The sequence below is a fragment of the Corylus avellana genome, chromosome ca3 (assembly GCF_901000735.1).
Source record: "Corylus avellana chromosome ca3, CavTom2PMs-1.0".
In the NCBI taxonomy this organism is placed as follows: Eukaryota; Viridiplantae; Streptophyta; class Magnoliopsida; order Fagales; family Betulaceae; genus Corylus; species Corylus avellana.
The window spans coordinates 9587020-9648573 of record NC_081543.1 but is presented as its reverse complement, the minus strand read 5'-3'; the positions used below and the strand labels follow the sequence as shown (position 1 = coordinate 9648573).

General features: G+C 34.6%; 4 protein-coding genes across 4 annotated transcripts; 1 reads left to right on the top strand and 3 right to left on the bottom strand.

The window, feature by feature from the left end:
* Positions 1–8760: 8760 nt before the first annotated feature.
* LOC132174839 (uncharacterized) lies at positions 8761–18898 on the bottom strand. Its single transcript, XM_059586535.1, has 10 exons — positions 18650–18898; positions 15426–15485; positions 15282–15321; positions 11433–11611; positions 11255–11293; positions 10980–11066; positions 10685–10745; positions 10114–10238; positions 9400–9491; positions 8761–9304 (listed from the first exon to the last, which is right to left on the bottom strand). Exons 1-10 carry the CDS (start codon positions 18695–18697, stop codon positions 9190–9192), a joined length of 846 nt encoding a protein of 281 aa, XP_059442518.1. The 5' UTR covers positions 18698–18898; the 3' UTR covers positions 8761–9189.
* A 1710-nt stretch (positions 18899–20608) lies between these two features.
* LOC132173309 (probable glycosyltransferase At5g03795) lies at positions 20609–29861 on the top strand. Its single transcript, XM_059584766.1, has 5 exons — positions 20609–20720; positions 21704–22400; positions 22494–22624; positions 27420–27768; positions 29075–29861. The coding sequence occupies exons 2-5, from the start codon at positions 21921–21923 to the stop codon at positions 29759–29761; spliced, it is 1647 nt and encodes a 548-aa protein (XP_059440749.1). The 5' UTR covers positions 20609–20720; positions 21704–21920; the 3' UTR covers positions 29762–29861.
* A 4422-nt stretch (positions 29862–34283) lies between these two features.
* On the bottom strand, positions 34284–35418 carry LOC132175768 (transcription factor MYB1-like). The gene is made up of 3 exons (XM_059587815.1): positions 35088–35418; positions 34803–34932; positions 34284–34692 (listed from the first exon to the last, which is right to left on the bottom strand). The coding sequence occupies exons 1-3, from the start codon at positions 35221–35223 to the stop codon at positions 34380–34382; spliced, it is 579 nt and encodes a 192-aa protein (XP_059443798.1). The 5' UTR covers positions 35224–35418; the 3' UTR covers positions 34284–34379.
* A 15146-nt stretch (positions 35419–50564) lies between these two features.
* Positions 50565–55787, bottom strand: LOC132175366 (uncharacterized). The gene is made up of 4 exons (XM_059587298.1): positions 54205–55787; positions 51932–52078; positions 51542–51658; positions 50565–51430 (listed from the first exon to the last, which is right to left on the bottom strand). The coding sequence occupies exons 1-4, from the start codon at positions 55708–55710 to the stop codon at positions 50819–50821; spliced, it is 2382 nt and encodes a 793-aa protein (XP_059443281.1). The 5' UTR covers positions 55711–55787; the 3' UTR covers positions 50565–50818.
* Positions 55788–61554: the final 5767 nt, after the last annotated feature.

The window sequence follows — 61554 nt, the reverse complement described above, 5'->3', positions numbered from 1 at the left end:
ATTATATTTAGAGTTCTCATTTTTATTAATCCTTACAAAAATATACATAACAATAAAAAAAATCAATATTTTCTTTTATGAATCAATCCAAGAACAGCACCAAATCTATGCTAAACACATGTTCCAAAACTGAAGCACACATAAGCAAGCTAACCAAAAAAAAACCACCAAAAACATTATCAAGAACCTATACAAGATTATCATATATATATATATATATATGGCCACTTGATTTTGATACACTTCTGTTTTAAACAAAACTCTCTTTGATATACCTATTTCAAATAAAACCCACAAAAAAAATTGTCAAAATCCATACAAAACCCACCGAGAAAAAGCACATAAATAAACAATACAAAAAAAGATATAATTTTTTTTGATAAATCCTTACCCAAACTGCCACTTCTCTTTATCTTTCTCTCACCGTATGAAATAAAAGCCATGAAAAAATCTTGAGGTTTCATTTAAGACCCATTTAATCACCTTAATATCAAATACCCAAAGCTTAAGTATAAGCAGATAGGATCTTTTAAGTATAAGGATATTTGCTTTTCTAGGTTAATTGGTCTTATTTTATTATGGGCTTATTATATTGAGGCCTTATTAAATTGATGTCTTTTTTAAATTACATACTTATCATGATTAGAGGCCTTAAGCTTTTATGAAGGAAAAAAAAATTGGGCCTTAAAAAAAAACAAAGAAAAAAAGAGGCCTTAAATTAAAAAAAATAAAAATTATTAAAAAAAAATTTTGGGCCAAAAAAATACACACACACACACACACACACACATATATATATATATATGAGAATAACTTCTATAGGGTCTTAGCACAAACTAAGGCCTTTGTGCCCTCCAACAAATTTTTCCCAGTAAAATCCCCAATTTCCTTTCCTCCAAGTCCCGATTTTTCCCAATGCAAGAGAAATACAGAGAAATTTCTAATTTGAGAAGGAGGGAGAGAGAGGGAGCACCGGCAGCAGAGAAATTTTTTTTTTCTCTATTGCCGTCGGTGAGAGAAAAGGGCATTGGAGAGAGGGAGGTAGAGCACCGTTCTTACCCGGCGTTTTCTGTACCGAACGGCATCATCTCCGGCTTTCTCTGTACCGGCCGGCGTCGTCTCCGGCGGTGTCTCCGGCAACAGGTTGGTGGCTGGGGTGGTTTTGGAGAAAAATATGAAAAGTTTATTCTAGAAGGTGTTTTGTTTTAGGTATTATAGAAAAAAGATTAGGTGGAACATCATATTTTTGTTATAGTGTTTCATGCTGATGTGTCGCCTTCTTATTATAGGGCACAAAGGCCTTGGTTTGTGCCAAGACCCTATAGAAGTTATTCTCGTATAGTTACCCATTGACGCAACAATATTAAAAAAATAATATATATATATATACACACACACACACACACACATATATATGTGTGTGTGTGTGTGTGAGTGTGTGTATGATTCAGGGATCTAAAGTCAAAAAAAAATTTATCTCCTAATAAAAAAAAAATAGAAAATAGAAATAAAAGCTCTATCGCCCACAACTATCTCATGTCTCGGCCCACGCGTGACTTCATCTGCCACTCTGAACCAACCCTAACCTTTACTCACCCTTATAACCAAACACCAATCGAACCCATGGGCCAAAACCCTACCGGTCAAACCTTCCATATAAAACCCGCCCATCGTCTCTCTTTCTTGTATCTACGTCACTCTCCATTGCTATGGTGTCCTAGATGAAATACTATTGACAAAAAGAACGGCCGATCCACCAATCTACTCTCCAATTCATACAAGGTACACATCAGATCTTCCGAGAAAAAGCCTTTTTGGGTATGTTGATGATGTTGAAGCAATCTATTTTCTTGTTGTTTTGAGATTGCCATTTTTGGTGGTTGATGTAAGCAAACAAGATGCACAAATCTGGGCTCAAAATGGCTTTTGGATGGCTAAAACAACACAGAGGAAGAATGAAGGGAATATCCGAGGCAGGCGAGGGTGTTTGCTTCGGCCAATGCGCTCTGCAGGCACTTGAACCGGCGTGGTTAACAGCGAAACAGATAGAAGCAGGACGGCGAACAAGCATGCGGAACGTGCACCGCGGCTGCGGAAAAGTATGGGCCCATACATTTGCCCACAAGATGGTTATAGGAAAACCCGGCGAGACGCGCATGGGGAGAGGGAAAGGAAGTGTCAAATATAGCATTGTTGTAGTTCAACAGGGCAAAATCCTTTATGAAATGAGCGGAGTCGCCGAAAATATTGCCAGAAAGGCCGTTTCAGTTGCGGCATCCAAGATGCCCATACAGACTCGATTCATTGTTGAATCCAATAAGTTATTCGATTTTATTTGCGTTTTTAAAAATAATTCTATTTGCAAATGTACAAATTAAATTTGTAATTTTAAAAAATTCGTATTCGAGTGTAGGGTTCTAGTAGTGTCTTTTCCAACATGTGTATAAGACAATATAAGTTAATCCTAATTTAATCTAAGTCAAATTTTTCAACATTAACCCTTTAATTTTGTATGGGTTTATGTTGTATGTCGGGTTTCAAGTCGTCTTGAATATAGTCTATATAAGTTAGGATTCGGCTACTATACGGTAGTCACAACTACCACATAATGTTGTTACCCTAAACGTACAGTTTTGACACTTATAACAAAAGTGAGTCTAAAAAAACTCTTGTTTTTAGTCGTCTCTTTTATCCTTGCTGCCCACATAGGATCCGGCTTTTGTGGGTTCAATTGGTATCAAGTGACAAATGCTTCAATGTTTTGTTGGGTATCCAGAAGTTGTTAATGTTTTGCTGGGTCCGCTCTGGATGGGATGAAAGAACAAGAACATGGTGGCAGCAAGGATAAAAGAGACGACTAAAAACGACAGAGGTTTTTTGAGACTCACTTTTGTTGTGAGTCTCAAAATTGTACCGTATAGGGTAACAACATCTAATTAAACGGGTCAGACTTATTAACCATAACTCTTTAATTTCATGTCAAGTTGACGTATCATGTCAAAAATTGTAAGCCCAATAGTTAAGAGTTTATCAAAATTGCAATTTTACTTTTAAAATAGTACATTTTTAAAATGCATCTCTTGCAATGTATAGTTGTTTTTTTTCAAAGTTTTCAAAGTGCAATCATTTAAAAATGTATTTTTATGATTTGATTCAAAATTGCACTTAAAAAAATTCAAGAATGTCAAGATCTACATTGCTATCAAGCCTAGGTTCTTCCAAATAAGACTCTAATTGATTCTTTTGTGAATTAGGATCCAACCCACCATATGTTTTAAATTCCTACATACAAAAACAAAAAACAAAGAATATAAATATAATTTACTAAGTGGTTAAGAGTATATATATTATATACTAATAATATCACATAAATCACTAAATAAACATATAATTTTACAATTCTCATTTTGTTAGGCTTGGCAAGTGCTTTGTCATCAACAGGTTTTAGAGCAGTTGTAGTGCTTGAAGGTGAAGTTGTAGGAGAACCACTATATTCCATAAAAAAGAGATAATAATTGACCACAAATATGCTTAAACTGACTAAAGCCATCCACTCCATAAATTTACGTATAGCAAAAATTTACAAAATGTGTTTTGTAACGAGGATCCAAAATAATTGCTATGGCCAGCACTAAACTGAAGTTTGACCAATATTTCTCAAATTTTGAGAGCATTTTAGTTGTCTTTAATCATTTATACTCATCTTCACTCCCATTCTCTTCCTTTAAGGACATATAAATACTCGAATCCGCAGGAAAATATAAGTTGGTTGTGGGATATTTTGTATTAGAAAATTCACATGTAGCATTGTAAAAGCTACACAAGAAACTGCTAATACTTTCCATCTTTTCCCATTCAAGTAAAGTAGGGCAATGCTTAAAGTTTGGCTCAGTCATCTCTAAATAACTAAAAGCAAGTCGATAATGAATGACACTCACAAGCATAAGATATGTGGATTTCTATCTAATTGACACGTCTTGTTTTAGCCCCATTTTACTATTTACTGACATTTGATTCACAGCCTGCATAAACTTTTGTTTCGTTAGTTGTGATCCTTTAACATACTTAACACAATCACGAATCTTTTGGAGAGCACCATCAATCTCTTTCAAACCATCTTGTATTATTAAAGTAAGAATATGTGCACAACAACGAAGGTGAAAGAACTCACCAGAAGAAACAAGGACTTTCTTAATGTTCAATTGATCTTTTAATAACCCAACAAAATTATCATTGGATAAAGCATTATCTAATGTGATAGAGAAAACCTTGGTCTCAATCCCCCACGCTTGTATCATAGTGTGCATCTTTTCACACAAAGATGCTCCATTATGAGGTGGGGCCACGAATGAAAAGTTCAACACCCTTTTTTGTAAGACCCAATATGTATTAAAATAATGTGTTGTGTATATATCCATCAATTGTCAAAGAAGTCCACAAATCAGATGTTAAAGAAATCCTCCAACGACAACAATTCAATATAGCTTTAAGCTTTTGTTTTTCACTTGCATACATCTTACCCAAGCCAGCCTTAACAATGTTTCTAGATATAAGTTGTACACCATTACTCAAGTATTGCATTGATTCTCTTACACCCTCACATTCAACATATCGAAAAAGCAAATCATGCTTAATAATCGATGCAACAACCAATTCTCTAAATCTTTTAGGATCAAACTTAGAGGAAATTACTGATATACCTCCCCGACTTTCAAATAAGAGCATCTGCCCAATATCAAGTGTGTCTTTCCTATCACAAGTTTATATGTGTCGAGTCATATTTTCAGTTCCACATTCGCCGAGAGCCTTGTATGTTTTACCATATGCCTTGCATTTTGTAAATAACATATTATCACGTTCCACATTAATGAGATCAAAAAAATTCTAAACAACTGAGGTTCTCCTATGCTTTTTGGTCACCTTCTTACTAGTGCATTGACTTCTAGAAGACTCTTATGTTGGATTTAATTCAACCATATCATCTTCAAATATGTCTTCCATAGTATCTTCCTTATGTATTTCTATTTCGTTACTCATCTACACACATCATCGTTAATAAATCAATTCCCGTTAGACATATATCTTAACTAAGAGTTTCTAGAAAAATATCCTTAAAATGCTTTAAATCTGAATCAGTAAAATGACAGAAATAGAATGACACAATGAATCTACAATCTTGTCCTCCCGTTCATTTGTTATGTTGTGCTTGTGTTCTCTCTCGGTGAGTACTGCTTTTGGGGGTTTTCACTCAAACTCTCCCCCTCCCTGTTTGTTTGTGTGTGCCGCCGATCTCCTCCGCGCTCGCTTTGCTGCTCACCGCTCGCTGTCGGGTCTTTTCACGTGCCCCTCCCGCGCCAAGCTTTTTGTGCCACCTTCCGCGGTGGTTTCCGGCTAGCTCGCGATCGGCCTCCTCCGGCTGCCGTGACCCGCTTTGAGTGTTTTTCGTATTTATTTTCCTGTTTTGTTGTTTTCTGTTTTGTATTTCCTTTGAGTTCCCTTGTATTTGGTTTTATTTGCTGTAATTTCTTTTCCTGCATTAGTTTTATTGTTCCCTTTATTTCCCTGTATGGTTTTATTTATGCTTGTAATAAGGCTTTCTCATTCTGCTTTGTTGCGCCCGGTTGCTGCCCGATATTACTGGTCCAAACCTTTGGGTTGTGGATGTGAAATTTATCCTGGTTTTCGAGTCGAGGAGGATGAGTATCGGCTTGTGGGTTTTGCTCTCAAGGCCGAGGAATAAGTATTGGCTTGAGGGTTTTGCTCTCAAGGCCGATGAATAAGTATGAGCTTGGGGGTTTTGCTCTCAAGGCCGAGGAATAAGCGCTACCTATGCATTAGATAGTGTCTGTTTGATACAGATCTGAGTTTTCAACCTGATATTTAGTCATAGGTTAGCGGATGCTGTGTTTTGGTTGATTTGGTCTGTTGTTGATGATTGTATTTTTAGCTTCGGCTATGATTTACTTCTGAGCTTTTTGCTCTGTTTGTAAGAGCTTCAGGCTTGCAACTTTTATCAATTAATGAGTATGATATGTTTCAAAATTTGACATTATTGGTTAACGATAATAAATATTTGTAGTAAAAGTAATTAATTATAGTAATTAACTTAACAACAAACACATATTAATTTGTAGACTTGAGTTTTTGTAATAAACACTGATTAATTTCAAATGAAGCGTTTGGAACAGAGTACCCAAAAATAAGAAATCAACTTGCAGTTATACACATAAGATGTAACGACACAGGGAAAAGCGCTAGCCACATCTGCGCTATTACCCCAAAAAGGACTAGTTAATTTAGAGTTTCCCTAGAATTCATTATAAAGCCCAGTTTCACCTAGTAACTAGGCAATGTGGGACTTAGCGCCCATGACTATCTTTATAAACTATCCACTCTATGTGGACTTCTTCTCATCTTCCCAATATGGGATCGGGGTGTTACAAACTCCCCCTCTTAAATTCCTGACGTCCTCGTCAGGGCTACGTCATGCAGTGCTTTAATACCACATGGCCTGGCGTTAGTAGGTGGCTCTGATACCACTTGTAACGACCCAAGAAAAAGCGCTAGCCACATCTGCGCTATTACCCCAAAAGGACTAGTCAATTTGGAGTTTTCCTATAATTCATTATAAAGCTCAGTTTCACCTAGTAACTAGGCAATGTGGGACTTAGCACCCATAACTATCTTTATAAACTATCCACTCTATGTGGGCTTCTTCTCATCTTCCCAATATGGGACCGGGGTGTTACATAAGATCAAGAAATCAACTAATCTATAAGGAATAGAGTACCCAAATCTAAAATTTCATATTAAAATTACATTATTCAATGGAAAGAAAATTCCTGGAGGCTGGAATTAGAGTAGGCCGTCGTGCCGCTGTGCCGCAAACCAAGAGAGACGAAGAGATCGAGGAAGAAGGAGAGACCGATAGAGGTAGTGGTAATGCCTCGAACCAAGAGAAAGGGAGAGACTGACGGAGAGAGTCGAGAGACCGAGAGAGAAAGACTAAGAGAGTGTGATAGATCGGAGTGAGGGGCTGAGGGCGTGACTGTGTGAGCTGTGAGAGAGTCGAGAGGTGAGGCCGTGAAACCAAAACTATTGCAAACTAGTTTGAGGTCGTGACTCGTGAGGGTGAGGCCGTGAGAGAGTCGAGAGATAGTGAGGTCAGGTGAGGGTGAGCCGGTGAGGTGAGGCGGCCATGAGAGAATGGAGAGGCTAGTGAGTAGTGAATGATGGTAAGTGACGCAAGTGCAAAGTGATGGCTAGGGTTATTGGGTTAGTCTGCTTACTTACTACTTATGTGTATTAAAAAAATAATAATAAATACGGGTCAACCCATGGACCCATGAGTTGGACACGACCCAACACGTTTATTAAATGTGTCATAAACGGGTGACCCGTTTACGACCTGAACCCGTTTAGACTCAACTCTAACATTACGTATCGGGTTTGCGGGTCACGGGTTAAATTACCAACACTAAACAAAAGTTATGAAATGGAAAGGTTGAACATCCTCATTATTTTATATTTAATATTTCCTATTTATCTAAACTTAAATTTAATGTTTGCTTTAACTTCTAATACCAAAACCAAAAGCCATTTATTTTCTAATATTATTTTGATTGTTATATATATATATATATATATATATATATATACACACATATATATATTGTGCTAATGAATGAATATTATGTGTTGAAATTTTAGAATCTTCCATAGAGTTGTTCCAGAAAAGCATAAGCTTTTATATTTTACACCAAAAGATTTTTCCAATTTAAATAAGATTTCTACGAAAATTAAATCGGAGTTTTAAGTGAATTGATGATTCTACATTTTGCATGTCCACTAGCACCTAGTCTCTTCTCCCTTTATTTTATTTATTTCTTTTCTTTCGTTTCTCTCATAAAAGCTAAAGTTTCACTCCTCTCTCAAAACTCTCTGTACCCCTTTTCCTTCTCTCTTGCAATTTGGAATTGCAAGAATGAGCTTTTTATAATTGAAGCTTGCGGTCACTCTAGCCTCTAGAGCATTCTATTACTCACCAAATTTTACTAGCTAAATTAGCTACAAATCACATTTATCTATTTTGACTATCAACTTTCTTAAAGCACTGCCTGCAACACTATCTTTTTAACTATTTACTTTTACAATTTAATTAAATATTTTTTTTTCATTATTTGTTTATTCTTTCTCTAACATTTATATTTTTAAACGTTTGTCATTTTCAACGTTGCGGAGGAAATGAACGGTTGTGTTTAGAGTGAAAAATAAATAAAAAAGTCAGAGTGAAAAGAAATTTTATTATTTTTTTGTGAGCAAATAATTCACTCACCAAACAAAAATCATCATTTTGCTAAGGCTATTGGGGAGGGTTTTTTTTTTTTTTTTTTTTTTTTTTAGGATTCTGGCTCACCAAAAAACTATTTTGCGGAGTTCGATATAAAATATGGCATGTATAAAAAAAAGTTAATGAACAAGCACCTGCGAACCATCCACAAACCTTTATTAGAATGCGAGTAGATTACCCACTGGCAACTTAATTATTCATTAACCCCTCCATAATTAGTGCAATAATTTGATAAAACCTGAAAGAAACCTATCACATATCTCTCAATTTCTGAAATCATAAGTATCATAGATTCCACCTTCAGATAATTTAAGACTTTTTGCAGAAACACTTCGTAGAAATGCGCGTCCATTGACGAATTGCTCTATAATAATAATAATAATAATAATAATAATAATAAAAACTGCATGTAAACAAGTAATAGTATTGAGTACCAAGTTAAACATATTAGACGTCTTATGTGCCAATTTGCCACATGTCAATTCTTACATAATTGATCTAAAATAAAATATTAAAAAAACCCCCCCCAAAGAGATCTATGCCGTCCAAGGGTGCATATGAACAAGTTTTCTATGAATTTCTAAAACCAGGCCACAAATATAGGACAATGTGTAATATGTTGGCTTTCCCATAAGCAGATTGAGTAAATCTAGTCCAACTCGGATATTACGCATGCTTTCAACAATTTCCCCAAGTTGCCTACTCTAGGACAACCTATCTGACCAAAATCTTTAGTCCAGAAAACCTTTTGGGCCAATAACTTCAAGAACCGAGAATATAATATGGGTTGTTTTAGAAGAAATTGGAGGGCCAAAAAAAAAAAGAAAAAGAAGTATAGTTCAAACGTCGGTCAAGATTAATGAAGATACAATCACCACATATGCCAGAAAAAAGAAAATGGCTATCTGAATGAAGAACTTCGGATTTTCCCTCATGTTGGGGGATGTAACAGCCCTGTAAACCCGAAAACAATTTGGTTCAGAACAGAATCGAAGGAAATGACTGGTAATTAACTGATGAAATTGAATCTATGCTGCAAATGATGTTACCTGGCAATGCGCTGAGAGAGTCGGTGAAAGGGTAAACTCTGGATGAAGACGATGCCTGGTCCGGTTAGAACAGCTGTTACTAGATTCTCACCCTGCAAGATGGCAAACAAGCTTGGAAATTGGAAACAATTGATGCATTATTAATAAGACAGCTATGGGTATCAGCAGAAACGTAAAGATCAGGTACACTTTGAGACACCATATTCGCTGGGACCAACGATTTTCTCCATTTCAAATGAAATTAATAGTATCTATTTCATTATTAGTAAGACATACTAACATTAACATCATATACATCGTTAGATACACTAATTTTAAATTCTGACCATGAAATTGATACTCTCCATTTCATTTGAAATTGAGAATCTTATTCCATTGGGTGGACCCAACCACTGAGATAGCAAGTTTTTTTTTTTTTTTTGGGCGGGGGGGGATAGTAAGTATTGAAGGGCTTGGTCAACCTTATCATTAAAGTCCCCCAGAGCCACCTGAATCTTCATCTTTAGATGCGGCCACATATACATAAGATGCTCATAAAAATCAGACGGCTTCAATTTAGTTTTCTCTCTCTCAACAAAGCAAAGTTGAAATATGAAGATTGATTCGTTTTTTTTTTTGGAAGAGGAAATATCAACTACATCACATAAATGGGTTTTAACGAACCAAAAAATAACAAGGAAAGAAAAAGTAACAAGATGTATAGCAGAAACTCACCCCAAAAACAGCTCTTCTCATAGGACCATTGTACTTGATTTGAACATTGACAGTGGTTGTCAGGGCAACAATGCAAGATACATCAACAGCTAATACCTCACCCACTTCAAGAATTTTCTGTACAACTAGCCAATAGAGAAATCCATGGAGAATTAGTCCAAAGGGAAAATATTGGAGCTCTAATTTTGTTATTTGAACTAATTTTGTAATTTGAATTAGTCCAGGAAGTAGAGTAATCAATCAAGAAATAATAAGGCACAAAGGGAAAAGAATAAAAAATACCGGAAAAAATAGACAAGTTCTAACTTAGCCAAACACACGAGGCACAAGGAAGTACATTTGGGTTCATATACAAATGCTAAGGACACGACTAATCTGTTGGAGGGATGAGGGTACAAGCACAGCCTGGTGCTCAATCCACCCAGACATGCCTTGAACTCAGAGCAGGATTAAAGGCCTGCATGTATCCTGTTCCAATTGCTTTCTCTGCGAACTCATGGCAGAGCCAAACTCTAGAAAGGCATTCATAGAAATTTTCTAAGTCTGTATAAATGATTCAGAAAATTCATACCAGATCCACCCGCAACTATGAATGCAAGTCCTTGGCCGGATAGCTTCTGCCTCAGAAATCCCTATAATAAACTTAACATATTATTTACCATTGAAAGAAATATTTAAACGTCTTCCAAATAGGTAAACACATCACAATTGGGAGACCAGTGAAATAATGCAAAGAGATAGGATACTCAAAATAACAAAAGACAAAAAAGAAAAGAAACAAAGAAGAAAAGAAAGGAAAAGAAACAACTCAACTGCTGGAAGGACTGCAAGAGGCCAATTAAAATAACAGAAGAAGAAGAACTCACCTCTGCACCAGTGATGATGTTACGTGCCCTCTGATCAACTGTATTACTGACCTTCACATCATTGATGGAGCAAAGGAATGCATCTGGCTGCAGATCATTTTAACTAAGTCACATAAAAGTACAGCTGACAGAAATAAAGAAAAGGAAAAGGTGATTATATCATAAGACCACCGGAGATTATGTAAAGTTGCTCACTGCCAAATGGAAAAATACCAGGAAAGGATTGCAAACTTAGCAGAGCAAAGAGGCAAGTAAAGCAAATAATTTGGCTCTACCTGACATAAAATTTCTCCACTGAACATTGCCAAATCAATCTGTAGAATAATGCCAGAAACATATGACAAGACTAGAGTTAGCCATAATCTAATAGAAAGAATGAATCTTCAGCATGCTGACTTAAAATGAGCAAGAAATTAAGTATTCACAGAAATGTGGTGTCTAAAAAGCACATACCGGGAGAATTCTCGCAAGAGAAGGTGCGGCAATTCCAACAAACCCATCACTTGGACCAGGATTACGAAAAACTATACTACTCACACTCTTCCCGAAAAGCCATTGCCACATACCTACTTCATTTTCAGGGGCATAAACATTTTCCATTTCAATGGACCCAGACATGAAGCACATGGAACCTACAAATTTTCATATATCAGTTGCTACACAATAAGCCAAGAAAAAATACATTTTATGATCTATAACTCAAATGAGAAAACAAATATAACTTCAGTCAAGAAAAGTTTTGTCAAATTTAATCCATAATCCATTCTAGAAATATAGAAGATAACTACTAGAGATGATAAAAATCCTAAAAGAGTTCCAACAAATAATTTTCAATGAGCTCTCCATGTCTTTGTCCCTATAGCAACAAGCCCCTGCTACATGGCTCCAACCCAGTTGGCTAGATTAAAGATGCAGAAGATGATCTGCTGGACTTTTTGTTCATATGGGGTGCAAATATTGCTTAAAGAAAAAACACAACAGACATCTAACACAGCATGTGGACTATTAAGAAGAGCACAAAGAAGCATTGGTAACCAGCAGCCTCTCCTGAACAAGGTTTAGCAGGGGATGGAGATGCAAGTCCAAATAGAAAAAGAATACGGAACTAAGAAAAACATGGAAACATCTCCTATATTGCCCTACAAAAGTAAGGAGCATTCGCCAATCCTAAAGAACAAACACTAAGGCAGTGCTGTGCATATGGAATATCACAAGGAAGAAATAGATGTTAGCGTATATGCATTTAAATGGGGATGGAACTTATATGGCTCGAAGCACACCCAACTAGAGAGCTAAATGACGTAATCGCAAAATCACACGGTGAAAGTAGGAAAAAGGGAGGAAAAAGAAGCTAAAAAGGGGGAGAGAGAAAGAAGTTAAGGGGAGAAAAAGAGAGAAGAAACCAAGGGGGAGAAAGAGAGAAAGGAGAATCAATTCCACATACTTTTTATTCCATCAAAGTCTGCTTCCATTGGAGTACAAAACACTATTAAATAGACTAAAGACTAAACCCTAATCTAGCGCAATGCCCATTTATTGAATTATCAAAAACATCCTTCACTCTTGAAAATTAAATACAACATAAAGCTAAATACTAATAAGACTAAATTAAGGTATAGACCGGCAACATGTGAAGTTGAGGTGGTCTTGATTTGAAACAAAGACCACCATGAGTCTGATGATGCGACAACTGTATGGGCTGATGGCAAAAATTGAAGGGGAAGGTGGTGTGGGATTTGCAAATTGAGATCCACCAACATCGCATGAAACTAGAGGCCGATACGTTCAACACAAAGCGCACAAGCAGTGGTGACTAGTGGACAGGTATGCGAGTGAGGACACCGAGACCGGTGGGGGGTGCAGCTGAAGGTTGTGACAATAGGACCATGACAGCGGCATTGACAAGATGGTTCCAACATGGGTTTGTCAAAAAGGTTGAGACTTCGAGTTGGATATGGTTTGTTGACCTTGCGAAGGGGATTTTCTAAGCTTTTTTTTTTCCTCTTTGAACTAGGTGGTGGATACCAATTGTTATCTGCCCCCATTGGAGTAACAAAATAGACTTCGAGGTGGTTTGTTGACTTTGCACAATTGTTATGGTAAACAATCGGGTTTGGCTTTGGCTCTGATACCAATTTGACGTAGAACCGCATTAATCACAAAATCACATGGTGAAAGTAGGGAAAAGAGTGGAGAAAGAAGCTAAAAAGGGACAGAAAGAAGAAGAATCAATTCCTTATATTTTTTATTCTATCAAAATCTGCCCCCATTGGAGTGCAAAACAAACTTAAATAGACTAACAACTAAATCCTAATCTAGGGCAACGCCCATTTATTGAATTACCAAAAACACCCTTGACTCTAGAAAATTAAATAAAAAATAAATCTAAATACTAATATCCCAGATTTTTTTAAACAAATAATTGATCTAAGTTAAATAAGATTAAATTAACGGAAAATTTGTGTCTTGCCTCTTGCGTCTTTAAAATGAAACTTTAGCAGGATTATTGGTGCCTCCTAAACCCATTTGAAACTCACACGACAGTAGATAAAACATGTCACATCATAAACAGCCACAGAAATATAGATGATGGGAATGAAGGAATGTTATTTGTAAAAATTTTAACACAAGATCACAGAGCAAGCAGAAAGCTGCATGGTTACAGATTGCAAGTCCAAGGAAAGGAAATCCATTTCTGGGCAAGCTGACATGAAATAGCGTAAAAACGATAAGAATCCTTAGCATATAGGATGCAGAAAGATTAACTACCAAATTGACAGATCCTATTCCTTTTTATCAATACCAAAGTATGTAATAACACAAAGTAATGTCAACCAAACAGCTCCAAATTAAAACATGGCTAGAATGTAAACATAGCCAAACAACGACTCAAGTGAAAACAACATGGTTGTTAGAACCATTCTAGTCAGTTAAATGTTCCGCGCATACCTATTTTCAAATGGACAGACAAGCCCCTAATATAGTTTTCCTCACACAGGTGTAACAAAATCGATTGTATACAACTCTATGCACAGCCAAAACCAATGATGAAAGAGCATCACTGGATAAGATTATCCATGTCATCCATCATCAAGGAAAAGAATTATGAATGACTGACAAGATTAATTAATTATGGTCTCCACTCACAACCTTTTAATACCCATAACCAATCTTTCACTATATTATGTTCTTGAAATAAAAAAACAGCACTTCAAACAACAACAAATTGGCATCAAGAACTGACCAAGTCTCCAACACCATACTAGTAAAATCACTTAGAGAACTTCTTGTGACTACTTTAGTATATGAAATTAAATGCTTAAATTTATCCTTTCCTATCATCTTAACTCTAGAACTCCAGAACTCTGGCCAATCTTCTATCAAGCTTCCTCTTGCATTTCAGAACCCGTTGGCTAAAGGTTTTGTTTTTGTGATTGCGTGGTTTAAACAAAGATCAACGAGAGGTTTAAGAATAAGGCTTATATAGACCCTGGGAAAACAAGAAGTTTGAGTGCAAGTCGGATTCTGAAAAAATAACTTTTGGAAGGCGGCATTCGGATGGATAAATGTCTCATTCGGATGCAGCTAGGGATTCACAGATTCATTGCTGACAGCATTTGAACATAGTCCAACCATACGTTCGACTGGATGATTCCACTGTTTGCGATCCTTCTCCCATTCGTACAGTGTCCGACCATGAGTTCCAATCGAGCAAAACTGTGACATCTTTGATTTTATACCATTCAACCAACCACCAACCACCAACCATTACTCCAAACAAGCTATTTTGAAATTCACAATTTTACTCACTGAAGACTGACGTTTGAACCCTGTGCGAATGCCACTCCAAACGAATGCTTTTGGATCACTTCATTATGTGTATTGACATATGCCATTCGGACACAGTGTGATCACCAGTTCAACTGGCCTCTAAAACTTGTTTCCTTTTGAAAGTGCCTTATTCGAACATCTACCAACCGAGACTTCAACCGAGCCATTATGAACCTTAATTTTGACCAAGTGTCTGAATTCCAGTTTACTTACCGACTTAACCTAACAAACATAGACTTACAACCAACTTCGTTTTGACATAGAATTTGCTAATAATCACCAATAGATAAGCATCAGAATTAAAAATTATTAGATAGATCTAAAAGAACAACACCTCCCCCCCAGGAAAGAAATTAGAAAAGAAAAGAAAAAGGAAGAATGATAAGCTAACAGGATGATGTTAGTTCTCTTTGAAATCTAACAACTACATGGAATTGACCATAAATTGAAAACCCATATTGGGCAACTTACCAGGTTTTGCAATGATCCTTTCTTGTGACTTCAACATTATCTGAAAATGTGCAAACCATAATTAAAATGTTTATGAGATAAAGATACAGAAGCAGAGGAATACGAAAAACAAATTTGCAAACTTTGGGATAATCATGCATATACCTGAACCACCTGAGCTTCACCACCCAAAATCTGAAAAGGTATCACAGCATCTTGCGGACTCTACAGTAGTACAATATCACGCATCAGATTATGCAGCATATTGAATATCAGCACACAAGACATCAAGGACCATCAATATTTGCACAATTCATATTAATATGAGAATGCCAGCTCCTTTGATCATACCAGACTTCAAAAAAAACACAAAATTAAGCTTATATCAGGAGCAACCACCAATATCACATTATACATACAACCAATTTTGTAGCAAAGCATTCAATTCATAGTATATTATAGTTTACTATTGATCAAATTCACAATCTTTTCATAAGAATTAGGGAAAATTACTGAATCACTCCTTAAATTTTGGGCCTCTATCAAATCGGTTCCTGCGTTTCTATTTTTAGGGGTAATTACCTTTTGCCCCATGAACTACAGAGCATTGACACTTTCACCCCATGAACTACTAACTATGACACCTGACCCCATCAAACTACCATCTTATGACAAAAAATCCCATTCCGTCAGTCAAATGAGTTAAAATTGACGGTCATGTGCCATTTTAAATTTTTTTTCTTCCACTTTTGCCCTCACTTCATTTTATTTACTTTTACAAATAAATAAATAAATAACAAAATAATTAAAAAATTAAAAAAATCGCAGCCCAAGGTTCGTCCTCTTCTCTTCCTCCTCAATCGCAACCCAGCAAACAAGAAATGCAAGAATCCAAGCAAACAAGGAACCCATACAGATTGGTTCCTTCAAATACATGAATGACCATTGCTTTTATCACTAATTACTAAATATATGCAAATGTTTTCATCTTGATTTGGTTCTGTTGTTTGGATTTGGATTTGGGCGGTTGAGTTTTGGAGATGGACATGGAGATTTGGAAGGGGGTTGTGAAATGGGTTTGTCGGCTTTGGGTGGTTGAGTTTTGGAGTGTGATTGCTTGGGAGATTGAGGACTAGTTGTCTCCATAACTCATATGGATTGGTGTTTGGGTTGAAGTGCAGCGAAAGAGAAGCGCAAAGTGGAAGAAAGCTTTGGTGGAGGAAAGGGGGTCTCTGGTTCTTGGGCAGGGGAAGCCATTGATGGTGTTTTGGAGCTTTGATAGAATTTTTTTCTTTTCTTTTTGGCCCTTGGGGGTGGCCTCGAGGGCCAAACGGTGGCCCTTAGGGGGTGGTCCGGCCACCAATAAAGCCATATCAAAAAAAAAATAATAATAATATTATATTATTTTAGTTTTTATTTATTTTAAAAATGTTAAATAATATTTTATTAATTTTTTAGAAGTGGGACACGTGGCATCTTGATGGCCCTAGGATGGACGTTATAAGCGTCATTTTACACATAAAGATATTTTCATGTGTTGGATTACTAGAATGGAGGGTATAAGCGTCATTTTCACAGTCTAAGGTGAGGGCAAAAGTGGAAGAAAAAAATTTAAAAATGACATATGATTTGCACATGACAGTTGACTGTCAATTTTAACCCGTTTGACTGACAGAATGGGGATTTTTGTTATAAGATGATAGTTTGATGGAGTCAGGTGTCATAATTAGTAGTTCATTGGAAGAAAGTGTCAAGGCGCTGTAGTTCATGGGGGCAAAAGGTAATTACCCCCTTTTTTTATCTTTTAGCTCCTTGAGTTTGTCTCCATTATCAAATCAATCCTTCAGCTCAATTCCACATAGTTTTCGTCAATTTTTCTCATGGAACCTGAATAAAATTAAAAATTATAACAAGTTGAAGAAACATCAAAGTAGGAGCTGTTAAGGGGTGGCTAGCCATGAGCCACCCCCAACCCTTGATAGAGGAGGTGGCTCATGACCACCCCGTAACCCCTCAGAAGCCTTCAAGCCACCCACTAATTTTTTTTTCTTTCTTTTAGAAAATTGTATAATTGCAATTTTATACGGTTCCATAAAAAAAAAAAAAAAGTTAATGGAATCTATACGGAATTGGATGAAAGGATCGATTTGATAATGGGAACAACTTCAATGCGGCAATTTGATAAAAACCCAAAACTCAGGAAGAATAATTATATTGGCAAATTGGAAAGTGTGCTTTTAATAAGGATAACCCTACCATCCTTAGATAAAAACATTCTTTTCCATTCTTTTCCAACTAGCCAGCTGACGCTCATCTTTTCAATAACACTGTCCCAAATATACTTGGCCTTATAGGAGGCCCCTAATGGAAGACCAAGATACTTCAAATGCATAGAAAAAAACCCTGCAGCCCGTAATGCCCACCAACCCATCCACATTATCCACATTACCCACAAAAATTTAACAATAGCAGAAACCACAAACTATGATCCATCAAGCATAGATGTCTACGCTGATTGAGTGACTGCCAGAGCATGCATATTATCCTAATGAAATGGACAAAATTGACACATTTTGGACAGGGCGTTTAAGGAAAAGATAAGAAGAAAGGTTGTGTGCAACTAGAGTGTTAAATAGATCTTGATGCGGTATTACTTGAGTGATTTCACCAAACATATATCAATTTAATACAAACTATAAGAAAGTTTAAGTCAGGGAGGTAAATAGTAATTTACCCAAAAAAAATATACGCCAATTGATCCAACTTTTCCTTTAAAAAAAACTGACCGGTGATTCACCTTTATCATTCAGGAAATTTCAATTCCCATCATTGAGATCAGCATGTGCCGACTACACATTGACCATTAGACTGAAGCTTTCACAGCATATGCATAGCAAACACCAATTGCTTGGCCTAATTTCTCCTTGTTTGTTAGCATTGATCTCAAAGTACCAAGACTTATCGAGGCATGCAGACAGCTATAAAATAATATTTTGCACAGTCCACACTCAACTCCAAAACCCCCATGATCTAAACACACGCACACACACAAAAGACACAGACCAAACTTAGCTAATGGTCTTACAAACTTACCTCCACCAAATTAAAACCTAACTAGCAAACTGATTGACAAATCTTCAATAATGCACATAAAGCAAATCGGATCAAACGCCAAAGCCAAAGCAAACCCCTAAATTCACATACAAATTTATAGAACTAGCTCCATTCAGCTACTGCGAGAAAGATTCAAAATAAAAGACATGAAATTCAGAATTTCTTTTCGTTTCCCTAAGTTTTCTCGGCAATCAAACACAGAACACACCAAAAACAAACAAACAAACAAACCACGGATCGAATCGTGAAGAAACGGAGTGTGAAGAAGTGAATACCTGGTAGACGTAAGGTTGGAAAGGCGTTGAGAAAAACGGTGCAGCCATGGCGAAAAAACAAAGTACAGCTTTGAATTCCGAGAGATCGAACAGAATGAAATCGTTCAATTTCTTTCTCAGATTTCAATATGCTTCCATTTGTGAAATTGAAATCGTTCAATTTCTTGGTTTCTAGTGCAGGGTTTTGGTTGCCTTCGGAAACCAAATGGAGACCAAATTACCAAAATAACCTTGACTGTTAAATGGCTTTGGAATTGGAGTTTCCCGGCATTTTACAGATGTTCAGTGGCGTTTTTGTCAAATTGAGTTCATTTTCAGGTTCAGGTTTTGTCTTTTACTATCTTTTTTTTTTTCCTGTGCTGTCTTTTACTTATTTGATTTAATTTGCAATTTGTTGGACGTAGTACACGTGGCAGTGTTTATGACGTGGCGCATCTCTGTTGATTGTCGCTCAACTATCGACGTGCTTAAATAAACTACTTTTTTTTCTTGTTTCTTTTTTCTCTAACCAAACTATATATATATATATTTTAAGAAAAACAAAAAGATTATGCTACACGTCCTAAAAATTTTCTCCAATTATTCTTTTCCCTCACAATCCTATGTAATATATTATTTTAAAAAATTTGTTATCATTTCGTAGGATCGTGACACATCATTTTTTAGAGTAAATTTTAAAAAAAATTTGCGAAATGTAGCATTCTTCAAACAAAAAGTATAAGTGAAACGACTCAATAAAAACCCTAATACAATTTAAAATTGGCCAAAAGGATGGCCTGAGTCGGTGATTCTTGGCATTCTTACCTCACCAGCCAATAATAATAAGCTAACTTGGAAACCACAACAAGGGAGAGAGCATTTTGTGGTGTCCTAATCGGAGCTATTAGAGCGGACGGCATAGGGTATATCGTGCGCATCTAGATATGCAACTAGATATGAAGATCTCCATAAATGAAAGAGGAATACCAACTATGAAGATCTAGGCATGAGAGAGCATTGGAGCCAAAATTATCGCATGGGACTCAAAATAGAGGGGCGGCGCGTGCAGGCAACGCGGGCCGTGGTAACATGTGGGGTGCATGCACAATGAAAGAATTCGGCAAGTAGATCCATGGTTGATGAAGGAGAGGAAGTGGTGCATTAGGGTTGAGGGAGTGGATGCACAATAAATCTAGCTTTTAAATTGCTAAATTATTAAAAAAAAAAAAAAAACAAAACAAAACAAAATTGAAATGAAAGAAAGAGGAAGGAGGAGATTGAGTTCTTCCCTCTCTCCATCGACACTAATAGAAGAAATCATAGGCTCATGGAAGAAAGTTTACTAGAGAGGGAAGTGGAGTGAGGGCATTCAAATAAATTACTTGCATCATGTTCTTAGTCATTTTTAAATTTACAATCCACTTATTTTTTTTTTTTTAAAAAAAAGAAAAAAGTTTTAGTTTTATTTATTATTTTTTTTTTTTAAAAAAAATTTATTAAGAATATTTTCATCATTATGCGGACATTATCGTAATTGAAAGTTTACGAATGACATAGTCAATTGAGTTGTAGTTTAATATGTAAAATTGTAATGACAAACGTACTCTTAGGCTCCGTTTGCTTCGACGTAAAACGTTTTTCATATTTTTCGGTATTTGGTATGACCGAAAAATCGTGGTCAAATCGAAAACATTTTAAATTGGGTAGGAAAATGATTTTATTTTTCACTAAACAATAATTTAACTAAAATTATTTTCCACGCAAATTAATACTTTTCCAGGTTTAGTTATACCAACTACCAAAAAACTAAAAAATAAAACATAAAAGAGCATACAAAGTCAACGACTCTTGCAGACTTAAAAGAAAAAAAAGTACAAAAATCAGTTTTTCGTTAATTTTAGTAATCGCATACATGAAATGTCATAGAGCTATATATAGGATTACCGTGTCATCCTTCCCATCCTCTCTGTTTCCCTCCATTCAACCTTGCCACCCTCTCTCTGTCTCTCTATCTCTGTCTCTGTCTCTACCTTTTCCTACAATTCCTACAGTTATAAACTCCGTTGTATCTCTTCGTGTTCGTTGGATGAAGGTATGGTTACTACTATATTATGTTTCATATTTGATTCTGTCATTTATCTTCCTTCGTATTGACTCTTTCTTTGTCTCTTTGCTTTACCTTTTTCCCGTCACAATTTCAGCTTCTACAATACATTCTTTATTTTATTTTTTGGAACTGTGATAGAAACAAGAGGAAGAAAACAAAAAAAAAGAGAGAAAATTTTAGATGGGGGCCTTTTCTTTTTTGGTTAGAGAATAATAAAAACAATTCCATTTATGTGGTAATCAAAAATTTGTAGCCTAGTTTTTCATTGCCTGGATGGGCCAAATTGCTTGATTTGTGGTGAATTGTTGAAAATTTGGATTGAATATCCATTAAAGATATGGTTTTTGAGTATGCTAACAAATTAATTGATGAATAGCTAGCTCTGGAAATGATTACGGGTAATATTGTTCGAAATTCAATGGAAAATGAGGATCATATTTCTTGCAATGGCACCCTCACCCCATTAAGCCCTGGAAACTTGATTTTAGTTTGCTGGGTTTGCTAGGGTTATTTCATATGCAATTTGATAGTATTTTGGTTAAAATGTAATAGCTATTGAGTGCTGAAATTAAATATCATATTTGTATGGAAAATGTATAGGTTAAAATACTATTTGATTTTATTGAATGGCTTTCTTTGAATCTCTTTAATGCTTCCACTCAATCTGACAAAGAAATCAAGTAGTTCATAAGCATGGACACAAAATTGGTTATCTTTCTTTCAATTTTTTTCCTTCATATTTCATGAACTTGTACTTTAATACTCTACCTCTCTCTGTTTCCAGTTTTCAGTTTTTTCTTTCATTTATGTCTGTCAGGTATTCCTTTTATGTGCTACCAATCAGATTTTTTCCCTTTGATCATGACAGAAACTTGATGAGGAACTATTGAATTACTGTTGTAATTTTTCTTCTAACATTTTTTTGAAAAGATCTTCAATTTATTTATTTTTTTTGTTTTATGTCTCAGTCTCTTATTGAGAAGCTGGAATTATTAGATTGTGGATTTGACAACTATTGGTGAGATGGAATCGAGTTTAACCTTGTCAAGAACAAAAAGGCATGCCAATTTGATGCAGTCCTTAGAGGCAAATAATGTTTAGAATGATATGCTCATGTTATGATCACTGGGCTCCTTCTTTTTGCTTTTTTATTGATAATGGGCAAGGTTTATCTAGTACAATGAGATGAAAAGATCATTGTGGTGCATTGCCATTATCCTGATGAAGGAACTTATCCGCCGTTGTGTGGGGTACAAAGTTGATTGGAGAACACTGTTTTTGGTTGGGGCCATTTTGACAATAGCTGGTGTTGTGTTTCAGATGTTTAGCCTTCCTTATTCCCTGGAGATATGGTTTCTGTCACCACATGTTACAGTTTCATCATATGAATCTTTGAATAGTACTATTCCATTGAGTGAGACCCTCACTAAGGCAAGGGTCGAAGAGTTTCAGTTTGTTCTAGCTGCCCCTGTTGTTTCAGTGAATTCTTCTATTAAGTTGATCCAATCAATGCCAGTTGAGCCGAAGAGAGTGACTGCTCCCATGAGGAAAAATTCTAAATCTAAATCTATATCTAGAAGAAGGAAAAAGAATATCAAACTAGATGACAAGCCAAAGCTGCTACCTCCTCTCCCTCCTCGTAAAATAGTGCCTTCTCGCTTCCAGGTAGAAGTATTGAGAGTTCTAATTTTGTTTTCCTTTGTAGCATAACAAAGGAAGCTATTAACAATAAATTTACCTCTGTGGCTATATTTTCAGAGATACATTTGGTCCTTGTCACCAAATGAGGCGCTGATGTATGCTAAAAAAGAGATTGAGCATGCTCCAGTAGTTATTGATGATCCTGAGCTATTTTCCCCTTTGTTTCGGAACATTTCTGTTTTCAAAAGGTATATTTCATAGAACCTTTTCCATGGTTACCCCATCATGCTTCCTGGTGCCTATATGACTTTTATATTGTTTTTTACCACGCTATGCCTTGTGATTGGTCTAATTGTCATTGGGTTGATTGGATTAAATTTATTTTGTCACATATTATGTCACAACCCAAGATCCAAACTGATCCAAATTTCTATGTGTGATGCTTCACTATTTAAAATTTGATTATGTGAGCCGATTTTTGCATAAATTAAGTCTTAAAGAAAGTATAACACATGATCATACATAGTGGTGGCGGACCTTTGGGGCTTGGGCTCGTCTTGTTAGGGGCCCACTAATTTAAGGCCTGCCAACCCAAGGAAGAACCTGAGAGCACCTTGCTCCTACCACACTCACTCCCTTGCCCCTTGCAACCTCAACATCAATCCCCTTTATTCCTGGCATGAGGTTGGGGACCATGAGGCAGGTGAGGGGAGGTGTGGGTTGTTCGGTTATAGGGGATTCGCCAATAGGGAAAGGGCACGTGGTAGACGGTTATGAGACAAACTATTATAAAAAGATGGTTGCATGCGTTAGGTAGGATCATCTTCATCTTTTGCCTTTCTGATCTTTTTAGCCTTATTCCTTTCTCTAAAATCCCCGGCTGGCTTAAGCATGATGCCAAGATAGAAGGTATTCACTAAAAGAATTTCTTCAGGGTGGAAATCGAAGTTAACATCAACAACCCTCTCTCACCGGGTTTCATGCATAGTTGACAGGATAAACCACTAGTTTGAATTCAGATGAACTATGAGCGGCTTTTGGAATTTTGCTTCCAATGTGGAAGACTCGGTCACACTAGTAGTATCTGTCCATTCCTAGCTAAAAGGTATCTCCCGCCACCATGCCCGGCAAGCTCCTTTTGCTAATTTTTCCTCTCCCTCACAGGGACACACAATCAATACTCTGTCACGTGGTTAAATGTATCAACATATATCATAACTAAATTAATTTTGAATGATATTCACATTAGAAATTAAGCTTAATCAAAATGTTTACAGACCTTAAGGTTTCATAATTACGATATGATGCGTTACAAATCGTAATTTAGCTCCATATGTTAATTGCTTAGCCTTTAACATTTATCTCACTTTCTAGCTTCAATTATTAAGTATTGAAATTGTCTTAGCGAAAATGAATCCCTAGGTTTTCAATATTTTCAATTAGGCATCACCGAGTCATAAATTTTCTTCCATTACATAATTCATTGTGAAATTGCGAGAGAATAATGGAGCTTCATTCTTAATATGTTTGATGTGGAGTGGATTATGCCTAGTCGGGTGATTGATTTGTTGGATTGTTAGGGAGGACAGGTTGGGCGAGGTACAATTACGGAAGTATGGAGGTTTGCTCCATTGTGCGTAATGTTGTGTCTTTGGCGAGAGAGAAATGCCCCGAACTTTAAAGATGTAGAGATTTCAGTGACAGAGTTGCGGGAGTTTGTGATCAACACTTTATATATATACCTGGATATCTGCTCATTATAGTCTGCTTGTTTCTAGTTTTGCAGATTTTTGTAGTTTTTGTTCTTTTTTGTCAGATTAGGGGTTCTTTGTATAATTCATGTGTGGTAGGGTTGCACGCCCCTTTGCGCTTTATCAAATAATGAAATTTCTTATTAAAAAAAAAAGTAATGAGAATTAGTTTATCTACCTTAAGATATGATAGTTTGCAGTGAGTTTTGTCATTCTTCTCTTGTTAAATAAATTGTGTCCTTGAAAATTCATTTCCCTCCCTCAATTTTTTTCTTTGGTTTATCTTTCGGATTGTTCAATCTTTGGCCAATTAATGAATCCTGACCAGAGAACCTGAAATCCTAAGGAATAGTGTGTCAAATGCATATTTCAGAATGATATGGAAGAAGAGATTAGTGATGGGAAAATTTGGGCTCATAATGACTTTTACATTGAAAATTTTGAGATAAGAAATTCTCGTTCGAACGAAAATGGGTTCGTTCAAACGAGATAATAATAGAATGTCTCGTTCAATGCTCGGTCGTAGTCCATTCAAACGAGGAAGTCACATAATGTCTTGGTTGATAAGGGTTTTCTAGAGAAAGGAGGGTGTTTAAAGTCTAGGTGAAGTGTTAGGTTTTTCAAAGAAAAAGAATCCTAATTAATGAGCATGATGTGTTGCAAACGAGCATGTGATACAGTACAAACCTTAGCAAATGTTTGACCAAAACTTGTAAGTATATCCTCTGACCAACTGAAGTATTAAATGTATTCTTACATGCATAATAAGTAAATATTCTGACCATCTAGATTATTTTTATATGCATTTGTAAGTAAATATGTTCGTCTGCTAGAGAATTTAAATGTGTTTTTACATGCATCTGTAAGTAAATCTCTTTACTAGTAGTGATACTATTTGCATGCATTTACTTGTGTGCCATGATACTAATATTTTGTGGATATGAGCCTGCTCTTGATCATTTACAATTGAGAAAACGGTTTACAAAAGAAATTTATGAAAAGTATACACAATACAAGTATATTTTTAAAGGTTATTTTCAAGAAAAGTTTTATGAATATAGAAAAGTATAAATTTTACTGTACAAAAGTTTACCCAAGGCAAGCCCAGTTTGTTCAGGGATTATACGTTTGAAACCCGGTGTTGAGCGGGGGTAGTACACTCAACATGCCTTAATTGAATGGGGTTAATTTGTTTCCCAAGTCGAGTAGGGTGGTGAACTTGACAAACCTAATGTGTATGTGGTTAATTTATTTTGGTTGAATGGAGGAGGACATTCAACAATCCTATCTGTTTGGGGTCAATCATTCAGAGCCTTAGTTGAGCGGGGTGGTTTTCTTGACCCTATTGGTTGAATGGGGGAGAACATTCAACACTCCCAAGTCGAACATGGTAGTGAGTTCGACACAGGCTAAGGGAAGACTAAGTCACTAACAATATTTATGTTTCATGTTCAGGAAATGTTGAAATCGAAAGTCTCTCCCATTTTTAGACACTCAATAAATAAGGATTTTCTTGCATTAACAAAAAGAGAGAAAATTTTAAAGGGCTCACATACACATAGCATAATTATTTGCATTTACTTACTGAACATGGACTCACAAGTTCCACCTGTAAATTGTTAAAATTTACAGCTGTAGAGGACATAAGCCCAGGAGAGCCCCACTGTTTGGACTACTTTCCTTAGAAGTTGAAGAAGACATAGTATTTTGAAACCCAGACAAAGCTTGACAGAGGTTTGATCAGGTTTGGGTTATAATAGTATCTTTTTTATATGTTTAGGTTTAGGAAGTATGAAACATTTTATTAGTAGAATGCAAGTATAAACAGAGTTGTGTGGTTATGTGTAAATGTTAATGAGGTTTTCAGTTAGTGCTTTGGTATTGTTCTTACAGTTATTATAATTATATTGTTATTCTTAAAGTTAAGTCACAGTAGCAACGCCTCATGGAAAGAAAAAAAAAAGGTGAAAAGTTGGGGTGGTAAACTAATGGAGTCATAGTTGGTCGGAATACTCAGTGATGGGTGGAGAGTGGAGGCTAAGAGATCTTTGTCTTCGTCCTACAAAGTTGAATATCTAGATTCTTCTGAAAAAAGTGGATCTTAGACGAAGACGAGGTGACTGGTATGCTTCCTCGCTTGACAAAGCATTCCCTCCACACGGATCGGGTAATACTCCAGCTTTGCTGGCTAGCTGGCCCCAAAGAATTGTTTGCATTCAAGGGAATTCGAACCTTAGACTTGATAAGAATGCCACCAAGACCAAAGCCCTTACCATTTACCACTTGAGCCAACTCCTTGGGGTTAAATTTAAGAGGTTAATTGTTGAAATTGATAATGCAGGGACCAAATTGATACCCGCCTTAAAGTTCAAGGTTGATATTTGTAAGAACCCCGTGACTTGTTGATCATGAAAGGAAATGAGAGAAATTGGTACTTTTAATCAAAGTGTTGGAACTCTGTAGGTGCATCCTTTCCCTCCCCACTTCAAAAGAAAAACAGCAAAGATTGAGAAAAGTCTCAATGATTTAACTAGGCTTGGTAAAATAAGTAATTCTAAAACAGCAAAAGTTCCATGTCTATGTTTCCTTCTTTCTTTTATACAAATTCAGTCCCATGCAATTATCCTGTGTGAGGAGCTCTCACCAATATAAATCATTCTCATATAAGGAGGTGAACGCTCTTGCCCAAATAAAATCATTCTCATATAAGAAGGTGAAGGCAGTAGAGGGGATTGCTTGAAAGATTGATCTATATTGATGCTATGTTAGGTAGGCACTTCAATTCATCAACATGACTTCAATAAAAAAAATATATTAAAAAAAAAAAAAAGAAAAAAAAAAAGAAAAGAAAAGAAAAAAGCCATGCGTCTTGAAAGATGCAAAAGTGTTTGGTGGGTGTGTACCAATTTCAGCATAATGGTTGACAGTTTGTCATGGGATAACAAGGTAGTTGTTGGTAGGTAACAGTGAATAGATGAATAGTCAGAAGAAATAGTTGTTTGTACTTTGAAATCGGATAGTTTTAAGAGTACAATGCAGTGTTTCTTGAGAAATCAAAATCATTTGCATGTCATACATATGAGTAATAAGGTTGATTTTTGCAGCTATGATTAGTATTAGCCAGTAAGTTGTCATTAGTTGTTCCCATATCTGAGACAAGCTGATATAAACATTAGAAACTACATTAATGGCAGAGTTGTTTTGGGATTGTTGACCTTTATGCCATTTCCTTCACTTTTATTCTTTAGTTGATAGGAGTAGTATAAAAGCCGTTGATTTTCCTCATTTGCAGGAGCTACAAATTGATGGAAATGACACTTAAAGTGTTCATTTACCCTGATGGAGCGAGGCCTATATTTCACGAACCTCATCTCAGTGGAATTTATGCTTCTGAAGGATGGTTCATGAAGTTGATAGAGGCAAACAGGCAATTTGTGACGAGAGACCCTGAAAAGGCTCACTTATTTTATTTGCCTTATAGTGCACGCCAGCTGCAAATGACACTCTATGTGCCTGAGTCACATAATATGAGACCGCTGTCAATCTTCCTGAGGGACTATGTGAACATGATTGCTGCCAAGTATCCCTTCTGGAACCGCACACATGGATCAGATCATTTCCTCGCCGCTTGCCACGACTGGGTACAGTAGCCTCTTTTGTTTTGGTCATAGAAATGTTATATGTGTGTGTGTCTAATTTTGCTTACTTTGACAATTCCTCAAACATAAGCAATTTTGTTTTCATTTATATCTATATTAGAGATGTTAAGCCTTCATGAACAAAAATCAAAATGTTGCTCTCAGTGCAATTATAGTTTAGAAGTTTCTTTGGGATAAACAGGTGCAACTTATATGTTTGAAGAGTAATTTTAAAAGTCATTCTTATGTCACCTCAAGAATGAGGTGACTTTTAAAATCACCGGTTGATCAAAATTCAATAATAATCAATCACAAGTCCAATGATGATTTTAAAAGTCACAAAATTCTTGGAGTGACATAAGAGAGACTTCTAGCATTACTCATATTTGTAAGGGGAGAAAAAATGATGGGATGGATCTAACTCTACACCACATGCACAACCAACAGAGTTAGGTCCCAGCCATTAAAGTTCAATACAGAATGATGGGACCTTTATAGATATACATAGATAAGGTCCTGTAATTAATGAAGAGGATGTATAATGGTGCATATCATCTTTGACATCGAATTATGCATTACCTATTATGCCATTGGACTATTTTCTGTAAGGAGTGCTTCAACACTTAAGGGCTTCTCTACTTCTCTTTGTATTTTTTGCTATAAAAATTTGTGTTAGCAGCTGTCGTCTTAAAAGTTCCTCTCTCTCTCTCCCTCTCACACACACACACATTATTTAGTATGTGTTCTTAAAGCCTATTTGGGATTACGTTATAAAATAGAGTTTTTGTCTATAGAAAAAGTCTGAAATAGCTTTTTAGAAAAAGCCTAATTTCTAAGCTTTCCCAAAAGCACAGTTTTAGGCTTTTTTTTTATCGCAAAAAAGTCGAAAAATGCTTTTTAAGTTTTTTTTTTTTTTTTTAGTATTATCAAACATACCTATTTTTGCTTAGCACAGCTTTTCATATACTAAAAGCACTTTTTAAGCTTATTAATACAATCCCAAATAGGCTCTTAGAACACCATTTGCGCCTCGCATAAAATGAAACCCTTTGCAAAATCATTTCATACCAATTTCTAGTTCTGGTTGGAGATGCAGCTATCTCACTTAAAAAGTTAGCAATGGCTGGGACTCCAAAATTTCAAGTTACCTAACATTGAGATAGAGAAAGAGATCCTCCAAAATTTCCTAACTTTTATTCTGTTTACTTCTGGAATTTGAGCATCAGTGTATTATCAATATTAATGTGTCAAGTCTCTGTCGCCATATTTACTCACCTAACTTTTCATATGTTCTATTTCAACCTTGTAGGGCCCTTACACAGTGACTGAACATGAGGAGCTAAGCAGAAACACCATAAAAGCTCTATGCAATGCAGACCAATCAGAAGGAGTTTTTGTGGCTGGAAAGGATGTTTCCCTCCCAGAAACTACCATAAGGACCCCTAGAAGACCTCTTAGAAATGTTGGCGGGAATAGAGTCTCACAGCGCCCTATTCTTGCCTTCTTTGCAGGAAACATGCATGGGAGAGTCCGTCCCACACTGCTCAAGTATTGGAGAGATAAGGATGAAGACATGAGAATCTATGGGCCTCTGCCAGATAGAGTCTCCAGAAAGATGTCTTATGTTCAACACATGAAAAGTAGTAAATACTGTTTGTGCCCAATGGGGTATGAAGTGAACAGCCCTAGGATTGTTGAGGCTATATATTATGAGTGTGTTCCTGTAATTATTGCAGATAATTTTGTGCTTCCTTTCAGTGAAGTGCTGGACTGGAGTGCTTTCTCTGTTGTTGTGGCTGAGCAGGATATTCCCAAGCTGAAGGAGATTTTGTTGGCTATTCCTCTCAGAAGATATCTCAACATGCAAACTAATGTCAAGATGGTGCAGAAGCATTTTCTTTGGAACCCTAGACCAATTAGATATGATTTGTTTCATATGATTCTTCATTCAATATGGTTTAACAGGCTGAACCAGATTCAAATCACAAATTCCTAGCCATTTTAATAAGTTCTCCCACAAATGCATTGAATTTGTAAAGGCTGGTTTGAATGTACAGTAATACAAGTGTTTTTTTTTTTATTCTTGAAGTGACCTGATAAGGATCTTATTCCTAGCAATTTCCTGTTTGAATTACTAGTAATTTGGACAAGTAATATGAGAGGTTTTATATGAGACTTATTTATCCAAATAAATGTTGGGTTGTCTAGCCATTTATCTAGGCATGACAGGTAATTGATGTGGTGTGAAACCTACGTGTCCAAATTGGACTACCTCGACTACCTATTTGACCAGGTGGGTGTCATAAATTTTCGGGATAGATGCAAAATTAGCCCCTATAGTTTGCCTAAATTACAAATCATTCCATGTCGTATAAAAAATAATTTATATGTCCATGTAGTTGGCATAAATTACAAATCACTCCTTGTAGTATAAAAAATAATTTATATGTTTTCAGGATAGGTCAAAATAACAGTTTACTCCATAAAATCAATTTCCGTTAAATAACTTAACAGAATCTGTTACTTTGTTACAACATACCCTATAAAAACACGAGACATATTATTAATTTCTTACTTTAAAAAATGACAACTAGGGTTTTTCATATCATTTTAAAACACCAGCTAAGATTATACATCAGCTCTCACTCCAAGTCATACAGTAAATTAACGTAATCTTCTCTTCTATCCCCAAAATTTTACTCCATGCGTAATCCTCTCTCATTTTCATCTTCCTCGCCACGATTTGGGAACATTTTGTGAGAATTTGACAGTCACATCTTCTAACCAATGAAAACAACATTCAAGTTAATAAATTGTGACAAAGTTTTTCCTTCAAATTAAGTTGGAGAAAATTATATTACTCTTTTTTATTAAATTGACATTTGTTTTTAGAGGAAAAAAAAAAAAATTGATTTCAAGAACTAAAACATTATCGGTTTAAATTATTAAAGATTTCAACGGAAAATAATTATTGTGTGTCCGAATCCATGGAAGGAACATTTGAAAGATGTCCTGTCTCCTGTGGAAGGACTGATTGTTAGCTCCAGTCCCACTTGCCACAAATAATGTACTATAAAATGTGCACCACATTATTGTGTGAATTGAAAATTAGTTCAAAAAGTCGTCTTGTGCTGGTTTAATTAGGATGCCGCCATCAGTCTACCTACATTCAAACCTCAATTATTGCAATTTCCTGTCCTGAAATGAAAATGTACCCTCCGTACGTTTGTTTATTATAAAGTAACCATCAATGTCATTCCCCGATTATTACAACTATCAACTGATATTCAACCCAATCTAAGTTCCGTAACTATTTCAAAATATTCATATATCCGCGTGAGTCATCAGTACTCACGTTACTCACGTTACTCACGTTACGTGAACAGTATATATGAATATTAAAAAAAAAACAATTGAAACATTAAATTTGTACATACTATTCGTCCGGCATGAGTAAACAGTATACTTAAATATCATTACATTCTTATTTAAAACAAATATTTTGTTTTTTAATTAGCTACTTTTAGACAAGCACTATAGCTTACGTATTCTTTTTTAAATAATTTATCTCTCTTCTCTCTCAGTGGTTTAAGAAAACAATATATATTAGAATTTATATTGAAAAAGTAGTAGGGAAAGCAAAAAGTTATACTGTTTAATTATTTAAAATGCATAACATTACTTAGGGGATTGCGTTTAAAAAATAGATATTTTTTAAGTTAAAAAACTTTTTTTGGCCAAAAATGTATTTTGGTTATTTTTATATTTTTTGGATTTTTAAAAGTGCTTTTAACCTTTTTTACTAAACGGGTATTTTTTTTTTTCAAACGAATTTTTTTGAGTGTAACGCATTTTTAAATTTTTTAAACGCACATTTAAACAGACCTTAAGTGACATTCAATATAAAGAGGTTGCTTTCTGCTTAAAAAAAGTTTTAATGTGGTATAAAGGTAAACGTAGTTAAATGTCTTACGTTTGTTATTCATTTGTTAATATATATTGGTTAAAAAGCAAAAATCAAATAGTAAAATGCAATTATTGAATTTACAATTATCTCTTATCACTTTTGATGTGGCCATCTGTCTACAGATGGGGATTGATTGTACTACGTACGAACTTTTAATTTATTGCCTGTCCTTTCAATTTACTGGTCCTAGTTCGAGTGTAGCCCAACATGTCTTGTAATAATATGCTCCATATATATTATATTTATATTAGATTTATGGCATGTTTAAAAGGTTTAAAAGTATTTTTTAAGGTTTAAAAAGTTTAAAAATAGTTAAAACGTATTTTTGGTAAAAACTTAAAAACTAAGCTTTTGACAAAAAATATTTTTTGATTTAAAAGTTCTATTTCTCAAACGCAATCTCAAATAAGTTTTTAGTAGCAGAGACTTTTGTTTCGATTAAGGTTAAAGTGTTGGTGCCTTCCTCTCTTTGTGTTTTTGTTTCCGATTACGATAGTCTAAAATGCAGTTTCCTAGCTAGGGTTTAAATAGGTTCGTCTATATTTGTTTCTCTTTTGCTTTTGAAATTGCTTTATGTAGTCCCATCGAAGAACTGAGACACTTATTTTGTACAGTGTTTTTCGTTGTGAGGGCGGATGTTAGGGAGCCTACCTATTATTCGGTGTTTTAGTCCATTCTACCACTTCCTTATTCAATTAGAAAAATATTTATATAAACGTGCTCCATAAATTTAAGTTGAAAAATATGGATTTGTTCTAAAAGGTACAAATATTTAATTATGAGAAGTAAAAATTTCAAAATAAATTCTTAAAATTTGAAAAAAATTCACTCATTATATTTGTAATTACTTCTCTAAATTTAAAAAACTCTTAATTTAATGTATTCAAGTTTAAAAAGTTCGTAACGTCATCTCTATCATTAGAGTTTAAATTTAAATTAGACTGTAATGGATAAAATGACCTTTATACCCCTAAAAATTTAAAATATTAACTCAATTTAAAAAATAAAAAATAAAAAATAAAAAAACGCATTGTGACCCACTGTGAAGATAAATCACTTATAATACGCTACATTAAAATCGGCGTTAAGGTGACATATTTTTTTTATTCACGTTAAGTTTAACTTATAAGTGATTTCATGATCCTTATTTACTTAGAAGATAAATCACTTATAATACGCCACGTTAAAATTGGCAGGATATATATATATATATATATATATATTGTTTTTTCGTGTACAAAATATAATCATTGAGGGACACTGGTAGACTTTAGTCTCAAGTCTTCTTTCCTGAATATCACACCCTCCATGGGATTAGATTATTGAGCCCACAGAGATATTGTCTGCCTTATTAATGGAGAATCTCCCCATGAATTGCCTGAAGAGCTAGTTAGATCACAGACTCACAGACTCCACTGTTTTCTGCACGATTAATTTCTTCTCATTATATATAGTGATCTCCCCATGTTGCTCTTTTTAAAAAAATAAATAAAATTAAAAAAAAAAACTAAATTTTTTTCTAAGAGCATTTTCAACAATGATATGCATTTTTGCTAATTAAAAATCATAGTTTTCTACTTTACATACTACTTTTTCGAATATAAACTATAGCAGATTTTTTATTACGTTCTTTATTTAAAAAAAAAAAATTATCAGTATTTTTTTTTGGGAAAATTCACAAGGTCCCTTAAACTTTCACGGGTTTTGAAAAGACCATTCAAAATTTAAAAATCCTCAATTTCACCCTTCGAATTTTTAATTTGATGCAATTTACCCATCTCCGTTAGGATTCGGCGTTAAACCGACGTTAAAATGGATAAAATAACTTTTATACCCCTGAAACTTTTAGTACCCTTGTGAAGTTACTTTTTTATTTTTTTAAATCACCAAGATAGTAAGAAAATGACTATTCACTATAGCAAAGAAAGAGAGACAAATGATTGAAAAAAAAGAAAAGAAAAGAAAGTACTGCTTGTATAAAAGAAGTTAATCAAAAAGCAAAATATGTGTTTTGATAATTAACGTCAAGACAAACTGCTTGACCTAATCATTTCAGGTCCCTTTTAACTAAATATACACAATATATATAGAGGTTTTATATAAGCTGCTGAGATGCTCCAATGGAGAAACAAACAGTCCCTTAGAGAAAAAGAAGAAACAAAGTCTTAAAGGTAAGAGGATTAGGTTTAATCCAACGTACAGCTGTTAATTTATGTTTTTTTTTTATGCAAAGACGGAAGACTTTTTCATTGACTAAATAAATCCCCCACCTGCTCAGCTGGTTTACAAAAAGCTCATCTTTTACGTTGACTCCATTATCACCTTGAAAACCAAGCTCTCTTGAAATACGTAAAGGAACAACGCCATCTTTTGGTAAATATTTCGCCCCAAACCCAGGAAACTTCCAAGAGATTTTTGCATAAATTAATATAATATCCTTGTCTTTCTTAATTGTTTTCTGCATATTATTACTATAATATTGTTGTCTTTCTTCATTGTTTTCTGCATATAATTACTATATTCATGGCCGTTAACTCGCGCGTACCAGAAATACAACAATGAGCAGAAAAATTTATTCATCGTTTACTGAAGAATCACGCTCTTGTTATTGTAGTCGGTTTTCAAAAGGAGAAAACAAATGTTATTTTTATATTACACAATGCTCACCTTTTTTAGTGAGCCAAGAATCCTCGTCAAGTTCAAGAAATTTGTTCACCCAATCTAGACCGTATGATCCTTCAACGGTGAAGTCAAAGAACTCATTTACATCAAAATTTCCCTCAGAAGTCCCACTTACTTTAGCACCCTCCATATCCGTCTTCTGAGGCGTAATCTCGTGTGCAGACGAAGGTTCTCGTGTTTTCTCATTTTGATTTATTTTCTTGCTCAAATGAGAATTCCAATAATTCTTTATCTCGTTGTCGGTTCGTCCTGGAAGTCTCCCAGCAATTAAAGACCACCTACACAGACATGTCCTCAACCATAAGACATTAATTCCTTGATTTGGTAGTCATGAATAACAGAATTGCAATAATTAAACACTGTAGAATTGAGATGACGTGGCAGTTACCTGTTCCCCAATAGCTTATGAAGCCTAAGTATCAAGTCCTCTTCTGCATCTGATATGTTGCCTCTTTTGATATTGGGTCTCAGATAATTCAACCATCTCAATCTGCAACTCTTCCCACATCGATTTAAACCTGCCAAAAAAAAAAAAAAAAAAAAAACACAGCACATCAAAATTAAAGCAAGAAAAAAAAATATAGCAGCTTTTCTCTTCTTTCTTTCTCTAGATTACTTCTTTTTCTTTTCTTTTTTGTTTAATATGAAGCTAGAGATATGTGGTAATATTAACCTGCTTTGAGTGCAATTGTCTTCCACCTCTTTGCACCATGGATTTCAATGTACTGAGACAATTTTTGATCTTCCTCTGCTGTCCATGCTCCTTTGTTCATTACTTTCTTTGCCGGTCCATCGTTTTTTGGAGCCATTTAAATGAGAGAGAGAGAGAGAGAGAGAGAGAGAGATGGAGAATGGTTGCTTGCTTGCTTGCTTGGTGATGAAGAGAGCCAAGAGAGGGAGAGAGAAGTGAAGGATTTAAAAACATGGAGGTTTGGGAACTGTTGAAGAAGGAATTGAAGGCTCAGTAAGTCCATCCAGCTACCCTTCCCAGGGAGGGGAAAGAAAACTAGAGGACCTCAACTACCGGTTATAGATTCCTCAGAATGGGAAGTGGAATATGTACCCATTAAAATAGTTACTATAATGATCAATCTGCAAATAAAATAAAGAGTAAAGGTTACCCAAACTTTCCCTTTCCAACCTCCCATTTTAAAAATCTTTTCATTAATTAAGCTGCCATTACCAATGGGGACAAAGATCCACATCAGTTAAATTTCCGAATTCCCTCTTTACAAATAAAATTTGGATAGTCTCGCCACGGATTGAGATCCTTAATTTTTTTAAAAAAAAATTTAAAATTCTTAAATTCATAAATCTTAACCGTTCATTTCATCTAAAAGTCTAAAATAAGCTATATATAGAAACATGACTTATTAAATTCCTTGAGGATAGCTTTCTCATTATATGCTAAAACAAGACTTATTTTAGACGGTTAAATGAGATGAATGACTAAAATTTATGAATTTGAGAATCTCAAATTTAAAAAAAATTATAGGAGATCTCAATCCGTCTTTGAGTATATAGCCTAAATTGATACAGAAGTTTGCAGTAAATTTTTGTATGGTCTCATATGGCCTAAATTGCTAGCAGTTTGGACCAACAGAGTTCATATATGTCTAAATAAATTTTGAACTGTCCGACCACCTATCTGAGCATAAATGTCTCATATGGCCTAAATTGCTAGCAGTTTGGACCGAGAGGGTCTATATATGTCTAAATAAATTTTGAACTGTTAGTCTACTTACCAAAATATGTAGGTTTCATATAAGCTCTTTTATATAAACAGCTAGAATTGCCAACAATTTAGGCAGAAAATTATTGTGTATCCCAATAATATTATGAAAGGATTTCATACTATCTTTTCACGCGCGTGGATGTGGAAGGTCAATTTCCCATCATAAACCTTTACCTCACCTTATGAAAAGAACCCTAAAAATTCAATTGTATCAATATGGATCCTATGACTTTAAAGTGGCTGCAATCCAATAGACAAATATAATTAATATAATAATTGGTAAGTGTCAAAGTGCAGCTCACTTGAACTTCTTATGAATATGCATGAGGGGATATTAGTGTAATTAAAATTTCAAGATCTAATTAATCTTAAACTTAATAATTTACACAAGTCTAATATATATCTATATATTTGATCCAGCAGGCAGCAGACAAAAGAGCAGGAACAACATCCCAACAAATCATGCAAGTTAAATTGTAATCTAGTGCAGAAAGAAGCACGCACTAACCCATATCTCTACAAACAAAGCATCATTAAAAGCTTTTTCCATATAAAATATAAAGCTATATGGGCCATCTTCGATTGAAAAGTTTAAATTAAAGATTTATTTGATATCATTTTTGTGGGAAAAAAAAAAAAGAGAGAGAGAGAGAGAAAACTTACCAATGGACCGAAAGGAGAGTGGTTTAATGGTTTCATTAAAAAAGAAAACCTAATTGAAGGTTTGAGAGCTTGTTTGGAATTATGTTCGAGAAATATAGTTTTTAAGTCAAAAAAACATTTTTTGAAAAAAGTTTCATTTTTAAGCTATTGTCAAAAGTGCGTTTTGACTATTTTTAGAGTAAAAAAAAAAAAAAAAACTTTCGAAATTTTTTATCAACAAACCAGCTTTTATTTGACACGATTTTTTAAATACTAAAAGTACGTAATCTCAAACAGGCTCTTTGATCATGTGAGCAAAAATTCATGTAAGTAGGCCACGAAAAAAACCCAACAGCATGTCTCAAAATTAAAATTAAATAAAATTGATGTCGATTCTTGTAATTAGTAGTTTTAAGAACATTTTTAAATACTATATATATATATATATATAGTATATAAAGTAGTCCCTATTAAATTGATCCTAATCATTTCAATTTTATTTAATTAATCATACATAAATAATTTCGTTCACATTTCGTCAACTTAAGTTACTTAGCATATGACCAAAACTAAATTAATAAACAGGAAAAAAACAAGAGGGGTTGGATTTGCTTTTGGCTTTTCTATTAAAAAACTACTAGATTTATGAACTATACAATGAAAATAGTTTTCTTTCATCTTTAATAACTAATCACATGTTACCTGATACAGGCTTTGACAAGTGACAACGTGATGCCTTATTACTTAAATTAATTCATTTAATAGTTATAAATCATATATATATAAAAGATATATATAAAGATACCCTAAAAATTCTAGAATATTTTGATCCCATATTAATTATCACATGCATGGTAACACATGACTTAGAAAAATGAATCAGAATCTTCAACAGATTTTATGATTACTTTGGCAACCATTGTTTACATATCAAATAGTCGGTCGACGGACAAGTTCATATGAAAAACGGTCCTCTTTGTATTCTTGACCATGTAGCCAATCAATAAATGCGCTCTTTCTCACTAATGAATAGATTACTAGACCGACTTAAAAAGAAAAATCACATCTTATTTTAAAAACTTCTAAAAAATTTACTCCAAGAAATGAAAGTAAATTAAAAACTCTCGGTCAATTTCATGAATTTATTTATTTATTTATTTTTTTCTTCTGGGCATAACTATTACATACAAATAATAACTTTTGAATATGAGGTCAAGAAGTTTCTAGAACCAACGTTGGACTCTTCATTCTTTCCCCTCTAGGGGTTTTGAAAGGTTGGTGGAGGATGCCATTATTTACATATTCTCTTCTTTTTCATATACATGTATGATTGGTATCCCCAAAATTTTAAATTTGTAATTGAAACCACATGTAACATGCATACATGATATGCATGTACATATACATATACATATATGATTTATTTGCACAATTGTTATATGCATTTCTTGTGTGTGCCTTTAATACCTTAGAAATCCATGAAGTGATAATCTTTGAGAAATTCTCAGCCATTGTTTTTTTGTATTGCTTCATAGAGATTAGAAAATAACTCTTAAAACGCACCCCTCGAAAAAAATAGAATATGTTTTTTGGGATGTTGACGGGTTGTCCGATAAATTAATTCTACCAACAAAAACAAAAAGATATTGAGAGCTGTTGCTATACGGTTGGGGCAGAAAACATGGGTTTTCTGCCCACCATTCACCACATGACACATCAGCATTTTAAGAAAAATGCAAAAACTTAAAATGGGAACAAAACACCAAAACAAAGAACAAAGGAGGACCATCAGCCCCATCCGGCCACCCCTAGGCCATCTGGGATGGCCGGCGAGCCACTCCCATGGCTTGGGGGTGGCCGTCGCGCCACCCCTAGGCCAAGGGGTGGCTCGCGAGCCACCCTGGTGGTGACTGGGGTGGCCGCGTGCCACCCCATGGGCCGGGGGTGGCTCGCCGGTCACCCCCAGAATGTTCTGGGGTGGCCCGCGCCACCCCACGTGGCCGATGAAGAGATAGAGGGAGAGAGGCGGCGGCGGCTCTGGCGGAGGCAGGGTTGGTTGGGGCTATGAGGGGATAAAAATCAAGTGCATGTGTTTTCATTTTATTTTCTTGCTCCTAGCTGATTTGGCATTCAGTTATTGGAGGACAAAAAACCCTCCTTGTTTACCACGACTGAAGTGAAGTTATTCCTAAAGATATTTCCACCGCAATCCAAAAAACGTGGAACATCAAATCAAAGGGGTATTTCTACTTCGGGTTGTGAGAGTATGCCAATGCCACTTTGTATTTTTGTTGTTCGTTAAATTAAAAAATGTTTTGCAAAATACTAACTAATTAATTAATTTATTTTTTTTGGTGTTGTTGTGCAAAATACTAATTTAATCGTGGCCTGCAAATAATATTAAAGTCATAATATTTAAAGACTATTTCTCAATCTCGAGAAATATTTATATTTAATTATTTATTTATGACTAACCATGCAAATGTGAGTCACATGTAGCCTATCCTATTTTATTTGCTGTCGCAAAGGGTAGAGTGGTTGCATCAAATCTCACGTGGACCCCCGACAATATAAAATAAATAATTTCACTGCACGTGGAAACAAGCTAACAGCTCCCCCCCACACCCCACTTCGCTCTGGGAAATGCTTTTTTGCATTCTCCCCACCATCTCCCCACTATCTCTTCTCTCTTTACTTTTTTGTTTTATTTTATTCTATTTTTGAAAAAATCAAAATCCAAGTGAAGAGGTGAAGAGGTGGTGAGTAGATGGTGGAGAGAATGCATTGTAGCATTCCTCCTTCGCTTTTGCCTTTTGGCCGCAAAGCTCTCTCCCTTATCGAATGGGATTTCCGATTTCAATATTTGGAGAGAGCTATTGATTGGTCGGTAGAATAAAGAACCAAGAGAAATGATAGGTTTTTCTAAGATTTTTATTTTTATTTTTTCTTAAAAAATATATATATATGGTTTTAAATTGATGTGTGACAATTTTATATGTGATTTATTTTTGTAGTAAATAAAGGCATAGAGCATGTTTGAGACTGCGTATCAAAATAGAGCTTTTAATTTTTTTTTAAAAAAAAAGTTTTGTTTTTTTTAAAAAACTTTATTTTTAAGTTTTTTTTTTAAAAAAAAAATGTGCGTTTTGACAATTTTTAAAGTAAAAAAAAAATAAAAAAATTAAAGAAATACTTTTAAAGTTTTTTTTTTTTTTTTAACCAAACAAATCAACTTTTTATTTGGCATAACTTTTTCGTACTAAAAGTACTTTTTAAGTTTCCTAACACAATTTCAAACATGTTCATAATGCAATGGTAACACGTTAATTTGGAACCAATTTTTAGGAAGGTCTTGAAAAACCTCTAACGTTCCTTGAGAATTAAATGCTTTTCATTGATGATCCATCCACCTATTATAGGGTGATTGTTAGAGTCTTAAGGTGCTTATGATTAGAGCACTAGAAGTAGATTCTCCACCTATTATAGGGTGATTGTTAGAGTCTTAAGGTGCTTATGATTAGAGCACTAGAGGTAGACTCTCTTAGATTTTTCTTGAATACTTGGAATCAAACTACTTTTTATTTTTATTTTTTATTTTTTTTATTTTTTATACCATTAAATATTGTTCGAAAAAATGATAAAGGAAAGATAAAGTATTTTTATATTAAAATAATGTTAAGGGAAGCACTTTCGCTTCCCTTGGTGCTCCCTAAACCTAGGCAACACCGAGAGAGTCTTTTTAGATGATTTTTTAGGAATTTTTCCTGCATTTAATGAATATGATTAAATTTAGAGAAGCTGATGGTGGTGCAAAGAAGTTCATCTTTATGTCTATCTTTCAAGTAGATTTGAGTAGCATTTTAGTTGGGTTTGTTGACTGTAGCAAGAGTCTTTTTTAGTTTTAATTATGGTTAAAAGCTTTAAATTTGTTTTACATTAGGATTAATATGGTTGTAAGTCTATTTAAAGATTGTTTGAGTGCCAATAAAAATATAGAAGAAGTTTATTCTTGAACATATGTTTGAAGGAGGTTCGGATTCCTTTTAAAAACCTACCCAAACTATCATATTTCGAACTCAGTTTTTAGGTTCGCAACTATGATATTTTCATTAGTAATAATATGTATTTGGGGAAACTTCAGTTTAACCCCCTGAACTTTCAGTCGATTTTACAAATCCCTAAAGACATATTATTACTAATGAAAATATCATTGTTGCGAAAAAAATATATATATATTTATAATCTTCTTTATGAATTTTAGATTGTAATTTATTTAAGATATGTTTTCGAAGTATTAATTGTAACTATATAATTATTTTTCGCATGCATTCTGCTATTTTATTCACTCTAATATGTATTATATGGTAGTTTGCTTAGTTAATTATAAATTAAATAATTTGAAAAGTTTGTCAATAAATCTCAAGGTTAATTATTCTTATTAATTAAATTTCAACCTATAGGGTTAAGTTTTGTTAACATATTTCTAGAGTTGTTGGTTTAGGTATGGAGAAGACAAAATAAGTGTTGAAACAGGAAATCAACCAGAACATGTGAGATCATCTCCGAAATCCCAAGTGTTTTAAGGATCGATCCTAGGTTATTATTTAGCAGATTACTTATGTTGTTGCTATTAGGTTATTATTAGGGTCTTTCATTCTCTGTGTTAGGTGGATTTGTGCATCTATGCTTTTCCATTTTCTTGGTGGGACATGAATTTGGACAAATTGGTCGACAAATTGGTCGACAAATCAACAGATATGACATTTGTTGATTGGGTGGTTTTGCCAGGGTCGTTGAACAACAAAGAATTTTTTTTGGGAAAACCCATTTCATTTATCAAGAATTAATAACTATTCTCCTAGGAATAGCCTATTCGATTATAGGGTTCTATTAATTCCACGTACCAAACGTTCCCTAAAATATTAGGGCACTAGCTATATTTTCAAATCACGGGATTTGAAAAGCCTCACAAATTTCAAAACCTCTCAATTTGGACTCTTAAACTTTCAATTACAGTCAATTTAAACCCCTCCGTCAGATTTATCCGTTAACTTCCTTGATTTACCCCTAAAAAGACCAAAATATCCATAATTTTTTTTTACATTATTTTTTATTTTATTTTTTAATTTGGAATTAATGGTAAATTTAGAATTTATAAAAAAAATCAGGAGTATAAAATGTCATTGTCTCGCTTTTAAGGGAAAATTACAGTTTATCCCCCCAAAGTTAACAGCGTTTTTTAATTCGAACACCAAAGTTTCAATTTTTGCAATCCACCCCCCAAAAGTTCAAAATTTTTGCAATTTGACCAATTGTATCCAAAACTTCCCATATTGCCCCTAATTTTATTTTATTTTTTTAATAAAAAATTTTAAAAAAAATTCGGGGTGGCTCTTTGGCCATCTGGCCATTTTTGTAGCCCCAAATTTATTTATTTTTTTTATAAAAAAATAAAAATTATGGGCAATATGAAAATTTTGGGATAATATTTGTCGAATTGAAAAAAAAAATTGAAACTTTGTGGGGGTAGATTGCAAAAATTGAAACTTTGGTGTTCGAATTGAAAAACGCTGTCAACTTTGGAGGGGTAAACTATAATTTTCCTCGCTTTTAACGTTTAAAATCTGACGAAGAAGTTCAAATTGATTGCAATTGAAAGTTTAGGAAACCAAACTGAGAGGTTTTGAAGTTTGAGAGGCTTCTCAAATCGTTTAATAATTTATGGGTCTAAAACTAAGTTACCTCTATTTTTAACAGTCATTTATTGACATTCTATTAACCTAGGAACTCAAATATTGATTTTTTATAAAAACAAATATGTTAAATAACACTTATCATTTAAGAAAATTTCTTTCAAATCGATTTGGAGGAAATTTGTATCATATTTTATGAATGACCAACTACCCTAACAGAATGTTAGGGGTGGTGCGGCCACCCCTAATAGCACTTAAGGTGGTTGCGGCCATCACCCATGCTCATATTAAAAATTTATTTATTTATTTATATATAAATCTTAAATATTTTAAGAATTTTGATTCAATTCATGTAATCACCAATCAAACGAATATGAATGATATTTCTTTTTCAACTTTTTATATTTCCAATATACCAATTCCTATTCATAAAGAACAAATCATTTCGTGTACTAAATGCCCCTTTACTTCATTTTTTTTTTTTAAAAAAAAAATTATAAATACAATTAATTATAATATAATATCATTCAAGTCAATAGGATTAATACGTAGTTTTTCATGGACATTATAAAGATGGAATCACTTAAATCTCTTGTATTTATTTATTTATTTCTCTTTGTTTTCTTCAAATTTAAACTGTCCGCTCTAAAGAAGATGAAAACGTGAAAGTTAAGTAGGTGGACTTGTTAAAAAGAAAAGGGAGGTTGGGGGGTGGGGGGGTGTGAAGTTCGTTGAGTTTGGATTGGCGGGAACAATCCGCCGTTATTTTGACAAGAAACTAGAAAGCTGTGGTGTTGTGTTCTCGGGGCATTTTCGGTAATATGTGGATGCTTTGACTAAAACTAGGAAGCCACAAAAAGGGTAAGAAAAAAAATGTTATGGGTATTATATTTAATTTATTTATTTATTAAGAGACGTGTATTAAAAAATGATGTAAAACTTATTTATTAGTACTTGTAATATTTGTTTTGATTAACTGTTTTGGTCATCTTGAATGAATAAGCTTTACGTCATTTTGGTATACATTTCTTAATAAAAGATTTATAAAAAAAGTTGATATATTTTCTTCAAATTACCATTCAATTTACGATGTTTTTTCGAACTTTCAATAGAGACAATGTCTCCTTCCAACTACTAAAATATTGTCATTATTTCCTCCCAAAAGTTGCAAAATGACAAAAATGACACTAAATTTTTATCGAAAAGATAAAAATACCCTTATAAATTCGAAAACAAAAAAAACAAAAAAAAGTAATTTTTTCTTATTATTTTATAAATTTCCACTCCATTTCAAATTTTTAGTTTTAGGTTTTTTTTTTTTTTTTTAGAATTTTATTAAGGGTATTTTCATTATTAAGAGGGACATTGAAAATTTTTAGTAATTTAGAATGATATTGTTGTAATTGAAAATTCGTAAAAAATATTATCAATTAAATAATAATTTGAAAAAAAGGGTATTTTTATAAATTTTCCAAAATTTCTACTCCTAGCAGTTTAGATTTTTAAGGTAGTTGAGTATTTATTATTAAGAAAAAGAAAAAGAAAAAGAAAAAGAAAAAAAAAAAAAAGATAAGCGCTTAGTGGGGGCAACCCAGTCAATTACTGATCTGCCATTAACTTAAGCTTATGTTTCCCAAACTCCCTGTATTCAGAATGGTCGTACACTGTAAATAATGGCAGGAAAAAGTAGTGGCCACCATTGGACGTAATCGAAGGATGCCAACGTTGGTGGTGAATGTTGGTTGGAGATTTTTTCTGTTCTTTTTTTGAAGCACAGATATAGCAATAGAGCTTTTTGCAAAAATATCATTAACTACAAAATTAATGTACCCCAAATGACCAAAATTCCTTTAATAAAAAATGTTTAAAATATTTACTCTGTTTTTTTTTTGGAATTTATAGAATTATTTTTATCTTTTTGCAAAACAAAACAATTTTTAGTATTTGGAAGAAGAGATTGCTTCAATCGATAGTTTGGGAAGAACGTTATAAATCTGGTATTTTTTTTTTTTTTGAGGGAAATGATAAACAATTCATTCAAGAATATAGAAAAATTCGGGCCTGAGCCATACAAAGATAGAGCCATCTGCTCTAAAATTACAATCTCTAAAATGTAACTAGGAGACTCCTCCAACCATACTTGGGTATGTAAATTCCTAATTGCAAATTTAGCTAGATCATGAGTTGCTAAATTGGCCTCTCTTTTGACATGTCTAATAGTCCATCTGCGTAGAGATCCCAAAACCCATTTAATGTTATCAATTATCTGTCCATATCTTAGTCAGCCTGGTCGAGGATCACTTATCGCCTTCATCACAAGCAGCGAGTCCCCTTAAAAAAGGATATGGTTTACTCCCACCTCCCTACAGAAGTCCACGGCCTTAGAGTAGCCATTGCTTTGGCTGATATTGGTTCATGAAGTGCCATAACAGGTTGGCTTATCGCTGCAATAGCGTGCCCCATCGCATCTCGTATAATAACCCCCACTCTCATTCGCTTCTCCCCTTGGGCAATAACAACATCCCAATTTACCTTAAATCGAGTATTAGTTTAGGGGTACATGTATTTTTTTTTTTTAATAAAAAAAATATATCATTATTTTAATAAAATAGAAAAATAATTTAGATAAGCGGGTGTATGGTGTTTTTTGCAAAGTAATTAGCTAAAATAATAATAAAAAGCCTGAAATAACTATTTTAAATAGAAATTTAAAGAAGTGAATACAAAATGGCTAATTAAGAGGTCTTCAATTAAAACGTGGGATATTAATAATAATTCTTTTCAATCAAAGCGTGGGTTATCAATAATTCTGTGATGTAATCATCTCTCTCCCTTATTATTCAAAGCTACTGTAAAGTACTGCATGATTAAAATGGATTCTCAATAATCCTGTGATGTAATCATATCTCTCCCTTATTATTCAAAGCTACTGTAAAGTACTGCATGATTAAAATGGATTATCAATAATCCTGTGATGTAATCATATCTCTCCCTTATTATTCAAAGCTACTGTAAAGTGCATGATTAAAATATGCATTCTTCTACACACACACACAAAAAAGGTATTGTTGTATCGTTGCAAATATGTATTCTTCAATTTCTTCTACATTAATTAATAGAATTTAATTAATATACAGTTAGACACTGAGGTTTTATTCTGAAAGTAAAATGTTAAGAATATTTGTTATTTGGAACTTACTATGAAAAATCTATCTCATAGTTAACATGTTTTTACACTGATAAAACATGTTTTACATAAGGTTTATAAAAACTCTACATCAACTTTAAATTTTGAAAAAGATATATAAAAGAGAGAAATTTTGGAAATCTCAACCTTTGGATTTGGTTGCCCAGCCCTCAATGTTAAGATATATGTAACATGAAGTTGTCGAGTTGATTCTTAAATGACATGTCATCGTCTCATGAGTTTGTAACATATTTTTTAAAATAATAAATCACATGCAATAATGATACATCATTTGAAAACTAATTTTAAACAGAAAAATTACGAAGCGTAGCGGTTCTCAACTCTCTGGCCATCAGTTTTGGATTGGTGGGTAGAATTGGGTGTTCATGGATGCTAAATCTATTCCTCTTAATCCGCCGCAAATTTGACAAGAGAAAGCTGAGGTGTTGCCAAACCTATGAACCAATAAAAAGGGTTAACAAAAAACATAGGTGTGGAAACATTTTTGAGGTTGTTGAATGTTGAGTACTTATTATTAAGAAAAAAATAATAATAACAAAATTATTTTTTGTTGGGTCTGGGGGTATCCCATCTAGTGAGTAATTATTATTTATTGATTTGCCATTAAGCTTTATAAACAACTTTTTCCATGCATTATTATATATTATATGTTCACAGTCTTCAAAATGGCCGTACACTGAACCTAGCAGCTGCAGGTAAAAGGAGTGGTACCACACGTTAGTGAATGTTAGTTGGCCTTTCTTCCTATTTTTTTCCTTTTTATTTTTGTATTTTTGCAAAACTTTAGAATTTTTTTTTTAAATTTTTACGCATTTTGAAGTTCCTTATTTATTTAAAGTTTAAAAACTTTCAATTAAGATAATCAAATTTTTAATTTTTTCAATTGTCCATTTTCATTAAAAAAATTTTAAGAAATAAAAAAACATTTGTATTTTGGGAATTTACGAGCATTATTAATGTAGTAATTCTACAAATCTTTAATCATTTTGCTGAGCGGAATGTAAATCATTTTTTTTTTCTTGCAATGTGAATGCTCTTGTTTGGTCTAGCTTTTGAAAAAGTAGGGCAAATACATTGTCTCACGGTGTGGTATATATATATATATATAGCACATGTCAATATTAGCAAGGCTTATGATGAGTTATCACAGTTTTTCAGAGGCCGATACAAGATTAATTATATTTCGGCACATGTTTGCCGGCCGATACAAACAACACAGGGAAAACAGGCAAACCGCAAAGAGATGATCAGTCGAGAGGGTTAGAAAATGTCAAGTGCATCCGCTTCTTTCCTGTGCATTGGTTGACTTATCTACTTGATAACAAAAGGGCCACCAAAACGACGCGTGCGGCGTGCATATGCTTTTGTCGTTCAAGTTCACGTGGGTGGATACGTTGAGTACTGTATGGCTAATCGGGTTGAGATTGGTAGGGTTGTAGTGCTCGAAATTATGACAAGATTTAACGAAAGGAAATGTCTCCAAAATATTATTATAAGTTCTAAAATACCCCTATTATCGAAATAACCCTACTTGCGAGATTTTTCGTTAAATCTTGTCAAAATTTTCAAGAATAGGGATATTTTTGAAATTTTGACTATAACCCTATAATTAAAATTATGGGTATTTTGAAAATTTTGACAAGATTTAACGACAATTCCCAACGAAAATAAATAATTGAAAGAAATTGAAAATTCTCTACTCTTATTTTAAATTTTAGAAGTAGTGTCAAAATAAGTAAAAATTCAGAAGAATTTTCTAAAATTTTTCCAAAATTTTAAAAAGTGGATGGAAAAGGGCTAAAGATGTCTTTTGCTAAAACGTGGGATATCAATAGTATTATTCTGTTGACCTATTCTAATTTCTCCCTTATAATTCAAAGCTACTGTGAAGTACATGATTAGAATCGAAAGCAAAACAAGAACCTTGGACATGATAGCCAACTGGGAAGGCATTGTACTCATAGGCCCCCACTAGGGAATATACAAATTAAGCAAGAGTGTCAAAATAATACGACAAGATTAGAAAGAAGAATATTAGTGAGGCATCCGATCGAAGCTAAGACAAAAAAAATTCAAGGAAAAAGAAATTAGTCAAAAATCTTAACCGGAAAACGTAGTTTAATTAGGTTTTGATCAAATCAATCGGCCTAATGAATTGACCTTGCCACTATGATATCATTATTGTATGACTGTCATACAACTATAATAATATAATAGTAAAAATTATTTATGAATTTTTATTTTATTTTTATAAGTGCTTATTGATTTAAATGCAAATTTTTACTATTATATCAACCCAATTGTATGTAGTTATTAGCGTACGGATGACTACATCGACTTTAGGCCGTCTTCCAGAGAGGAGCTCCATCTAAAAAAAATATAGAAGAAACCCACCGATCCAAAAAATTGAAAGGATTTCGACGTCCAAGTTAGTACGTAGAGGACGACAAGGGGAAGCTCTCTCTAGTCAAAATAGTATTAGTGATGGAGTGTGTAGAATATTGAGATTGTGTACCTTACGCTCGTAATTCTTTGGCCATTTATATATTTATCTGGATCGACCTTCTAGTGTCTTTTTGAAGAGGTCATGGCAATTTGACTTTGATAGTTCCAAGCCTACTGGGTCTGGACTGCTCTGTCAGGATTCTACAACAATTTTATAATAGCCTATTATTATTATTAGGAGAAACTTCACTAAAGACCCCCAAACTTCAACTCGTTTTGAAATACCTTGTTGAACTTCAAAATCTCTCAATTTAGTCCTCTGAACTTTTAATTGCTCTCAATTCGGACCCTTCCGTTAATTTTAGTCGTTAAAAATTCAAAAAAAAGACCAAAATATCCCTGATTTTTGTTTTTTTGTTTTTAAATTAAAAAAAAAAGTTTTGGAAGTTGAAATTTTATACAAAAGTCAGGGGTATAAACGTCATGTGACGTTTAAAATCTGACGGAGAGGTCCAAATTGAAAGCAATTAAAAGTTCTGATGACTAAATTGAGAGATTTTGAAGTTTAAGGAAGGTATTTCAAAACGGGTAGAAGTTTAGGGACCCTAAGTGAAGTTTCCCTTTATTATTATTATTATTGTTATGTACTATTTCTAGGATCACACGCACCCACATCACATGGGTGGCCAGAAGAAGAAGCTTAGCTAGTGCAGACGACCATTAGCTGCAGTCTGTATGGAAGTTTGAATTGCGGTTCCGATTGCATGAAAGTTTGTAGAGTATATATATATATATATGTGCATTATGCATCTTCACGTGCAGTTCCTTTCTCATGATAGTCGCACGTACAAAGATTTGTCCCTTCAAGCAGATGGCCAGTGCCCTTGGCAGGCAGCAGTTTTGGATAGTAGTTGAAGTTTGAATTGTGGTTCCCACTACATTTATAGCCCGCTACCCTCTAGGATGATATTTCTTGGTCCCAATATTATTATATGCACCATAGAGGCTAGAGATCTCTTTCAATTCGTTTTCTCTCTTTAAATATTGCCACTTTACAAAGATTTGTGTTTTAGTAATTTAATATATGTACGTTATATTCTATTCAAGATGACTCTACGCTCCACCCAACGGCCATATAATGAGGCTAAAACCAGCTGGAGCGGCGGAGCCATAGCCCTTGGCAGCATTACCCTAGCTGCCTTACAACTAGCAATTGTGGACAGTGGTTGCTACCTGATAAGATGACAGTCAGTTCGGATCGTAACATGACATTACATGAGTAACATGACATGAGTATGGTTAATTTTAAATAAGTTAAAAGTTAAAACTTTTAATCTTAATTTATTAATTTTGTATTGAGTTTGCGGATTATATCAAAATTTACATGTATAGGTTACCGACTATGAACTGGGGTTCTTGTGTGATAATGTCATGAATGCACCTAGACCATATTCAATATAACTTGAAGACTAATTGTATATATAGAATAATATATATGCACATGTATATATATAATCATATGCCCAATGTTCTAATAAAATTTAAAAAATAAACAATTTCAGTAATAAACTGAAAAATGTCGTACAAATAAGATTAGGGTATAAACCGTAAGTACTTCTTATGTCAACCACTAAAATATATATATATATATATATATATATATATATATTTTAAAAAAAACCCATTTAAATTATGTTACTTCAACTGGCATGAATTAGTATAATAAATGAGTGTAAAAAGTAGCATTACTCTAAACAGGGGCGAAACTATATGGGGGCTTGGGGGGCTGATTGTATATATATATCTTTCCCAAAATTTTTAAAAAATTCCCTTAGAATTTTTTTTTTAAAAAAAAATTAGAATATGCCCTCCATCCTCCCCTCCCCCAATTTTTATTTTTTTTAAAAAAAATCTTGTACTTTTGTCCCCTAATATTTAAGTGGACTTTACCCTAATATTTAAATAATAGAGAGAAATGATAAGAAAAGTTATTGTGAAATTTATTTGAGTAGAAAAGTAAAAAATAGTTTAGTTCCTTTTTTTAAAAAAAAAAAAATTTTAAAAATTTAAAAAAGCTGCTGCTAGAAATTCATTTGGCCTTTTTTCTTGAATTTATAAAGATGTTTTTATCTTATTAAAAGAAATTTAGGTTTTTTTTTTGGTGGCCTTGGATAATATTGAGCAATTGTGTAATCTTATTTCAGTGTTTGTTTCTACTACAGAAAGCTCACCAGAAGCCCAAAAGCGATTTTGTCCTCCCAAAATGCCCCAGTGGGTGTTTGTTTGGTAGCTGAGAAGAAGAAAATAAAAATGATTTCAGTAAAATTTTGTAAATTTCTCCAGCCTGGTGTTCTCTCTTTCTAGGTATATCTAGAAGAAATAATTAGAAGCTTCACAAATATTTGACTACAAGAAGAATTTCTGAAATAGAACAAAATTTGATAGCGTATAGACATTAATAATCAATGATGGCTCTCAACAAAGAGTACATTAACAGCAGCACCAGCAGCAAGAAAGGAGAAGTTGCAAAAACAAAAGCAAAGCATTTATCTTTTCATGGCAAACACGGCCCTGCAGATTTTTTCATGCTGCACATCTCGTACTTACAAGGGGAAAGAAAAGTCAAAGCAGCAAACCTTTTGAGAAAAAGCTTTACAATTTTTTTTTTCTTCTTTTCTCGTCTATACCCTATGAAACAATCCAAGAGCTTTCTTCAGTAAACTAAATACAGCAGACAAAAGCAAAACCATCACAATCTTTTTTGAGGCTAACATCCTAAGGTTCACTCTCAGGCCATGTTTTCTCATTAGCCTCACCACCGCCACACCCAAAATGAGAAGCCAAGAACCAATAGCGCATAACACCACCTTCACTGTCTCTGCCGGCCCGCACACGTTTCCCACATCACCCGACACCTCCACATAAGACCATGCACGCTTGTCTTGGCTGCACTCTGCTTGGTTCAGTCCAAGACTCTCATTCAGCCAAGCAGAAAACTTGACCAGCAGTTTTGCAAGCCATGCAACCTCATCATCAGAGATTGGGCGCTTCATCCAGTCACCCTTGTATTTGATTTCTGAAATTGTGTGGTTCCCAACTCTTCTAGGCTTGAATATATCATAACAGGATTGGGAGCGCTGTTGCGCTTCTGGGGAAAATGACAGCTTCCTTACTGTATCGCCACCAAACAAGCAGCTCACCTGTGTTTTTAATGAATCCATACACTTAAGGTTGTCTGCAAGGTTATCACCAGAAATTGCTTGTAACTCAGCTTCTGCTCGCAATATAAACAACTGCAAACAAAATCATCAAACATTGGATGAGATCCTCTAATGTAGATAGTTATATAATTTTTGTAATAATTAAAAGCATAAGCACATATTGCAATAATAAATAGTAAAAACCTGAAGTAGTTGCCTTCCACCATCTTCCCCGTCACTAAAGAGTCGTAAATCTTTATTCCAGTTCTCATGCAAGAAAGATCCATCAGCATCACTCTCACATAGGCCATCCTCCCAATCCTAGTCTCACGATTAGACAACACAAAAATAATCAATATGATAAGATCTAATGGTACACAAAAAGAACTCTTGCAATACATGAGGGATAGACTCATAGCCTGCCCCCCTCAGCAGACCCATCATAGAAAGACATCAAACATCCAAAAAGATCCAAATAATCAGCTTAAGTTAGAAGAATCAAGGCAATAAAATGGTTTGAGTGCTCATCTGCTTACTCAAAAAGTGAATCAAAATGGCATAACACAGGCATACAGGAGTAAGAGGTGAATCTACCTGCAACTGGTCACGAATTGCAGGAACAAATCTGTATAAGCTATTAAGCATTGATTTGCCTGATCCAGCTTGTTTGGAATGAAAAACAGTATCCACATTCTTTATAAGGTCAGTCAGCTCTTTAGATGACGTCAATATGCTCATAACCTGTAAAAAGAGGCAGATACAAAACAAGATTTATAAGGAAAACATCATCAACAGATATAACTAAGAAGTGTCCACCTTTATTGCAAAAAGGAATATACATTGAAGTCAGTCAGTGCACAAATGCTCTATTCTAATATAAAAATCGTACCATGACTTACAAAATACTGGAATGAAAAGATTTAATATTGATTCTTAGAAACAACAGCACATGGAAACTGGATTGTCGTAACATGGAGTTCAATACTTGAATGAAAAGATTTAATATCGATTCTTCAAAACAAAAGTACATGGTCACTGGGATTGTCTTAACATGGAGTTTGGAGCTTGGACATTATCTTCTGGCATTAATTTCATGAACAACATTCTCTGATAAAACAATAACAGATCTTATAGTGATAACCAAACTAAACCTTATCCAAACTATTTGTGGCTATAAACACCCTTCTCTTCCAGCCAAATAACATGTACTTGTTTCTTTAAATATTTCACTCAGAAGCTGTTCGCTTCAATCTGAACTCCAAAGCAATAATCTGAGAACGCAATATTGCATCTCTCCTAGACAGGGAACAGATCCTGGCAGACAGCCAAGACTTCAGGACCATAAGCAGCACACTCTTTTTAAGTAAGCTGGTGTGTAAGACCCAACATGTCTTACAAGTACCACTCAGGATTAAAATATTGGCACACTGTAGGAATCAGTACACATTGATTCTCTCTTTTCCAAATGAGTAACAGGGGATACACAGGGAATTAACACTCCCTTTTGCGAAAGAATTTTCTGCTGTAATAATATAGTACTACTTTCTCTTCAAAACGCCAATACTACCCAAAAAAAATTCCTCAAGCACGACTTTTTACAAACTTGGATTTATACAAATTCGTATGAATTCCGTTTATTCTGAAACACCAAGATTCAAGACTATTCAAATTCAAGTATCAAATTATTTTTTCTACGGACTTTCAGGAGTTGGCAGATAGGTGAAATCCCTGATGCCCAGCACATAACAAATCTTGGTTTCAAGATGAAACTTCAAATGGCCATAACTGTTTATCCAGATCATTTGTCCTTGACAGAAGAACCCTTTCAGACCCCCTTTTGGCCTCAAAACCCCCTTACATCACATATTTCTAGAGCATTTTCCAGCCCCACATTTTTAGGTCTTTCATTTTCAGTTCAGCCCTTTTCTGTTGTCTTTACTAGACTATTTCTGTTAGTTGGAGGGTCCTATGTAATCTTTTTCAATATTTCTAGTCACTAAAAACCTGCTTTCTGTTTGGCATCGCATTTCTAGCCCTTATAAACATGTAATGTTCATAGTTATTCAACAATAAATTATCAATAAAATTTAGCTGTACCAAATTTTCTCTTTTAGCGTTCAAAATAGCAAACATTTGGATTCAATATTTAGTTAGGTAAATAGTCTACTATCCCATCTCCAATCATATTTGTCTGACTCTGGGTGCAGTTGTCAACTTTAGGCCATGCCAAGCCACAAGCTGAGCTCTGGTAACCACCAACACAAGCTGAACCTTGAGTTTGAAATTTAAGCCGAAACTTAACCTTGCCCGAAGACAGGGCTCAAGCCACTCAAAGTATGGCTCACATGGTCCTAGCTTAGACAACCCGCTTCCAGATTTCCCAATAACAGAATACTTAAGCGATGTTCATAGCCTAGTCAACTCCGCAGCAGTCTAATTAGTATTCCTTTGAAACAATTCTTTATCTCACTAGCATGTAGCCTGATGCCAAATACAGTCCTATCTCAAGCATCACATAAGAACTTCTTGTCAAGGTGTTCACCAAGTCATAAATTTAATGCAAACTGATCCTCAAACATGGAATATAAAATATTAGCTAGGAAAATTTAATTCACATATCTCTTTTTCAAGACTTTGTCCCAATTATCAGAATATCTTACTTAGAAACAAGTTGTTATTGTGTCAAACAAGTTGTTATCTTATTCATTGTCTTGGTTCACCCAACAAAATGCAGATTAAGCACTCCAATAGTTAATATCAAATCTTCGTGACCATAATAGGCAAAATAAAAAATAAAAAATCCAATGCAAGTAAAACTCCATCAACGTTGATTTAAACTAGCCAAAACTTGTGATTAAGAAACGAACCTTCGATACCATCCGGACAACAATTTCGACATCAGTGTGAAGAAACTTGTGAGCAAACCCGATGAAATGCATTACCAATGAACTGAAATACAGGTAATTAGACAACACATAACCCTGCCAAGCAGGGGAGTATCCATATCCACAACCTCGACACCCAGAATCATCCTTCATCTTTCTAGAACCATCCACGATAGTGTCCAGCTCCGAGAAATCATCCCAGCTTATCGTCCAAGGCTCCATATATCTAATCCAAACATCAAACACCTCAGAGGCATTCTTAATCGACGTCCCAACCGGGCAAAACAAAAAAGTCCTCAGTATAAACCGATAGAGCGGCCTCTGAATCCACACGTTCCACGACCCAGCAGGACGCACCGGCACCAGCGCATCCCTCGACTTCGCAGCATCGAGGGAACCCGAATTCGACACCCTCCACCTCGGAGTCCCACAACTTTCGCCGCCACGCTCTTCCGTCCGGTCCACGGAGCTCAAATTCAAGTACTTGATGAACAACTTCACCACCTCCCCCAAACCGGACGCCGGCGGCGGGGTCTCCCCAGAGACCGACCGAGGCGGGAAGGAAACGCCGAACGATTTCATCGCGAAAACAGGAAACGGCGAGAAGTCGTTGTCAACCAACCAGAAATGCATAAAAGCGTTCACAACAAACTCCGCGCGCATCGTAAGCGATCCATCGTGCCCGGACGCGTACTGAAGCAAGGAGCTCCGGTAGGGTTGGAGAGCACTGAAATCGTAAATGGGCACAAACGCCCGAAGATACGCGTAGAGAAGTCGGACATAAAGATTGCATTCAATTCGTTGGTCATTTCCGCGCTTAGGATTAGAGAATCCAGGGATGGAGGAAGTCCAATTGTCCAACCTGAATTTTCTAGCTCTTTTGGTGGAGACGGAATCGGAATTCTCGGAATTGGCTTTGCAAACGGGATAGTAAGCGAACCAGAAGAGGTAGTACTCGAAAACATGGAGCTGGAGTTGATGAGAGGAGGGCTTGATTGGGTCTTCTTTGAGCTTGGCTTTGAATAAGGGGCAGAGATCGGAGAGGGCCGGGGCGTCTTTGCCGGAGGAGATGGCAAAGCGGGCCCACTCGGGGAGGCGTTCGAGGGGGAACACGTATTTGACGAGGGAGAGGCGATCGACTTCGGAGATGGAGTGGAGGAGGACGCCGGGGGGGGAGAGGAGAGAGAAGATGGCGTTGGCGGAATCAGGGTCGTTGGATGAGAGGACTGTGTCGATCCAGCCGTTGGACGGGCGGGGCTTGGATGAGGATGAGGTGGCGTCGGGGACGCCGAAGAAGAGCTTGCAGATGAGAGTTGGGAAAGCGAGGGAGAAGAAGTGGCGGGACTGGTCGGGTGAGTGCGAGTGCAGGAAGGACTCGATGGAGGCGCAGGCGGAGGAGATTTGGGACGGAGATGAGGCGGCGAGGATGGCGTCGGCGAGATCCTGGGACTTGGATTGGGAATCAAAGGTGTACGAATGGGGGAGCATCGTCTCGTAAGGGCGGGTGAGGGCGAGGAACTGAAGCAAGCTAGGGCTTTTCGAATTGAGAGAGAGAGAGAGAGAAAGAGAGATATTTTTGAAAGATTTAAAAAAGAAGATGAGATATGGCAAATGGCGCCCTTTTAAGGGGAAACAGGCGGAGTGTGCACGTGGCGAGATACTGGGGCACCTACGCTGGTAGTTGTGGGCCTCACGGAAAACTCGTGGAAATTGGAAGGTTTTTTGTTGAAGTAGGCGGGAAAGCTCATCCTACGCGCCTACAAAAATCATAAAGGGTTATATACTAAACTAGTCCATTGGGTTTCACTATTTTTTTTTTTTTTTTTTTTTTTTTTTTTATTATTACAGGAGGTCCCTATAATTTTGATAATAGATCAAGTTAGTCCTCCGTCAATTGACCATTAGTTAACTTAACGGAATTCTACGTGGACCAATCAAATGTTGACACGTGGCACATACTTAATTTTTTTTTTAAATGTATTTTCTAAAAATAAAAAAAATAAAAATAAAAAGATAGAGCCACCCCCAAATGGCCAAGGGGCACCCCCAACTTTTTTTTTTTTTTTTTAATTTAAAAAAATAATAATAATAAGTATGTGCCACGTGTCAACATTTGATTGGTCCACGTGAAATTTCGTTAAGTCAACTGACGGAAGACTAACTTGGTCTATTATCAAAACGAACCTCCTGTAATAAAAATGAAACCCTAGAAAAGAAAAAATAAAATTATAAAACTCTAGAGGAATCTAAGCATTTAACCCAATCATAAAACGTGTGGGTACGTAAATATATAATATATATGCTTTTGGGAATTTTTATTTTTATTTTTATTTAAAAAAAAAGTGTGATTTTAATTATTTATTAATGTTTTTAATTTAAAATAAAAAAGAGAAAACAGGAACGAATGATAACCCACAGGGCCTGGCCGTTGAGAACACGAAGAAGAACAATAAAAGAGTCAAATATTGAGTTGCGTGGGGTTGTAATAATTATGTCTGTTTTTCCATTCAATCCTAGGAATTGATCTTTGGATTCTACCAGTTGGCAGTATATATATATATAAACAGGCTTAAAATAAGCTTAAACAAGTGGAGCCCATTTTATACGAACTTTATTCACGAGTCCAAATCGAATTAAATTATGTTTATGCGAGTGTGTTTGATATCATCCAAATTTAGTGTTCAAACTCATACTTTAACTCGACTTGTTTGGTCAACTTCAATCCGTTCATAAACAAGTTGATTCATTTACCAGACTTTATATGTCACCAAAAAATTAAAATTAAAAAGAAAGAGGTTGCTTTTTTTTCTTTTTTCTTTTTTTTATTTCTCATGTAAAAAATAAATAAATAAAATTTTTGTTTCATCTAACACACCTTTTGATGGAGGTTTGATTATTATTGGATTGGAGTATTGGACCATAGTTTGTAACTTTTAATAATTAAAGTAACATGTCCGTATAATTAAAATGCAAAACTTGTTTTACACTCACACAAATAGGCCGGTGCCACCCTCTGCCTTTTTCGAGAAACATCTTACCAAACACATTTCAAGTCTTGTGAAAAGTCGTCTTGGATTAAGGAGTCAATTGCTACTTGCCTAAACCAAGTAGTTTTCAATGAAACGACACAAACATTTTCTTTAGAATCTATAGTGCAGATAACCTCCCTCCTCTATAGTTTTAGGGTCGGTTTGGGTGTGTATTTGAAGAGCCTAAAAGTGTGTTTAATATTAAAAAAATTTGTTTGAAGAAAAAAAAAAAAAAAAAAACTTGTTTGGTAAAAAAAATTGAAAACGCTTTTAAAGGTCAAAAAAGCCCAAAAAAGGCAAAAATACACTTTTGACAAAAGCTGAAAAATGAAACTTTTATCAAAAAACACTTTTGGACTTAAAAGATTTTATTTCTCAAATATAATCACAAACATTCTCCTAGTTTTCAATAGAAATTTGACACAACAGGTAAAAATATTAAATATAATTAAGATGAAAAAATCGTATCTTTAATTCAAAACAACTCCATTGACTTTTTCATTCGCTCTAATCCCAACGCCAACCACCCATCACAGAACCCCCACTCATTTTCGAGCCTTCAACACCGAAATCTTCAAAACCAACTAAGACAGTGACTCATGCGATTTTATCAATAGGTATTTTATCAAGAGAATTAAAATTATTTTGTGTGAATGATTATATTATTTTTTTGGTACTTCAAGTTAAAATGTATGCTTCTTATTCTCTTGAATTTATTTGGGTTACTTCAATTTTGTATGCTTGCTTAATTGCTTTGTCTCTTGAATTCTTCTCGCATGGTGGGCTGGGTTTGCCTTGTAATTTTGTGTAGGCCCATATTGCATAAGGTTTTTCCACTTTGCATTTGAGCACAGCTCACTCTGTCCCAATTGGATGGGCCTAGTCGACTTTTAGGCCATTACCAATCTACGCGGAGCCAACATTTTGGTTTAGAGGGGGGTAGCTTACACTCGTATTATTCAACTTCAAAAATTAAAAGGCCGACACTTGATATTTATTTTACTTTTTTTTATAAAAAAAAAAAATTGCAAAATCCATTTATGTGATTTACCTGAATAGTAATTAGCTTTATGCATATCAAAATGAACTCAAAGTTCTCTGTGATATACCAAAAAAAAAAATAAAAATACTCCCCATCATTAAATCACATTAATTGATTTAACAGATTTCGTTAGTGCGACACGTCATAGCCAATAAAATTTTTTTACGTGTTTTATTTAAGCCAGTGTTATACTTTTGGAATCTGTTAAATTAATTGATGGAATCTGACTGTAGGTAGTAAATTATTTATTTATTTTTTATTTTTTTGCATATCTCATGGGACTTTTGAGTTTATTTTGATTCTACAATAAACTAATTGTAAATCAAGTAAAGCACATGGACTGATTTTTCTCTTAAATCTTTTCTAATTTTCTTTTGTGCTCTTTTTTTTTTTTTGTCCCTTCGTTTTAAACACTTCAATTGTCATGTAACCTCATATTTTTCTTGGGCACGGAAAACATTTTTTTGGCATAATCTTCATGCCCGTCAACATAAAGTGCATAATCCAATCCATACACCTAAGAAGCAATTGTAACATGATCTTTCCATTTTGCAAAGTTGGGTGCATTAAAGAACTAGAATGTTTTCAAATTGGCAGATATGGAAGATGAATTCATCTACCTTGATGCATCAATAATAAATTAAAACAATATAATTATGGACAGAAATTTCCTTCAGTTTCTTCAACCTACTTCGATAGGTGACGAGTGTCATCTCTCATATATATATTTAAAATATTTTTAAGAGTCATTTATTGTCATTTATTGTCATTCTACAAATCTAAGAACCTAAACATTAATTTTTTAGAAACCCAAAATAATGTTGAATGACACTTTTCACTTATTGAAATAGGTTAGAGATTTTTTTTCCAAACTAGTTTGAAGGAATTTGGGTCTTATAATTAATTATTGTCATGCATCTTTAGTCTAATGAAAAGCAATCAACTAGATTACAAGACCAAAAACTGAAATAAAATATTATGCCTTTTAAATTTTCATAATGGGCCTTGATGAGGACCTAGCACATCAATAATTGCAACATGTAAGTGGTCTTCTCTAATTAAGGCTAGTTAATATTAATAATATAAAAAGAGTAGAGCCGGCAATTTTAACACGACCCACGAATCCGGCACGAACATGACACGAAGTTACCGGGTTTAGGTTTACTCTTAACGGGTTTGGGTCATAAACAGTATGACCTGTTTATTTTTTTCCAAGTGGGTCAACCCGCAGGTGACCCACGTTACACCCATTTAAATTATTAAAAAAAAAAAAAAAAAAGCCCACATGTGCAGCCTTTAGATTAAAAGCCCACTTTAACTCAAGCTAAGTAGCCCATAAAAAGCTTCCTCCTTATTCTTTTACTCTCAAAATTGCACATTTTGTACCTTGATACAGCTATTAAGCGTTATATCAATAATGCTTGCCAGTTGATTTTACCCCCATGCAATGTGCTCCACGTGTCGAACTTTATTGAATAAGCTGCAGATCTATTTTTACTTCATCGAGAATGTTCATGCCTTTCTCTTTTTGCAAACCAACCCTAGTTGCTTCTTCTTCCTTTCTTCTCACCCTAATTCCTTCTCTTAGGTTTAACTCCTCATATTATACCCTAACACGCCGCCGCTTGCATCTCTCACTCTCTCTCTCGCGCGCTTGCGCGCGGCCCCCGCATCCCTCTCTCTCAGCTCGCGTCTCTTTCTTCCTCTCACTCCGTCTCCAATATCTCTTTCTCTCTCTAGCTCTAATTTTGCCTCTGGGTTGATGGGTTGACACGGTAACCCACTAAGTTTGGCGTGTCATGTTCGGGTTGGAGATTTCCATCCATTTAGCTAAACGAATTGTGTTTGGGTGGAGGCTAATCGGGTGGCGGGTCATTACGGGTCAACCCGTTTTGCCAACCCTATAAAAGAGTATAGACCATCTTTTTATCCTCTCAAAGTTGATGTGACTTTTAAAATTACCACTGAATTTGGAATTAATCACTATTAAATTTTGGTCCAACGATACTTTTAAAAACTAAATCAAACTTAAAAAAAAAAATAAAAAAAAGATAGTATAAGCATTACTCAATATAAAAACAAGCCATATGCAATTCATAAAGATTTTACCTTATTCCCCAAGTTCTAGGTGGGAATTTCCAAAGGATACCTCAACAATAATGGATGATAGAATAGAAACATGCTAAGATATCCTTTAAGGAAACACAAATTTTTTTTTTTTTTTAATTATTATTTTTTCCCTTCGTTTTAAACACTTCAATTATCATGTAACCTCATATTTTTCTTGGGCACGGAAAACATTTTTTTGGCATAATCTTCATGCCCGTCAACATAAAGTGCATAATCCAATCCATACACCTAAGAAGCAATTGTAACATGATCTTTCCATTTTGCAAAGTTGGGTGCATTAAAGAACTAGAATGTTTTCAAATTGGCAGATATGGAAGATGAATTCATCTACCTTGATGCATCAATAATAAATTAAAACAATATAATTATGGACAGAAATTTCCTTCAGTTTCTTCAACCTACTTCGATAGGTGACGAGTGTCATCTCTCATATATATATTTTAAAATATTTTTAAGAGTCATTTATTGTTATTCTACAAATCTATGAACCTAAACATTAATTTTTTAGAAACTCAAAATAATGTTGAATGACACTTTTCACTTATTGAAATAGCTTAGAGAATTTTTTTTCCAAACTAGTTTGAAGGAATTTGGGTCTTATAATTAATTATTGTCATGCATCTTTAGTCTACTGAAAAGCAATCAACTAGATTACAAGACCAAAAACTGAAATAAAATATTATGCCTTTTAAATTTTCATAATGGGCCTTGATGAGGACCTAGCACGTCAATAATTGCAACATGTAAGTGGTCTTCTCTAATTAAGGCTAGTTAATATTAATAATATAAAAGAGTAGGGCCGGCAATTTTGACACGACCCGCGAATCCAGCACGAACACGACACGAAGTTACCGGGTTTGGGTTTACTCTTAATGGGTTTGGGTCATAAACAGTATGAATTGTTTATTATTTTTTTTTTCAGGTGGGTCGACCCGTGGGTGACCCGTTACACCCGTTTAAATTATTATTAAAAAAAAAAAAAAAAAAACCCACATGTGCAGCCTTTAGATTAAAAGCCCACTTTAACTCAAGCTAAGTAGCCCATAAAAAGCTTCCTCCTTATTCTTTTACTCTCAAAATTGCACATTTTGTACCTTGATACAGCTATTAAGCGTTATATCAATAATGCTT

Bases quoted from the DNA above. Each gene is read 5' to 3' on its own strand.
- LOC132173309 (XM_059584766.1), top strand. From the start codon at position 21,921: ATGAAAAGATCATTGTGGTGCATTGCCATTATCCTGATGAAGGAACTT. The intron at 22,401-22,493 runs GTAGAAGTATTG...CTATATTTTCAG, and splicing joins TAGTGCCTTCTCGCTTCCAG to AGATACATTTGGTCCTTGTC. The intron at 22,625-27,419 runs GTATATTTCATA...CCTCATTTGCAG, and splicing joins AACATTTCTGTTTTCAAAAG to GAGCTACAAATTGATGGAAA.
- LOC132174839 (XM_059586535.1), bottom strand. From the start codon at position 18,697: ATGGCTGCACCGTTTTTCTCAACGCCTTTCCAACCTTACGTCTACCAG. The intron at 15,486-18,649 runs GTATTCACTTCT...GTACTACTGTAG, and splicing joins TCCAACCTTACGTCTACCAG to AGTCCGCAAGATGCTGTGAT. The intron at 11,294-11,432 runs GTATGTGCTTTT...ATTATTCTACAG, and splicing joins CTCTTGCGAGAATTCTCCCG to ATTGATTTGGCAATGTTCAG.
- LOC132175768 (XM_059587815.1), bottom strand. From the start codon at position 35,223: ATGGCTCCAAAAAACGATGGACCGGCAAAGAAAGTAATGAACAAAGGA. The intron at 34,933-35,087 runs GTTAATATTACC...TTTTTTTGGCAG, and splicing joins GACAATTGCACTCAAAGCAG to GTTTAAATCGATGTGGGAAG. The intron at 34,693-34,802 runs GTAACTGCCACG...ATGTCTGTGTAG, and splicing joins CATAAGCTATTGGGGAACAG to GTGGTCTTTAATTGCTGGGA.
- LOC132175366 (XM_059587298.1), bottom strand. From the start codon at position 55,710: ATGCTCCCCCATTCGTACACCTTTGATTCCCAATCCAAGTCCCAGGAT. The intron at 52,079-54,204 runs GTTCGTTTCTTA...CTCTTTTTACAG, and splicing joins TTGTCCGGATGGTATCGAAG to GTTATGAGCATATTGACGTC. The intron at 51,659-51,931 runs GTAGATTCACCT...TCGTGAGACTAG, and splicing joins CAATTCGTGACCAGTTGCAG to GATTGGGAGGATGGCCTATG.